The sequence below is a fragment of the Suricata suricatta genome, chromosome 1 (assembly GCF_006229205.1).
Source record: "Suricata suricatta isolate VVHF042 chromosome 1, meerkat_22Aug2017_6uvM2_HiC, whole genome shotgun sequence".
NCBI lineage: Eukaryota > Metazoa > Chordata > Mammalia > Carnivora > Herpestidae > Suricata > Suricata suricatta.
In genome coordinates, this window is record NC_043700.1 from 154,901,351 (window position 1) to 154,973,439 (window position 72,089).

Sequence of the window (72,089 nt, forward strand, 5' to 3'; positions counted from 1 at the left end):
GTCTCTGGAGTGACCTCTTCTGCTGATTCACTTCCTCTTGCTGGGTCTGTCTTATATAAGATGAGGGTGTGAATTCATGCTGCGCTTTAAAGCCTCTTCCAACTTAAAAAATTCATGATTTGTCATTTGAAAATGTCATTATAGAGCCCAAAAATGTAGTCCCAATGATTTGCAGTATTGGGGCAATTTATACTTTGAAATACATGTTTTTCATTTCTCAAATCATTCAAGTTCAATATCAATAGTTTTGGAAGCAACACTTTACAACTTGATGTTTTTTATACATTATAATGATTGATTGTGCTCCTAGAAAGTCACGAGTTTTGTTTTGTTTTGTTTTGTTTTGTCTTACAACCTATGGATAAGTAATTTAAGTAAGCACTAGCACTAGTAGACTAACATTTCAGTATGACCCGTTTGTCTACCATCAGGTAGATATGAGTGGAAAAATTGGTTGCCATTCAATTTTTCTTGGTTGCTAGGAAGAGCTAGATGTCAATCAGCGCTCTCTGCTCTGCATTTTGATAGAACTAGAAACTGCCTTTTCCAGACAAACTTGCCAGTTTTAAAAATCATAGCTCAACACCACCCATGTTTAATATGAATGTGCTAATCTCATCGTCTTCAGATAACAGACATATCCAGATTGTGCAGTAAAATAGCATTCGAGACAAAAGCTAGGAACGGTCCTAGGTCAGGTATGCAGGAGTTTATTGTATTGTTTTTCAACTTTGTTATAGGGTTGGAGTTTTCAAAAGACAGCTTGAGGCAACGCCCAGATTCAACGGCCAAGTGTGCACTTGCACTCAGATGCCTTTGTTGTATTTAATGCGCAGAATCTGGCACGTGGTGGGCTTTCTGTAAAAGCGGATGTCAGAGATGGAGGAGCTCGGGGCTCAGTTTTGTCACGTTAATGCTGTGCATCAGGTTGAGTGACTGGGGCAGATTTCAAGAAAATTCTTCATGCGGTGCTTAATAAATATTTGTTGAATAAGTAAAATAACAAATGACTAACACCCTGTTGCCAAGGTAGATAAGAGAAGAAAACACAGACTAACTTCCCCTGACTTCTGGGTGAGGTGCCAAGTTTTAAAAGAGCGATATTGAAGGGCATCTTTCTTTTGCAGCTCTGCCTTTTTCTCTTGTGAGCATGCTCGCCACCCAAGGACTAGTCCACCACGGTAAGATTCAGGATCTGTTTATTGTTCAACTTGAGAGCCCCGTTTTCAGTGGCCCTCCTGGCAGCTTTTTGGCACTTAGCCTTTGTGTTTTGGTGGAGGACTTATTTATGCAGGTTTTTGCTTATTTGCAGCCTAAGTTCCCCCCCCCCCCCCGCCGCCCAAATCCTAATCTCCAGAAGGAGTGGCTACATTAAGTTATGTGGCAAAGGGAAATTAAAGTTGCAGACGAATTAAGGTTGTTCATCAGCTGCCCTTAAAATAGATTATTCTATTATTATCTAGATGGGCCCAATGTAATCAAGGGGTCATTAAAAATGCAAGAGTAGATCCGAAGACAGAAAGGCTCAGTTCAACATTGCTGGCTGTGGAGATGGGGGAGAGGCCCAGGAGTCTAGGGAAGTGGCTGGCCCCTGGAAGCTGGAAACACAAAAACTCTAGAGCTTCCAGAAAGGAATGTGGCTCCACTAATATCTTGATTTTAGCCCATGCTATGGTCTGAATATTTGTGTCTCCCCAAATTCACATGTTGACCTCCTAAAGCCCAATGTGATGGTATTAGGAGATGGGGCCTTTGGAGGGGGGTGGAGCCATCGTGAAGGGATTGGTGCCCTTAGAGGTCCCAGAGAGCTCCCCAGCCTCTTCCATCACATAATGATGCAACAGGAAGTCTGCAGCCCCAAAGAGAGCCCTCACCCAACCATGCTGGCACCTGCCCTTGGACTTCAGCCTCCAGAACTGTGAGAAATAAATTATTTCTGTTGTTGATAAGTCACCCAGTCTGCCATTTTGGTGTAGCCGCCCAAGTGGTTTAAGTCACCCAGGGAGACCCATTTTGAGCCTCTGAGCTCCAGAACTGCAAGGTAACAGATTTGTGTTGCTTCAAACCACCAAGTTTGTAGTGAGTAGTCACAGCCACCACAGGACACAAACACAGTGCCTTTCTCTGTGCCAGAGTCCCTGTGTCTCCCAGGGGCTCCGTGTAGGGTTAGATTGGTGGTTTCTAGCACCACGGTGCTCCAAGGAGATAAGTCACGCCGAAATCCCCCTGAATGCTTGCCATTTCCTGGGGCAAGAGGCTGATACAAGAGGCTACATCTGCCTACGGAAGGGACCCTGTCTAATCCGAGCAACAGATCAAGAGAACTAGCAGCCGCCCAGCACCTTCCCACATAACCTCTTCCTGCCTCTTAGAGTTTTCCACTTTGCCTTTCTGCCTCTCTTTCTTCTTCTGTCCATCTCACCAGAGCCTCTGTAGACCTTGCTTGGTCCCCAGATAACAAGAAGACACCTGACCTTGTGGAAGCCCACTATACTAAACACTGCCGATGACCAGGATTTTTCTATGCCAGCGTAGAACCCAATACGGGGCTTGAACTCATAAGTTTGAGATCAAGATCAAGACTTGAGCTGAGATCAAGTTGGACGCTTAACCGACTGAGCCACCCAGGCGCCCCAATTACCAGGATTTTAAAAAGAATACTTGTACCCAGTATATAAACATGTACTCATGTTTATGAGGGAAAATATTCTAGTTCCTTTTGGGGTTCAGACCACATATGTCGTGTATCTAGGAGAATCCCATTTCACATAATATTCTTCTCTTTAAAGGTGATTTATTAAATATAACTTCAAAATCATTTTTATAACTTCAAGATAGGCTTTTTATAGAAATATATTCATCAATCAGGGGCGCCTAGGTCATTCAGTCGGTTAAGCCTCTGACTTCAGCTCAGGTCATGACCTCACAGTTTCAGTTTGAGCCCCGTGTCCAGGTCTGTGCTAACCTCTCAGAACCTGGAGCCTACTTCAGATTCTGTGTCTCCCTCTCTCTGCCTCTCCCCTGCTCAGTCTTTCTCAAAAACGAATAAACATTAGAAAATTAAAAAAAAAAAAGAAATATATTCATCAATTACAAGTCTCCATCAGACCACTCTGACAGCAAAAAAATATGATCATGACGTCTATAGGGGTTATGTTTTATAAATATTAAACTACTTAAAACCTGAAGTTGTCTGCATGTGTAGAAATATACCTTTCCAGGTTTGCGTATTAGTTTTCCATGGCTGCTATCATAAATTACCACAAACATGGGGGCTTAAGACAATACAAATTGGTTATCTCACAGTTTTGGAGGTCAGAAGTCCAAAATGGGTCTCCCGGGCTGAAATCAAAGTGTTGGCAATGCTGCATTCTTTCCGGGCTGTGGGTGAGGGTGGGTATGGGGCTTCCTTTCCCTTCCCAGCTTCTGGAGACCACCCGCACTCCCTGGCTCACGGCCCCCTCGTCTGTCCGCGAAGCCAGCAACACTGACATAAGATCTTCTCATACTGCTGCGGTTCTGTCTCTGAATCCCTCTTCCATATTCAGGATGATTACATCTTTAAAATTTTTTATTTTAATGTTTAATTTTTGAGAAAGAGAGAGAGCATGAGTGGGGGAGGGGCAGAGAGAGAGACACACACACACAGAGAATCTGACAGCTCAGAGCCCGACGCAGGGCTCAAACTCACAAACCACGAGATCATGACCTGAGCCGAAGTCAGCACTTAACTGAGTGAGCCATCCAGGTGCCCCTCAAGATGATTACATCTTGATTACATTGAGTCCACTCAGATAATTCAGGATAGTCTTCCTATTTTAAAATTATCTGATTAGCAACCTTAATTCCATTTTCTTCATAGTTTCCAAGAATTGGGATGTGGACATCTTTAGGAGACCATTACTCTGCCTACCACAGATTTTAATGTTTTCATTTTAAATTTTGCTATATATACACTGTGACTCTCTAAACTGAGACTTCATGTTGAGTTACTTAGAAAAGGAGAGGGGACGATGCTTATTGCTTGGAACTAGGTTGTTAGTCCCCTCGTTGAGTTGGTGTCTTTTTTTAAGATTTTATTTTTTTAAGTAATCTCTACAGCCAATTTGGGGATTGAACTTAGAACCTCAAGATCTAGAGTCACATTCTCTATGGACTGTGCCGGCCAGGTGCCCTCCTGCCCCTGCCTTGATATATTTAAATTGGTCTTAAATGGTCTGTTTCATGTTCTTTTCCTGTACACTAAAGCTACTAATACTTGCTACTTGCTAAAAATGGTTATTTGAGAGTTAAGTTCAATTAAGAATTGACTTATAACTCTTTAAAAATCATCTCTTTAAGAATCCATGTATATCAAGATTTACTTTAAAATTTTATTTATATTTTATAAATTTAAATAAGTTATAAAATGTAATAATAATGTATTTATATATTACTTCTTAGGTTATTTAGCATCTAACCCAAGATTTGGATCATTGCCCAAAGTTGCACGTAAGTTATAGAAGTTAAAAACAAACAAACCCTAAAAAGATTCATTTTTTTAAAAGAAGATGCTTATGGCAACTGTAGATGTGAATGTCAGTCTCTGTTTTTTTGTCAGTGTGAAGTTCTTAGTTCATTCACACTTTTTGATATAAGGCTGAGCAGTAGGGACTCCACCTTAGACAGGCCTATTTTATTTTATTTTATTTTATTTTTTGAGAGAGCATGAGCAGGTGAGGGTCAGAGAGAGAGGGAGATACAGAATTTGAAGCAGGCTCCAGGCTCTAAGCTGTCAGCACAGAGCCCGATGTGGGGCTCAAACCCACAAACCGTGAGATCATGACCTGAACCGAAGCCAGATGCTTAACTGACTGAGCTACCCAGGCGCCCATAGACAGGCCTCTTTAAAGCCTGGACTAAGATACATCAGCAGGGCATACAAGAGGAGACCAAGCAGAACCTCTGAATGACAGAGCCATTAGAGCCTATAGTTTTCTTCTTTTGGCTAGTTTTTTCAAAATATTTTCTTTTCTTTTTTTTTTTTAATTTTTTAATGTTAATTTATTTTTGAGAGAGAGAATCAGAGAGCAAGCAGGGGAGGGGCAGAGAGAGAGAGGGAGACACAGAATCCGAAGCAGGCTCCAGGCTCTGAGCCATCAGCGCAGAGCCTGATGCAGGGCTTGAACTCATGAACTGTGAGATCATGACTGAGCCACCCACACACATACCCCCAAGATATTTTCTATCATGGACCTACCAAATGAATAATGTTTAAAAATCAGACTTTCTAATAATACATTTGCCACAGACTTGGGTTTCATCTTCCACTCATGCATAGACCCGTCATGTACAAAGAGGATGCATTCCAGGTTACAGTCTGAAATCTCATGCCCGGCAGGAAGAGAGGTTGGATATTTCTCCCATAGATTCCCTCTGCCTCATGAGCTCTCTTCCCTGCGGGCAAGATGGATTGCAGTAACCCATACAGAGAATGAAAGGTCTTTCCTGCCCAGTGATTTGGAAGTCACCTATGGACACAACAGAGCCCATCTCTTCCCACCCCGGGCACCTCAGAAACCTGTTTGCCATCTGGGCCTCCCACTGGCTGCCTGCCTGAGGCAGCGCCTTCGCTGGCTCTGTCCTGGCCCTTCTACCACCAGCTCAAAACTGAGGAGATCAGAAAGCCTCCATTTCCTGATCCCTCTCTCTCATAGGGAGGTTCATTCCCAGAGGTTTTGTTCGTTGATTTATCACGGAACTTTTCATATGAGAATTACTACTGTTAAAGTAGAAAGTTCTAGAAGATAACTAATAGAGGCGATACTGAGCTTTTAAATCATCTCTCCTCACCTCCTTTTACAGTTGCAGGTATCTTGGGATTCGCCCTTGGAAAGGCATCATACATACGAGTATGCCAGAGTAAATTCCATTCTGTGGAAGATCAGCTACGTGGGGCTGGTTTTGGTCCAGGGCATAACAGGTTTGTAACCTTTTAAAAAAATTTTATTAAGTTCTTAAATTTTAATTCCAGAGTAATTAACATACAGTGCTATGTTAGTTTCAGAGGTACAATATAGTGATTCAACAGGTCCATAATTACTGGGAGCTCATCATGTTAAGTGGACTCTTAATCACCTTCTCCTGTTTCACCCCTCTCCCCCACCCAGCTCCCCCTGGTTAACCTCTCTCTCCCTTTGTTCCCCTTTGCTCACTTGTTTTGTCTCTAAAATTCCACATATGAGTGAGATCATATTGTATTTGTCTTTCTCTGATTTAGTTCACTTAGCATAATACCCTCTAGCACCATCCATGTCATTGCGACAGGTTTGTAATCTTTTTGACTGAGGGATTATTGTTATTTATAGTTACTTAGTTACTTATTTATTAATTTTATTGAAGAGAGAGTGAGAGCATGCAAGCAGGGGAGAGGGCAGAGGGCAAGAGAGAGAGAGAATTTCAAGCAGGCTTCATGCTTAGCATGGAGCCCAATGCGGGGCTCGATCCCACTATTGTGGGATCATGACCTGAGCCAAAATCAAGAGTCAGATGCCCAACTGACTGAGCCACCCAGGAACCCCTTTGACTGAGGGATTGTAATGAAAAGAATTATAAAAAGTTAAATAAGGCCTTTTCACCACTTATCAAACAATTTTTTACATATCCATATGCTGAAAAAGAAAACCTCTTTAACTCTCAATTTCTGAGCTGTTGCTATTCAGCTTCAATAAGTACCTATTTCGTTTGTTCAAGACGTCGTGCAGGTCTCTAAGGAATACCTTCATGAGCAGACGTGGCTTCTACCGTCACGAGGTCATGTAGAATTTGAACAGGTTTCTTTACTGAGGGACTTCTCAGAACCCTCTAGGTTGTTGCAGATCCAGATTCTCATTCAGAGGTGTCCGCCACAGGACTCGAGTCAGGGATGTTACCCCGGTGGTGAGAGTACCCGGGTGAAAACCAGGTCTACCACTTACGAGGCTGTGGAACCTTGGACAAGTGTCTAACACTCTGATTTTCAGTTTCCTCCTCTGTAGAAAATGGTGATCAGAATTGTTTGCATGCATGTTATAAGGAATAGAAATGGCTATTTGTGAGAGCGAGTGCTCAGCAAATAGTACCTATGATAATACTGATAGGTTGGGTGTTGGGAACACATTTCTCTGAAGACCTTCGCTGGTCACAGTGGGTTCTGTTTGAGAGACAGCATGAAACCTGTGAGAACAACATCGGATATGAAGATTATTATTGACCTTTTGTGGGGGATGGGATTCTGAGGGGTCTCAAACCAAGAAACAGCTCTGTTTTTCCTTTAAAAATTGGGCTTGTGAGGGGCGCCTGGGTGGCTCAGTCAGTTAATTGTCCAACTCTTGATTTTGGCTCAGGTCATGATCCCAGGGTCATAAGATGGAGCCCCATGTCTCCATCTTATGGAGCTGAGCACGGAGCCTGTTAAGATTCTCTCTCTCTGCCCTGCTTGTGCTTGCTCTCTCTCTCTCTCTTTCTCTTTCTCTCTCTCTCTCAAAATAAATAAAAAATTTTTTTTAAAAATTAGGCTTTGGGGCACCTGGGTGGCTCAGTCGGTTAAGCATCTGACTTCAACTCAGGTCATGCTCTCACAGTCCGTGGGTTCGAGCCCCGTGTCAGGCTCTTTGCTGACAGCTCAGAGCCTGGAGCCTGCTTCAGATTCTGTGTCTCCCTCTCTCTCTGCCCCCTCCCCTGCTACTCTTTGTCTCTCCCTCTCTCAAAATAAAATAAAGACATTAAAAAAATTTGTTTTAATTAGGCTTGTGAACTTCCACATAGAAGATGCCTCTCTGTGACATTGTGTTAAGAGTAGCCCAACCAGGGACAAAACACAAACTTCCAGTTTTGCTTCCGTTCTAGGCACTGCCTGCTCACCTGTGAGGAATGCAAAATTAAGCATGGATTAAATGAGAAAGGGAGTTCGCAGCCTTCAGCTTCTTAAACCTTTATCTGTGGCTTCTGAAGTTTCTGGAACCTCTCTCTGAATTTGTACACATTTATAATGTCAAGTGTACTTTAAAATAATCTACGTATCATGGACCAGAAACATTGTGCTTCTCACACTCTTTGACACGCTTTCTGTGGAAGATTCTCAACTGAAGTGAGCAGTGTATGTTTGTCTGCTATTTGAGAACTTGTCGGGGGCGTTCACACACCAAAAAAGAAATTACATTGCACCCCTTAACTTGCTTACAGCTAAGTAAAGAACTTTGAGTCTTCTCTGATTCGGCCGCATCCATTCTTTCTGCTTCTGTTCAGGGTTTTAAGATGGCTGATACAGGATGGGAAAGCATATTCAGGAATGTGGGAAGCCGGGCCTCAAAGAAAACCAGTGTGTATAGAGGTGCAGACACAGGGCAAGGAAGATCCTCTTATATAGGTTTGAGAAGTGCTTTTTAAAATGTGGGAACCAAGATTTTTAAGCTAATAAAAAATATTTCCCTTGAAAGAGTCAGAATTTGGATCCACTGTCCTTTCAGTGACATAGATGGCTTTGTGCCTCATCGCTGTGGTGAGGTTTGGAAGAGCCCATCACCTTTAGGGTACTGTTTAGCTAATGGGTGCATGCTCATGGTCAGCACTAAAGAACTGGGTTCTTTTATATACTGCTAGTAGCTTGAAAGAGTGGACATGCCTTGGGGCACCTGGGTGGCTCAGTTGGTTGAGCGTCTGGCTTCGGCTCAGGTCATGATCTTGTGGTTCGTGGGTTCGAGCCCCGCATCAGGCTCTATGCTGACAGCTCAGAGCCTGGAGCCTGCTTCTGTGTTTCCCTCTCTCTCTCTGACCCTCCCCTGCTCATGCTATCTCTGTCTCTCAAAAATAAATAAAACGTTAAAAAAAAAAAGAATAAACATGCCTTTCCAAACTGCCCCTCTTTCTCCCAAGGAACAGTTTGTTTATGGGAACAATCACTGGAAGAAGTAATTCACAGAACGATAAACTTTTAGGGCCATAAGGAGCTCAGAAGCAGTGACTCCAACCCCAAGAGTTGGATTCCTATTCTCCCGCCAGGTTTTCCGCATGGAGAAAACAACCAACCAACCAGCCGTCCAACCTCTTTCCCTGGAGACCTTGCATTTTATGGCGAGTTGTCTGAGACCTTCATGAACATTTAATTTGCATCGTTGTGTTTTCTCAGGAAAATGCTTTGTGTGTGTGTCACCATTTAAATACTGGTTTGTGTGAATGTTTGCATGCTCGTGTGTGTGTGTGTGTGTGTGTGTGTGTGTGTGTGTGTGTGTTTATATTTAACTTAATACATCTGGGAACCACAGAAAAAGGAAAAGCTCATCATAAGTTAACAATAGATCTGAAATATCTAATTGTAAGTATCAAAAATATTTGGGAGATTTTATTTTTTATGTGAATATTAAGTTCACGTAAAATGAATGAATATGACATGGAGGGTTTTTCTTGAAGTTTTTTCATTATTTTTGAGAGAGAGAGAGAGTACAAGTGTAGGAGAGGCAGAGAGAGAGCGAGACAGAGCACCCCAATCAGGCTCCACACTGTCAGCACAGAGCCTGATGTGGGGTTTGAGCCCACAAACCGTGAGATCATGACCTGAGCTGAAATTAACAATTGGATGCTTAACTGACTGAGCCACCCAGACGCACCTGAAACAGAGTGGTTTTGACTTCATCTCCTTTATATTACATATCCTGGTCTTTAAACTGATAAAGTTCTATTTCTGTCAATCAGAACACAAAGCCAACAATCCTAGCTTCATGGATGCAGTTGAACCCCTGACTCTGACAACTAGCCATCGGGGATTCTTCTCTCAGGGATTGGCAAAAATTCAGAATTAGGCACATTTTTTTCCTGGAAGCCATAAAATTATTTCCTAGGGATCAGAACATTTTCAGATGGCTAAGCACAGCAAGTCAGTGTTGAAATTAGTCTTGGGTCCTGGGAAAAAATGAATCTATTATTGTTGAAAAGGCCCATTGTTTCTACAGCTGACGTCTTCATATTTCTCCCAAATTAAATTGGACTTATGGTTTGGGCTCTCTGCTTTTTCTAAGCAGGTAAGTTATTCATTGAAACAGTTCATCACAGTGTCTTTCCTTTCATGAGGTGAAAGGAAATCAATAAAGAAAAAACTGAAAGGTCACCCAAGAGGTCTCAAATATTTTGCTGCTTTATCTATTGCATATATTAGGAAGTGCATATCTGGAATGAGAATGTTTGTTTCTTGCAGGAAGATGTGTGAAAAGAATGGCATTTGTCTTTCGGCATTTAGAAATTACCAATGCTCCTCACCAAGCTGGTCATAAGCTTATGAAAGCATTGCCTTCATGATAAAAATAGACAAAAAGATGTACTGTATGTAATGCTTATATATTTTTTAAATTCTCACTTAAGGGGCACCTGGTGGCTCAGTCGATTAAGCATCTGACTGGCTCAGACAATGATATCACGGTTCGTGAGTTTGAGCCCCACATCCAGCTCTCTATGTTGGGCTCCAGTGTTGAGCCCACTTTGGATCCTCTCTCTCTCTCTCTCTCCCTCCCCCTCCCTCCATCTGCCCCTCACCCACTTATGTGGCTTATGTGTGCATGTGCGCACACATGTGCTCTCTCTCTCTCTCTCTCTCAAAAATAAGCATTTAAAAATATTTCTCACTTAAGCAAAGACATTTTCTTCCCTTGCTGTCAGAATAGATGACTTATCTATTGTCTGCTAACATCATGAAAGTAATAAAATTTATCTTGAGTGACTTGATTAAGCAAAAATAACTTGAAAATCTCATACAGATAATTTTCTTGATATTCGACTAATGTAATCTGGTAATAGACAAATCTTTTCCACTTTAGAGCTCAACTATAGAATTTGATTTCATAGACATTTAAAGTTTGCATGGGGGCACCTGCCTGGCTCGGTTGGTTGAGTGTCTGACACTTGATTTTGGCTCAGGTCATGATCTCATGGTCATGAGATCGAGCCCCACCTCAAGATCCCCCGTCCCTCCCCCTCTACCACTTCCCTGCTCTCTCTCACACACACATTCACGCTCTCTGTCTCTCTCTCAAATAAAAAAAATGTTTGCAGATATTTCAGTGATAAACCCAGAGGCGGCAAAATCCAGGACCAGACAGGTGATATAATTGAGTGAGGCATGTTAAAGAGTCTTCACCTCCACGACACACACAAATATGTGGGTCCACAAATAACACAGGTTTTAATATGAGAATCCTTGTTTTTATATGTTCATTCTTTCATATATTCAATTACTGAGCACCCCGTCTGTGCCTACGCATGGTCCTCGATCCTGGAAATGCAACAGTGAACACAGCTGACAAAATTCTACATCTTCCTGGAGTTTGTATGCTTTAGAAACATTTTTTTAAATCTTTATTTTTGAGAAAGAGAGAATGTGAAGAGGGGAGGAGCAGAAAGAGAGGGAGACACAGAATTGGAAGCAGGCTCTAGGCTCTGTGCTGGGGGCTCGAACTCACAAAACACCAGTTCATGACCTGAGCTGAAGTCAGACGTTTAACCCACGGAGCCACCCAGCCGTCCCGTGAATTTATATTTTTATCACTAGTTTGTGGCCTGAAATCCAGTCCAACCACTCAGCACTGTGGGAATGCCCTCCGCTCTCTGGGGAGGTGAGATTCCAGGATGCCTGTATGTACCCCCTGGGGAAGGACACCTGCTGATCTATGGCCCAGCTGTAAAAGTGCTCAGAAAGGTCTTATGGGAGCCCAGGTTCCCCTCCCTCCCCCCTAGACTAGAAGCTCTTCCAGGACAGGAAGTATGTCTTCTTTTACTGATGTCTGAGTCTCCAGCCCCAACCAGCCTTCTTGGTCAGATATAGGGACCCTGTTAAATGTTTGTCAACCTAAACCCGTAATTTCTCTGTGGCTACAATATAGGATTCTTATTGTTCTTTCACGGAGTGGCTTTTAAATATTGGAACACATGTTCTTCTCAGTTTCTTCATCCATTGGGGTAGGTTTCCAGCCCTGTCACATCCTGGTTTTGGGACACCCTTTGGTTTGTGCTATTCTCTCTTACACCAAGACCCCAGACATGGATTGATCAGTTCAGAAAAGAATGTGATCGGGGCACCTGGGTGGTTCAGTTGGTTAAGTGTCTGGCTTCGGCTCAGGTCATGATCACGTGGTCTGTGGGTTCAAGCCCCACGTTGGGCTCTGTGCTGACAGATCGGAGTCTGGAGCCTGCTTCAGATTCTGTGTCACCCTCTCTCTGCCCCTCCCCCCACTCACACTCTGTCTCTCTCTCAAAAATAATAAATAAACATTTAAAAAAATGTCATCACGGTGCTTTTCATTTCAGGCACTTGGACTGATAACAAGAGTGGGTCTGCATGGCTCTCTGTGTTCCTATCCAGGCTCTGCCCTCACTGACATTGAGTCAGCTAGGTACCTGCTCTGTGCCTCTACTTTCTCATCTGTAAAATGGAAACATTTTAGACTATCCTGACAGGTTGTTCATGAGGATTAGATGAGCTAATACTTATCATTTTTTTTGAACTAGTCTCTCTGCCCAACGTGGGACTCAAGCTCATGACCCCAAGATCAAGAGTTGAATCCTCTACCCACCGAGCCAGCCCATGCCCCTTCAATGAGCTACTACTTAAATGCTTACAGTAGTGCATGGCTCCGAGTAACCACCCAATGGATGTTAGCTATTACTACTACTACTACTACTACTACTACTACTACTACTACTACTACATTTAATGGAGTCCAAAAGTACGTGTCACACTTTTTTGGCCTGTGCTAAGCTTTTTCACATGACCTACCTTTATGTCAAGTCTCCCCATTTTATGCTCATGCAGCTGGTCATTCTGAGCTTCAGTGTAACGCACGACATTCTTAGTTCTCTTTGATTTCATGATGCTATTCTCTGTCCTTTTCAATTTAAAATTTGTAATTCAACAGGTAAATCTTGTGTCAGCTGCCCTGGAATATATTCAGCTACCCCTTTTAGTTTCTTAATGTCTGGTGTTTGTGGTAAGTGCTCAAACAACCTTTGTGGACTGAATGATTGTCTTGAAGAATATATTATAAAATACAACCCTTGAAAACTAGTTTGGTCTAAAACTCCACACCCAAAAAACAAATAACCCAGTGAAGAAATGGGCAGAAGACATAAACAGACACTTCTCCAAAGAGGGCATCCAGATGGCCTATAGGCACATGAAACGATGCTCAACATCACTCAGCATCAGGGAAACACAAATCAAAACCACACTGAGATACCACCTCACACCAGTCAGAGTGGCTAAAATGAACAAATCAAGAGACTATGGATGCTGGCGAGGGTGTGGAGAGACGGGCACCCTCCTACACTGTTGGTGGGAAAGTAAACTGGTGCAGCTGCTCTGGAAAACAGTGTGGAGATTCCTCAGAAAACTATCCATAGAACTCCCTTATGACTCAGCAATAGCACTGCTAGGGATTTACCCAAGGGATACAGAAGTGCTGATGCAAAGGAGCACATGTACCCCAATGTTCATAGCAGCACTGTCAAGAATAGCCAAAACATGGAAAGACCTAAATGTCCATCACCTGATGAGTGGAAGATGTGGTATGTATATATACAATGGAGTATTACATGGCAGTGAGAAAGAATGAAATCTGGCCATTTGTAGGAAAGTGGATGGACCTTGAGGGTGTCATGCTAAGCGAAATAAGTCAGGCAGAGAAGGACAGATACCATATGTTTGCACTCATAGGTCTAACAGGAGAACAGGAGAAACCTAATGGAGGACCAGGGGGAGGGGAAGAGGGAAAGAGAGTTGGGGAGAGAAGGGGACGCAAAACTTGAGAGACTACTGAATACTGAAAATGAACTGAGGGTTGAAGGGGAAGGGGGAGGGGGGAAAAGAGGTGGTGGTGATGGAGGAGGGCACTTGTGAGGAAGAGCACTGGGTGTTGTATGGAAACCAATTTGACAATAAACTATTAAAAAAAAAGAAAAAAAGAAAACTAGTTTGGTCTATTAGAGAGATTCTCTCATCCCTAGGTATGGATGGGGCAGGAATGAGGCTAGGAAGAGATGGTGACAAAAGGAGAAGGGTGGGAGGGAGGAATTAATAATAGTGGAGAAACAAATATCAAAAAGGAACCTCTCTTAATACTTCCCTGGTTTTGTCTTGTTTTTGTTTTTTGTTTTTAAATTTTTAATGTTTTTATTATTATTATTATTATTATTATTATTATTATTATTATTAAGAGAAAGAGAGAGCATGAACAGGGGAGGGTCAAGGAGAGGGGGAGACACAGAATCCAAAGACAGACTCCAGGCTCTGAGCTAGCTGTCAGCACAGAGCCCGACCGGGGGCTCGAACCCATGAACTGCGAGATCATGACCCGAGCAAGCACCCCATTCTCTGGTTTTTAAAACCAGGGCTGTTACCATAGACCTAATGATTTGGAAACCCAGAAATGGCTTCCTTCATGAATTCGACAAAAATTTTTCAGTACCTACCATATGCAAGACCATGTGCCAGGAGAAAGAGGGGTATTTTCAGACACAAAATGTCCCGAGACTCACAGAAGCAGAGAAAAGATATGCAAATAAACAGCTATAATACAGTGTGGTGCAATGTCCATGTGAGACAGATGCACATTCATTTGTATAGAACTCAGGGCAGCAATAGTTACCATTGCTGCCCTTTAGATTTTATTACCGGCCTCATTCTTTCCCTCTCCTTATATCTGTGCCTTTGGATGTGATTTTGCATTTCCTTCCCACTGTGGGGCACACTACCTCGTTCTTGACCTTAGGTTGGTCCACGTGCTTTAGGCAGAATGTGGGGCAGAAATGAAGGTGTGCCCGTGAAGACTTAAGCCTCGCAAGCCCTGTGTGTTTCTACTTGTGTCTCTGTCTTGACTATACGGACAGGCCCGACACTAGACGCAGAGGCACAAGGCTGCACACTGATACTCCGGGTCCACACTTGCCAAAGATCCAATCGTTGTAATAAACCCCTGACTCTGTATCATTCAGAGCAATTAGACAAACTCAACTACAGAGACTTGGGAGCTGTCCGTGGGGTGCCGCCATGACACACCCCTAAACCGCAGCATCGGTCTGGGGAATGAGGCGGATAAGATACTGGCAGGACTTTGGGAAGATGGTTAGTGAAACCTAAAAAGCCTGGATGGGGATGCTAACAGAAGCCTAAACGGCTTCCAAGGAGGTTGGCAAGGAAGGATCACAGAAGAGAGAGGGAAACGTTATTGGAAGCTGTTAGAGATTTGGAGTATGAGTCATAGAGAGTTTAACAAAACTGTTCCCTGTGGCGACATGGAAAATTGAAAATGTACCTAAAACTTGATCTAGCTGGACTTCTGGGCAATGTTGAGGGTGACACCTGGCTTTTCCCAGCTGTCTAAAAGGAGAGAAGAGCTGTAATTAATAAAAACGACTATTTATTCCAGGGGCGCCTGGTGGCTCAGGTCCTGATCTCATGGTTCATGCCCCACGTCGGGCTCTGTACTGACAGATCAGAGCCTGAAGCCTGCTTTGTATTCTGGGTCTCCCTCTCTCTCGCCCCTCCCCTGCTCACGCTCTCTTTCCAAAATAAACATACATTAAAAAAAAAAAAAAAGGAATATATTCCTCTTCCAAATGTGATTTGTAGGAAATATAAAGGCTCATAAGATCTCTGAATCCAACGAAAGTTTCTCATGCTGAGAAATGGCTTCCAGGCGAAGATCAAATCCAGAGTGGGACAAAAGGTTTTCTGCCCAAGAGCACAGTGCTTCCTAGGACATTTCAGATACACAAATGGCCCTCTAGAAGTCTCATAGGCATAACCTTGTAGGCCCCATGCAAGGTTTCTAAGAATCTCTGGACTGTTGTTCATCAGCTTTGCAGGGAGCCGCCCAGTGTAGAACAGGATGATCCCCAACAGACTTATGGCTTTTGTGTAATGGAACAGATTATAAACAGATACTTCAGAACTCCCAAGGTTTAAAAAACTGTTACCAGTTTGGACAGGAATAGTAAAAAAGAGGTCTTGGATGCTGGATTTCTAGAGGGCAAAGGCTGGGAATTATTCTGCTGCCAACTTGAATTATGTTCATGTGAAAGGCGGACTAAGAGCTCTGGCGAACCCCTGGGACATGGGGGTGGGGTACATCTAAGCCCTCACATGAGCCTACTGGTCATGTCAGAATTGCTAAGGATTAAGGGACCGGCATACACCTCACACTTTCCCCCTTCTGAACGGGAGTGGTGAGGTCACGGCCAACAGCTATTTGGGATGAACAAGGTGGGTGGCCTCTCTTCAGCTCACAGGTCGGAAGACTGAGAAAGGGTACTTCAAAGACTCACCTAAGTGCTTCTGCAACTGGACCTTCTGAGCTGTTGTAATGGATGAGAATTGGAGGTCCGGGGAAAGTAGTTTATTTTGCACGAGAGGGATGTAAACTACTGTGGCCAAAGGGTGAAGAGTTCCAACACCTTCCATCCCACTGTTCTTTTAAAACAGTGACTAAGTGGGAGTCTTACGTTCTTGCCCTTCAATAGGAAGGCTTGTGAAGAAATGCTACACAAAGGGCTGCAGCTGAGCCAGATATAAAAATCAATGCGGCTTTGGACACTCTTGTACCGTTCATGTTAGAGCTCCATCAAGGGGTCACATACAGTCTGTCCTGAGCACACCATGTTGTGAGAAGCCCACAAACCCACCCGCAGGACATGGCTAGGTCCTGAGCCCCAAGGGAGAGATGCCCTGGGCAGCCCCTGCTGGCAGTGGCATCCAGCATCTGGATGAATTCCGGATCCACAGAGACAGCGGAGATAATAAGTGACCACTTTTTAAAGCCACTGAGTAAGGGGACTTAAAATAGCTAATTGAGTGATGTTTCTGGTAGAACTGCACTCTGATAAGAGAAAGCAAAATGTAGAAGAGACCATAGTTTCATTTTCCATTCACCTGAACCAGAAACAAACATAAAGTCAGTAATGAAGTATACCAATTTTTATTCCTGTGGAGTTTGCAAATATTTCAAACATGACTACTGCTTTGAGGCGCTGCACTATTTACATGTCCATTAATTTACATGAGTCACATTCACTGTATCATTATTCAGAAACAGATGACTTTATTTCCTATCCCTATGAAACACCACTTACTTATAAAGAGATTACAATGAAACCATGAAATCGATGAAGATGAATGTTCTTTTATATTTTATTTACCATAAACATTCATAAGTGAATACAGCAAACACTGGAGAAAGGCTTTTTAATGATTTTTTGGATGTAAAGCTTAACACTTAAAATTAGGCTTGCTCCCCCCACCCACCCCAATCAACATGCAGCTATCATTTATTTTCATAGATGTTGATCCTAGAGCATTACAGACTCTTTATAGTTTTATAAGAGTATCCTTCCCCTGCCACTTAAAACAATTTCACAAACTGCCTGTGATCATGGTTTAATACCATCATTCATACAGTTCCTCAAGGTGAATATATTCATACAACATTCACATTAAAATCTGTTTTTAAACATCATTTAATAAGCCAAACCACAAGAACCCAGGTTCTAGTTTAAAATGTGTTTATGAAGACTGCTGCTGAGCACGAGGCATGCCGGTATTCATGACCACCTGGATGCAGCTGGACATTGAAACGCCTTCAGGTCCAATGAGGCAATTTTTCACTCATCCCAAGTATCTCCATATTTGTTTACTTTGACTAGGAAAAAAATCACAAATAACTGATGATTCCACATGGTAATAAGTACAAGATATTATTTTAAGTTTGCTATTATAATAAAGGTTGTTTCTCATTTTGAATAAATGCACATGAGAGAAAGGGGCTAGCCAGACTTTTGCAAACTGAAGTTCGGACAGAAATAATGGTGCACTCGATCAAGAACTCGACATAAATATCGGAGTCTCATAACGACCTTAGAAAGTAAACACAATCCCCATTTTAAGGGTGAGAAAACAGATTAGTAACTTGCCCAAGGTACGAGCCTAACAAAGCAAACAAAACTGAAATCAGAACACAGGTCTGTTCGGGTCCAAAGCATGGGTGCCTTTCTTTATGAGTTTGCCATACTAAGTGTGGTATGTATTATACCACATGCCAAAAAGTTACCAGGAAATAAAAAATAGTAACAAATATTTAAATTTTGTTTTGCACAAAAAATATAGTAACAGAAATGATCAAGTCTTCACGTTGAGCTTAATTCATTCTTTTCTTTTCTCCCATGAGCAGTAACACTACACAAGGAAAGGTTTCCACAGCCCTACATTTTACATGAAATTACATTGTGAAACACGCTCCTGTCTTCTCTCTCTTACTTTTGGCCTTTCTTCTACATAGCTTTCATCCATGATTACAGCTCTTCAAGTATTCATAACAATGTAAGGGAGCCACTATCAAACTACAGACGAGGGACCCTTTCCCCAAGCTTCTTTTAGGGGGTCTGTTTAAATCTATTTCATTATTATACTAAGACATTACATGTTTCCCCCCCTTCATATTTTGCCTTTTCTCCTGTCACATCCCCATGAATATAAGGTAGTCTTCTAGAAACTATATGATAATGTGGTGGTATCACTGCCCTGACAGCTGCTGGTGACATGCTTCTCAGTCTTAATTTCTGATTTAGGTAAATGTCAACAAACACAATCCACACAAACTAGAACTAAAAACCTTTGAAATGACATTTTCCGATCAGAGAGGTCTTGGTCAATGTCAAATTTTCTGTTTAGATTCTAAAACAGAATATTCAAAAAAAGCATCCAAACTATTTCATAACTTTTAAATTACATAAAGCATACAAACACACCCAGCTTTCTTTTTACAAAGAAGAAAAGTATTTCATATTACTGTGTCATGAAACAGGACTTCATGACCATTCAGTCAGAACCACAAACGTCACAACAGCAAATGCCAAAGATCTACCGTATTTCCTTCTGTTAACCCTTATTCCGAAGGCCCACCACACACTCCTCGTCTGATACACAGGGCATGGTGCTCCGTTGTGCAGAAAAAGATTACAGAAACGAGAGAAATGGTACTGCCTGCCCTCATGGAGCTTACAGTCTAAATCCACAAATTATTAGTGGAACGAAGTACCAGTTAAGTCTTTACAAATTACAAAGCAATGGCCACTTGAATCCATAATGCTTACACTAAAGCTTATTTATTTATTTTCACTAAAGCTTCTTTAATGATAAACATCAATAATTACTTTTTATTACAAATATATTTGAAACCTGCATTTGTTTTACACTAATAATATGACAGCAGTATTATCTGACATTGTTAGAAAAACAGAATTCTAAGTGAAGCAACCACTACTAATTAGGGATAAAATTAGTTCTAAGGGGCACTCGGGTGGCTCAGTCTGTTAAACATCCAACTTCGGTACAGGTCATGATCTTACGGCTCATGAGTTCGAGCCGCCCATCAGGCTCTGTGCTGACAGCTCAGAGCCTGGAGCCTGCTTCAGATTCTGTGTCTCCCTCTCTCTCTGTCCCTCCCCTGCTCGTGTTCCACCTCTTTCTCAAAATTAATCAACAATTTAAAGAAATTGATTCTAAAAGAACCATCATAATAAAAAATACTAAAGATTTTTATGGATTTTTGCATTCTTCATGGCATATGACTCTCAAAAAGGTACCAGGACTTCCTTCTTTTAAAAAGTAGTAAACAGGAAACCTTGAAACAATGACATACCCTCTAAAATTCCTCAAAAAAGACATCCTAAAACTCTATACTGAAATAGGTACAAACCTTGATTCAAAATGCCTTGTTCCATTAGGAGTAAAACTTCTCTGTCAGAAAACTTACTTTGTGTAATGTATAGCAGTTCCAAAAGGAATTAAAAGAAACCATGATATTTAAATTTATAATTATAGAATAAAAGCACCATTGGAAAAAAAAAGTCAAACTTCTCATTTGGAAGTGCCCTAACAGTTGGTTTGTAAGGCACATAACTCTTATTCCAATTTCACAAAGCATGTGAAAAATCCTTTCCCGGCTCAGTCATATTCTCCAGTTCGGCTAAAACTGGCAAGTAGCACCCATGACCAACTTCAGGTCACCAGGTATGGTTTTATGCAACAGATGCACCATTTAGAAAACATTACCAAGCCCCGAGGTGACTTCTGCTAAGAGAAAACATTCAAATGGATTTATAATTTCTACAACGTGTTAAAACTAGTCTCATCATCTTCAGTCCTGCTACCATCTGCACTTATTTCCTAACACAAATGGTCTCTGGAATACCTCTAAGGTGTATTTTACATGTTATTTTGTTAATTGCTTGAGGAATTAAAACACAGATTAGTATAATTAATATTTTAAACTAATGCTGCAGTTTCCAGTCCTAAAGAGTAAAGTGATTCAGACTAAACTAGCATACCTTCTTTTTTTGGCATTCTTTCCTGCATAGGCCTTACTGAGGGGTCAGTCTTATGTGTTAAAGTTACTTCATATGACTCTCTGTTCTTATTCCTTAATTCCTCATATGTAATACTTTTTCTTTTAGGACTTTCTTCAGGGTGGGGATCAGGTCCTAAAACAACAAACAGTTAATAAATGGTGATAAAAGGATTTGAATGAATCCAAAGCAACTAAATGTTATAAATGCTTCTTACCTACAATAAAAACAGAATTAAAATAAAATAAAGGATCAAAGTTTACCAAGATTCCAAAGGTACTCCATTCCCCCCAAGATAATTACAAAACTAAAATTGACTTTCTCTTACACTTTTATTTAGCTTTTATTCTAAAATTTAAAATCAACATAAAAAAATTAAAAAGAACCCAGGGCCAGAAGAATGGACATCGTAGTGTATACCAGCAAAATTTATACTCAGTACAACGCTAGTTTTTAAACTGGAGAATTATTCACATTTTTTATATAATTAAAAACAAATATAGCCTACCAGTGACAAAAATGAGCAAAACTTGACATAGCATGTATGTTACTGGTATAATGGTCCTAGGGGCGCCTGGGTGGCTCAGTCATTTGAGCGGCCGGCTTCGGCTCCGGTCATGATCTCACGGTTCGTGGGTTCAAGACCCACAACGGGCTCTGTGCTGACAGCTAGCTCAGAGCCTGGAGCCTGCTTCAGATTCTGTGTCTCCCTCTCTCTCTCTGAACCTCCCCTGCTCGTGCTGTCTCCCTCTGTCTCTCAAAAATAAATAAAAGACATAAAAAAAATTTTTTTAATTAAAAAAAAAATAAATGTTCCTTTAGCCAGAGTCTATATGCAAAGACTGTAACTATTTTAAAGGGTTGACCATCTTTCGACTTAAAAACATTTGAAAATACCTACTGAAAAGTATAAAATATAGCCTTTAATGACAGCAAGTATCATTTTCACTCAGATCTAATGGAGGCAGTTTGAAGGCAGAAAAAAGCAGCAATGATAATTCTGGCCGGAGAACTAGCATTTATTCTTTCTCTCTCCCAAGGAAGAGTTAAGGTAGGAATACATATCATTAAAGAGTCACGTACTGATGTAAAACTCAGGAAGTGATTACTCTTAATATTAGATGACAGGAACAAATATTAAACACAGTTTATAAACTGTATAAACCAGCAAGAAAAGCCATATAAACAGTTCAAAACAAATTAACCAATGCTAACGTAACATTCAGTCAACTACTACTTAACTAACAAAATCTTACACAGCACCACCAAAATTTTACATAGAAATTGGGCATATCATTTTATTAACAATATTAATCAAAATAATTTTTAAAACACAGTTGTTTTATAAGTGGGATTTCAGAACTCTACATGAAGATCCCAGTAAATAATCAGAATCTTCAAATCAACAGAACTATACATTAAATGTTTTCAACCATAACATTTTATTTTGCTACAAAGTATACTGCATTGATACAAAGCAAAAAGCCTTTAAATTTCTACTAATTAGTCTGACTACTATATACCATTCTTGAAAACTAAGTTTTTGCTAAAAAAGAATGCAAAGAGAAATACCATAAACTTATATTGGGTTTAAAAAGCACTTACTTTTCATTAGTAATGAGTAGTTATTAAATTCATTTCCCTTCACCATAAATGGTATTTTTTAAATTGTGAAGGAGACCATGTGTACTAGATTATTAGTTAGGAACCCAAAATTCTCATTCCCACTTAGCCGACAATCACTGCAGGTCCTTGGGCAAATCACTAAGCTTCTCTGAATCCTGGTTTGAGTAGATGATCTAGCTCTCTCTCAAGTTCCTTCCAGGTCTAATACTTTTTCTCACCAAAAAGAAAATAGTTCTTTGTTCTGAAATTGTGACAAATAATGGAAACATAAATCAGAAGATTAGGGAGAATTTTTTCCACTTACAAAAAGCCAATGAAAATATTCTGCATTGTGCAGGGAGCATGATTTATGACTTTGCGAAGGTTACAAAGAGCTGGAAGGAATAAATTCTAGAACAGCATTGATTTAAATCTACTGGAATAAACCATCCATAAGTCTCCTAACAGCTACGAAGGAGTGCTTTCTACTTCGAAAGATTAATTACTCTCAACTTCTGGTAAAAGCAAGCAGAACTAAATAGGCAGGCAGGACTGAAACAGAAGGGGAGAGTGTCCCGGTAGAGGGAGGACAGTCCCTGGGGCACAGCAGAGGGGCCCGTGTGGACAGAAGTCCGAGAGGGGCAGCCTTGACTTAGAGAAGGGGCTGAGAGAGCAGAGCAGTGGACGGGTAGATGGCTGCTCCGGAGGACAGAAAATACACTGAAATACGGCCTTTGCTATAATCCGCAGGCAGATACCAAAGGGCATTTTGTCTGTTTGCGTTTATTTGGAAAAGGAATTAGGTAACATGGAATGGAATTTTCTAATGCAAATGGAAGGAAAGATGAAGATCATTACGAAGGAAGAGGTGATGCGTGGCCAGAATCCAAGCAGAACGGATTTGGACTTGAAAGACTGGCAAAATGAGAGCTGCAGTAAGCACCAAGAACAGCTGCCCCTGAAGATAAAACAACAACTACCCACACGCTCCTAATGTGCCCGCCTCCTTCCCTGTCTAACTGGGAGGTCTTTGTTTCCAACCGGTCAAGGAGGGAAAAAGTCAAGGCTCTCAACAACTTTCGGCCACTTAAAAATGTCTTTAATTACTTTAACTCCCATTCTCTCCTCTTCCGAAAGGTTAACTAATACTCACCACCCCACGCCACCCTGCTCTAAAGCAATGCTGGCCAGTGTAATTCTCTGTAATGATCAGAATGTTGTGTATCTGCACATTCCAACAGGGTAGCCACTAGCACGTGTGGCTACTGGACAACTGAAATGCTTACAAAGCAACTGAGGAACTGAATTTTCATTTTGATCTAGTTTTAATTAATTTAAATAGCTCTATGTATTTAGTGGCTACTTTATATTACATTCTGCCCTACCCAGAACCCCATCTACCACCTCTGGAACCTGACGTGACTTATGATCAACTTCTTCCTTCCAACTGTTTCCCCTCCCTCCCTTTCCCTTAACACACAGATCCAAATCTCTCCCAGAAACAACTCCAATGTTCCTTTAACCTTGTTTGCTCCTCACAGTTACTGGTTTACGGTATCTGCATCAAAGGAATTGCTTCCAAAGAACATTCTACCTGCAATCCCTTATCCAAAACTTTATAGTCAGAAACGTTTCAAAATTCAGTTCCTCAGACTTTAGAAAAATGTCATAGTACATGCCTTTTATATTACTTAATATCCATCCATTTAGCGATCTGAAGCAGCAATGCATAAGCAAACATTAATATTTCTACAACAAAATGCAGAAAAATCGTATTTAAGATAAAGAATACAAATAGACTTCTATCAGTGTAGGTCAGGGTCTGAAATGAATTAAGTCAGATTTTTTCATCAGCTTAATTATTAAAAAAGCTTCGTGGGGCCCCCGGCTGGCTCAGTTCATAGAGCACACTACTCTTGATCTCAGGGTCGAGAGTTCATGCCCCATGTTAGAAAAATAAATAAATAAATAACAAAAGTTTTTTTAAAAACAAAGCTTTGTGGTTGTCAGAGCTTTTTAGATTTTAGGATTTTAGATAAGGAATTGCAAGCCTGTACTTTCTAATCCTTCACTTTCCACCGCACACTAGATTCAAAGAACGAAGGAAGGAAAATGAATGTCTGTTGAGAGCCCATGACTTGCCAGGCATTACCTCTGATTATTTCATCCGGTTCCAAAAGTTCTTTAAGAGAGGCACTATTATCTTCTTTTGGGAGGTCAAGAAACCGAAGGAATCACAAATTAGTTACTTGCCTAAAGTCACATAGCTAGCCAGTGTCAATCACTCAAATCCAGGCCTTAATCCAAAGGTGATGGTGTTTCACTTACATTCTGCGATCTTCAAAGCTAGTACTTACACAAACTTCACAAAGCATTTTCACATGGGTTTTCTCACTTGACAACAGTTCTGTAAGGCAGGTAACTATTATTTTTCTCACATTATAGGCAAAAAAGCTAAAAGCCTTTAAGACCAGCCTAACAAGTGTAACCTCTTTGAAGCCTCCCTGAGGCCCAATTTACCACTTCTTCTCTGCTAGATCACTAAACTTTGTTCATACTTTCCATTAATGGGACATATTAGTAATTGTTCCTTATATTTCTATACCTTCTAACAGTCTAAGAGACTCTCTTAGGGACAAGAACCAGGTCTTCTTCATCTATATTCTTCCATACCTAGCTGACTGCTATGACACCTACTGGACGTTGGAAAATGTAGACTGAATGAAGAAACAAATGAACAAACATGCAGAGTTTAGGCTGATGGTGGGACATACAGGTGAGATCCAGCAGAAAAGGTCATCAAATAAAGTTTATACATACGTTGGACCATAAAATGTTGAAATTCATTTCAAGAGAAGTTTCTACCTTGGGCAATATGATCAGTAATACCAGTGGGAGCAGACTCATTCATAGAAGCACTGAATGGAACTGGCTCATAATGAGGAAGCATCTCTGTTTCTATGTTGTCTGCGGCCGGAGACGTCACAAATGATGAGTGACCACTCGCATGTGAGTCATATTTTGACTTCTGAGAATAGTGCCTGTAATTCAAATTGTGTAAGAAACACACCTTAAAAACTTAAAAAGTGTGTTAAGATATAAAAACTAGTCATCTTATTTTCTAAAGGAACCACATAATTTTAACAGGGTCATTTATAACAGCAGAACGAAGCTGGTTTCTCTCCCCCACTAAAACCTTAAAAATATGTTCTGATCCATTTATACAATTTAAAAACTGTCACTATTAATATAGAGGAAAAGTATATATCCAAATTTCTAATTCCGAAGCTTCAGAGATCATTTTAATGTGTTTAAAGTCCTTAGAAAAAAGTACTTCATGTCAGAAAGCGTGTCCAGCTCCCACATTCATTGGGAAATTACTTCCACAGCTAAGGCAGTTACGTAAGGATTACTAGCATTCATGGAGTTTATCATTTGTAAAAATTTATCTATTAAATCTACTTCATTACATTATTATTTATCTACCTATCCAGATGGACAGGTTCAGTTATTTATACTAACATAATTAAAACAAAAATTTAGAGAATATACATACATAACGACAGAAGGATTAAGAGATGGACTGATGAAACTCGGGAGTTCAAAAGAAAAATCTGAAATACAGTAATCAAGTGTTTGCCAAATTAAAATCCTTTATTCTGGGGTAAGTATTCCCAGCAGGATGCAGCTCTATATTTAAAACAAAGGTATCTGCATCACTGGCACCTCAGTTGGTAGAGCACTGAGACTCTTGATCTTGGGGTTCTAAGTTCAAGCCCCACATTGAGGGTAGTTTACTCAAATAAATAAAATTTAAAAAAATAAAAACAAAAGTAGACACACTTTAATTAAAACAGAAAGTTGGAGCTTCCTAAAAATGGCAAGTTTCCAATGGGCTTTCACGTTAGGTGATGTTTCATGCTCTCAATGATGGTAATATCCAATTATGATTTTTTAGCTAAAATTAAAAACCTTTAATAAAAATCAGGTTGGCCTACCCAGATGGTGAAGATCGCCGTGCCTGTCCTGAGCGTAAAGCTTCTCCAAGAGGGGAATTCTCAAGATTCTTGAACTTCTCTTGACAAGTTTTCACGTAAGAAAGCTTTCCAGCAAAATATCCCATGATACAAGCAACTTATTTGTAAAAACAAACAAAAAATGTGACTTAATGGGGCACCTGGGTGGCTCAGTCAGTTAAGTGCCTGACTTCAGCTCAGGTCATTATCTCAGGGTCCATGAGTCTGAGCCCTGTGTCAGTTTCTGTGCTGACACTCAGAACCTGGAGCCTGCTTCAGGTTCTATGTCTCCTTCTCTCTCTGCAACCCCCTCCCATATTCTGTCTCTCAAAGATAAATGTCAAAAAAAAAAAAAAAAAAAAAAAACCAACTAGGGTTATTAATACTTACATATAAGTTTAGGGATGGAACCATATTTGGGATGACTTGAAAGGATTCCTAAAGATAAAAGAGTAGATATTTGTCAGTAACACTGTTAGAGATAGACACACTTAGTATTGTCTTTTATTAAAATAAAATAGGCATAATTATGCCAAGTTTACGCTAAAAGTATATAAGAAAATGATACAAGAAAACTATTTCTGTGAATCATAATCTGGTCTCTTCTAATATGAAACAAAAGTAATAAATTTGGAACTGCATCATAAAGTATATCTATTTCTCAGCAGCTTTGGGCAACCACAAAGATAAAAGGAAAAATCAGTACGGACTACGTTTAAACACTACCTGACAACATTAGCTCTCTCCATAATCCAGAGAAGTCTAAAGCTGTTAACTATTTAAAATGGAGAACTAAGGGTGCCTGGGCGCTTGCTCAGTTAAGCACTGGACTCTTAGTTCTGGCTCAGGTCAGGATCTCACAGTTTGTGAGTTCGAGCCATGCATCCGGCTCTGCACTGTCAGATTCTGCCTCCTTCTCACTCTGCCCCTCCGCCCTCCCGACTAGTTCTCGCTCTCAAAAATACACAAGGCGTTTTTTTAAAAGAGAGAACCAAATAAACCCAACATCAACAGAAAAATGAAACCCAGAGACTCTACAATCTATTAGCATAGGTGAATTTATTAGCAAGATCACTTGAGACAAAGTCAATACACAAAAAACATTTGTATTATTTCTATATACCAAAGGCAGAAAAACCAACCAAACTTTTTTGAAAGAGAAAAAAACCATCAAAGATCCAGGAGCAATCTAATGAAAATTTCAAAGATTTGTACCCTGCAAACTACAAAACTTACTGACAGAAATGAAAGCTAAATGGAGGAATACACCATGTCCATGAAATGAAAGACTAAATATTGTAAATATGGCAATTCTCCATAAATTTAATGCAATCCTGATTAAAAATCAAAGACTGTGTTCCCAGAAATGAAAAACTTATTCTAAAAATCATGTGGAAAATATAAGAACAAGCCAATATTGAAAAACAAACAAACAAAAAAATTGGAAAACTGACTACCAACAAATATCGAGATCTATGATAAAGCTACAGTAATTAAAACTGTCCTAAGCGCAAGGATACACTGACCGTCACCAGAAGAAGAGTCCAGAAACAGATGCACACACAGTCACTTATGAAAAAGGCAACAATGCATGCAGTGAACAGACAGTCCTTTCAAAATACGGTGCTGAGTCACTTTCACATACAAAAGGGGGTAAGGTAAAATGTACCTTGACCTTACCTCATACAACACAGGCGTACCTCAAAATACTGCAGGTCTGGTCCAAGAGCACCATGATAAAGTGAGTTATCACAAAAAAGTCAAATGACTTTTTTGTTTTGTTTTCCAGTGCATGGAAAAATGTTTACGCTATATTGTAATTTTTTAAAAACATTTTATGTATTTTTGAGAGAGAGATAGAGAGCATGAGTGGGGGAGGGGCAGACAGAGAGGAAGACGCAGAATCTGAAACAGGCTCCAGGCTCTCAGCTGTCACCACAGAGGCCAACATGGGGCTTGAACTTGAAAACCGAGACATCATGACCTGGGCTGAAGTCAAACACTCAACCAATCAAGTCGCTCAGGCACCCCCCGTAATCTTAAGCGCACGACATAAGTGCACAATATGAAGTGTACAATTTTTATGTCTAAAAAATAAAATATTTTATTGCTAAGAAATGCGAAATATCTCAGCTTTTAGAGAGTTATAATCACTGATCACTGTAACAAATATAATAAGAACATTTGAAATATTGTGAGAATTGCCAAAATGTCAGCGATGCAAAGTGAGCAAATACTATGGAAAAATGGTGCCAATAAGACCAGTTTGGAGGAGGGTTGCCACACACCTTAGGTGTGTAAAGAGTGCAGTATCTGTGATTTGCAATAAAGCAAAGCACAATAAAACAGGATATTCCTGTATTCAAAAACAATTCCAGATACGTGAAAAATTAAGTAGCAAAGAAAAAATAAAGCCTATAGAAAAAGGCGTAAGAGATTCATGTCCTTTTAATACACAAAGATCTTAGAGCACAAATAAACCCTCATCATAAAAAATATGATAAATTAGACATTGAGAACCAGTTAACCAGTTGGAAAAAATAATCACAATACATAGTCTGACAAGACTCACTTCTAGAACATACGGAGAACTCTCACAAAACTGGAAAACAAAATTCAATGGAAAAATCGACAATAGACTTGAACAGACAACTGCACAAAAAAAGAATATATTCAAGTGAGCCAAAAACAAAAGGTCAACTTCATTCATCATCAGAGATGCAAATTAAAATCACAATGCAATCAGTATCACTATTCACTCACCACAATGGCTAAAATTCAAAAGACATGAAGACAGCAAGTGTTGGTGATAATGGGACACAAATAAAACTCCACCAACAAATTGGTGTGAGAATACAAATAGGTCTAAACAATCTAGAAAGTTTGGCAGTATCTACCAAAGCTAAATATATACATAATCTACAACCAAGCAAAATGTCCACCAAAAGATGTGTCTTTATTCAAATCAGAACTATTTGTAATAGTCAGAATTGTAACTGCCACTGTACAACAGGCTGGATTAGCTGCTGTGGTAGATTTACACAGCAGAAAACTACATGGCAATGAGGATATATAACCTATAATTACATGCAACAATGTGGGTAAACGTAGTGATGTGCTAGAAAAACAACTCTCCAAATAAATAGTCCTGATTTGTAATGATCGACTGCTGTGGAATAAATACTTACACCATGACCGATGTCAAGCTATTGATGGATTAAAACTGGCTTGCCAAGTTCTTGAAAATTTGACCACCAACTTTCTGGAGGTGGTACAAGCCAGTTCCCACATACCACTGAATCTCATAACATTGAAAGAAGGTATACAAAACAATACTTAACTTGTATGATGCCATGTATACAAAGTATAAAAACAGAACTAAATTATGCTATTAGCCTCAGTTACACAAGTAACACGAGAAAAAGGAAGATGGTAACAATAACTACTTTCATACAAAAGAGCTGTTTCTTCATTCTATCACCAAATAGTTACACACCGCTTACAGCAGACGCTACATACCAGGAAGTAGGAATAAAACAATGAATAAGATGCCCTCTTTACCACCTCACTGAGTTTTTACAGTCTAGAGAGGAAATGAAGACAAACAATACAGTGTGGTCTTAGTTATCCACTCAAATATTTTGAGTATCTACTACATGCAGTGTGCTCTCTGGTCAATGCCAGACACAGCCTGTTTCCTGAAGGGAAGTAGCAAGAATAGAGGCAAATAGGCTTGTTGAAGGTTAATTCAATACTCTTGATGACAGATGGCTGCATCGATTATAGCAGCACTGATAAGGATAATGTCTCAGAGTCCTGGAAGAGTGGTACCATTCAGACATGGGGAAAATAGAGAAACTGGTTTGGGGGAAATGACCTCAGTATGGGATGATATATGTCAGTCTGAGGAGCCTGTAAGGAGGGTCATCCATGTAAAGATATGCAGAATCTGGTTCTGGACCAGGTGGCTAGGTTAGGGATAATCATAGAGATCTGGAGCAAACTGTGGTCACTGAAGCCCACATCACTACTGGGTACCAGTGTATACAAAGACTGAAGACTGAAAGTCAAAGATTAACTCTGAGGAACACAAGTGGAGGATGAAAACCCACCTCAGAATATTAAGTACCAAGAGGTTCTAGATTTTTGTCTTTTAGTGCTAGCTACTAAAAACAGTATATGGTACATATCAGACCCTCAAAAAACATGAAAAAATAGGGGAGGTGCTACAGGCAGGAGTAAAATCAGAATATGCTGTCACAGAAGCCAAGAGAAAAGAATGTTTTAAAGGCTGGTAAAGTCATATAACCAACAAGAACAGAAACTGCCCAAGAAATTTAAATAAGGAGGTTTGCTGGTAACCATTCAAAGTTTTGGTAAATGTTTGGGGCACCTGGATGGCTCAATCGGTTAAGAGTCCAACTCTTGATTTTGGCTTAGGTCACGATCGCACGGTTCATGGGATTGAGCCCCATGTCAGGCTCTGTGCTGATAGCATGGAGGCTGCTTGGGATTCTCTCTCTCTTTCAAAACAAATAAACTTAAAAGTTTTGGTAAATGTTGGAACATATGCAGAATTTTTTGACACACACTGCATGGGTTAAAAGAAGTTAAAAGTGAAGTGCTCATTCATGAAGTCCGGCTTCAAGTGCAGAGAACTGGAAAAGGATAGGAAGGAAGGGTTTTCTTTTTTGTGTTCTCACCTTAAAATCGACCTGCACATGTTTAAATGTTTTGACAGAAAAAGAACAAGTAGTGATGGAGCAGCTAAGACTATGTTGAGTAGAACACTGTGACTGAAGGCGTATATAAAACATTAGGCATTCTGATTAAATGCAAAAGGTCTTGGTGGATTTTGGCTTCCTTTTCTAAAGTCTTTTCCGATTTCTTTTTTAAAAATAATTAATTTATTAATGTTTATTGATTTCTGAAAGAGCGAGTACAAGCATGGGAGGTGCAGAGAGACAGGAGATGAGGATCTGAAGCAGGTTCTGTGCTGACACCAGAGACCCCAACATGGGGCTCAAACTCATGAACTGTAAGATCACGACCAGAATGAAGTTGGACACTCAACTGACTGAGCCACCCAGGTACCCCCAATTTCTTTTTTTTGAGACTGACTGTTTTATTAGAATACTGCACTCAAAACAAATCTTTAGTACAGCAATAATAAAACCTCTTAGTCCTGGGAAAAATTTCTGATTAATGTATCATTCAATGTGTTTTTTGCATTTTTTATTCCAAATTATAAAAACCCTAACAGTAACAACAAACTGACAGTTATTATACATATTATATAATAAACATTATTCCATAAACTAGGTTAAATTCTTTTCAGCAATTTAATCTTTTTAAAAAATGGATAATGGAATTCTACTGTAAGGCTCCAAGCTCAGACACGAAGGACAATTACAGAGGCAGATTCTGGAACAATATTGTCAATTATGGTACGCTTTTTGCAAATGAAACCAGAGGCATAAAGTGCCACTGATGAGAAGCCAAATAATTAATCGCCAAATGGTGACTAAGAATCCAGGAAGATTTTAGTTGTAAGAAAAATTTGCCTCCTAAGTTACAGGCTCTAACACTGTCAGTGAGATTCACCCTATCCAGTAATAGTTCTGTCATGAAACAGCAGCAATTAAAAAAGGGCATTTCTGCCTCAGTTAGCTGTGTCATTAGTTACGTGTAGGAGCAAGGCATTTCCAAGCCAAGCAGATGCCGGCTTCGGCAGCACATACACCAACCAAGCAGGAAAAACGAACAAAAACAAAAAAACAAAACAGCAGAGGTGAGATTGTGTTGTGTCTAAATGAGGAGACACAACCCGATCTTCTAACCACTACCTCAGCTGCCTGAACCTTCAAGCTCTCCAGTCTCCTACTTTACCTAAACCCAAAGCTCCAGAAGTTTCTACCCTGTTCCCGGAATACCTCACTTCAAGGGTATATAACTGACAAAATAAATGCAATAAGCATTTAATTTTGACATGTGGAGACTGAAAGACTTAAAAATTACACTCAATATCAACACATGAATGCAGCATAATATTCATGCCAAGATAATCTGGGACCAAAAGTGTCCCCATCTCCCCTTACTAGAAGACAAAGCTCTGGTTCAAGGAGCTGAGGAGCACAGATCTTTAAAAAAATGTTTAAGAATCACCTGGAGTTTGTTAAAACACGGATTCCTGAAGCCTACCTTGAGATTCTGATGAAGGAGGTCTGGCACAGGGCCCATGAATCTGCATTTCTAACAAGACTCTAGATGGTAGTGATGTTGATGGCCTTCCTAGACCAGCTCTGTCTACCTGTTTGCAAACCTTCTGCAGGTTTTTAGTTACTTTTTGTTCTTGGACATCAAATTTTCAAATCAAGATATCTGAGTCAGTGGGTCCGTAGAGACCTAACTCTCCTGATGTTGTACAAGTGTATCAATGACCATGTTCAGTATGATACATTACACTTTATTGAAAACTGAAAAAAATAACATATTAAAAAACAATGATATCTAAAATGCTAAATATATAAATATATAAGTTTAAATATTTACCTTTACTAATCAATCCTTGAGTAATCAACATACTTGTTGCAGCCAAAGGCACAGCTATAGGAGAAAAAAAGAACTTGTCAACATCAACCAAAGAATAGATTTTGTCTGAGTTCATTAGGATAAATGTGTATCAGTAAAACCTCTAGGAAGTATGCTGCACAATTAAGATCTTTAAAAAAGTATTTAACATTTTTAAAAGCTTTATTATAGTCAATAAAAATATAAAAACATTTTAAGCTTAAAATGTTATAAAATATTAAACAATATAATTCAAGAACCATCTAGATTTGGCTATAAAAGAACCATTCTTTAATATCATCTAAGACAACATACTAGTGACAAAAAGTTCTGTATTAGATAAAGGAGAAATACATTAATGAGGCAAGCAGCATTATTACAAACAGTAAGACCCACTACTGAATAATTACTCAATTCCATGGACCATGCTAAGTGCCTTATGTACCTTTTCTCACTTTTTACTATATCTCTGCAATGTACGGTATTTTTTATTACCACCTTTAATAGATAAGGAAACTGAAGCTTAGAGATGTTAAGTAATTTGCTCAAGGCCATACAGCTACTTCAATGGAAGGTTTCAGATTCTAATAGTCTGTCTCTCATACCAGATCTCAAGCTTTCAAGTTCTACAGTATGTTGTGTGAACCAAACACAAAATGTATTTGTCTACAATTATACCATGACTGGGGCAAGAACAAGCATAGATTTTAAATACTAATGTTTTTTTTCTTCTAAACCAGTGAATTCCTTAAAACTAAGTGAAATATTACATAGTATTACAAAATATTAGTGTCAACTACATTAAAAAAAAGTATCTACATATACATACTAATCCAGAGTGAAGAAAGAATCCAAAGCTCTCCATCATAATCTCAAAGGAGCTCATAATTTAAAAATCACTTTCCTATACCAGTACTGTCCAATAGAATTTTCTGTGATGATGGGAGTAGCCTGTAGCCATGTTTTCCAGTTAGGCAGTGTGCAGAAAAGGTTTAAAATAGGAGACTTGAGACCCCTTTTTTTTTTTTAATTAAAAATATTGTTTTTAATGTTTTATTGGTTTTTGAAAGACAGTGTGAGCTGGGGAGGGGCGGAGAGAGGGAGACACAGGATCTGAAGCAGGCTACAGGCTCCAAGCTGTCAGCACAGAGCCAGATGTGGGGCTCCAACTCATGAACCTTGAGATCATGACCTGAGCCGAAGATGGACACTTAACCAACTGAGCCACCCAGGCGCCCTGAGACTGATAACCTCAAGAAGACCTCCTTCCAAGGTTGTTGGCTGATATGTGGGAATCTGACTGGTAAACAGTTTCCTATAAGTCATATAAAACTTCCCCTGAATGATAAGTGGCTCACTGTGCCTAAACTGCTAATGCAAATACACCTGCTCTCCTTCTGGGAGTCTGGAATTTGGTACCTGCTAGACTGCGGGTGCGTATGTGACCAGCTCCCAGTAAAAACCCCAGGCACTGAGTCTCTATTGAGATTCCTTGGCAGGGAACACTTCACTTGTGTTACCCCAACTGCTAGCTGGAGAAAGTTCCGTGCCCTTTTGGGTATGACTCTCTTAGGAGAGGAGCCTTGAAGCCTCTGCCTGGTCTCCTCTGGACTATACCCCACACTCCTTTCATTTTGTTGATTTTGCTTTGTATTTCCTGCTTTTATTTTAAATTGAAATAACTACATGCAGCTGCTACCTTGGACAGCACAGTTCCAGACCAGGGATTGGAAAACATTCTCTAAAGAGCTAGATGGTAAATATTTTAGGTTTTGTGGGCCCTAGGTTTCTCTGTCCCATCCACTTTTTTTTTTAATTTTTAATGTCTATTTATTTTTGAGAGAGAAAGAGACAGAGCGCGAGCAGGGGAGAAGCAGAGAGAGAGGGAGACACAGAATCCAAAGACAGGCTCCAGGCTCAGAGCTAGCTGTCAGCACAGAGTCCAGTGTGGGGCTCGAGCCCATGAACCACAAGATCATGACCTGAGATGAAGTCAGACGATTAAATGACTGAGCCACCCAGGAGCCCCACCATCTACTCAACTTTTAAAACAAAAGCACCAAGACAATAGTAAACAATGAACAGAGTATATTCCACTAAAACTTTATTAGTGGATGCAAAAATACAAATTTCATGTAATTTTCACATCTAACAGAATATTCTTCTTTAGGTTTTTTCCAACTATTTAAAAATAAACATGTAAAAATTAATCTAGCCCACAGCCATACAAAAACAGATTTGGCTCTCAGACTATGGTTTGCTCAACTCTGGTCTAGACTATATGAGCAATTTAAGAACTAAGGTAATTAAGATGTTCAGATTGTTAGAGATTACATGACTAAAATCCCTAATTTTGGAACAGGGCATTAGCTTTGCCATTAGAAACAAATGGCAGAATCCCTAAGGTTTAAATCCCTGCTCTACTACTTACAAATGGATTTTACCTTTGTTAGAAAAATGCTTTAAGATCCACTAAAATACTGTTAGGTATTATCATTTAAAGTTTTTTGAAGGTAAGTCTGTTTTAATCATAGCATCAGTACATTTGTAATCATTCTTTTCCTTCAGCTTGATTCAAGAATTCCAAAATGGAGAATTTAAGAATTATACAGGAATAAAGTGTTGAGTCAGGTGGCCATCTCTACAATGGACAATGCTGTTCCTATTTCCCTCTGTCCTTAGGCCAAGATACATAATGCAAGAATAACAGTTTGGTTAAGAAGATTCTAGTACTGCCATTCACCACTATGTCTTTGCATAAATCTCTTAACTTCTTTTCATGTTATAAAGGATAATGGTTTAGAACTAAGGTCTCTCTGGGGTGCCTGGGTGGTTCAGTGGATTAAGAGTCCGCCTCTTCATTTCGGCTCAGGTCATGATCTCGCAACACTGGTGAGATGGAGCCCCATATTGGGCTCTGCGCTGGCAGCTTGGAGCCTGCTTGGGATTCTCTCTCTCCCTCTCTCTCTGTCCCTCCTCTGTTAGTATAAACTCACACACTCTCTCTCTCAAAATAAATAAACTTAAAAAAAAAAAAAAAGAGGGGCACCTGAATAGCTCAGTCAGATGAGCATCTGACTTCGGCTTAGGTCATGATCTTGTGGTTAAGAGTTCAAGCCCCACACTGGGCTGTGTGGACAGCTTGGAGCCTCAAGCCTGCTTTGGATGCTGTGTCCCCCTCACTCTGCCCCTCCCCTGCTCACACTTGGTCTCTTTCAAAAATAATTTTAAAAATTAAAAAAAAAAGATTTAAGGTCTAACTCATGTATTCTGTCACAATCAAAAACAATGGGGGGGCGCCTGGGTGGCTCAGTCGGTTAAGCCTCTGTCTTCAGCTCAGGTCATGAGCTCACGTTTGTGGGTTCGAGCCCCATGTCGGGCTCTGTGCTGACAGCTCAGAGACTGGAGCCTGCTTCTGATTCTGTGTCTCCCTCTCTCTTCCCCTCCCTGTTCATGCTCTGTCTCAAAAATAGGTAAAACATTAAAAAAAAAAAAAAAAGGAAAATGGTAAAACTGAAACAGACTTCAGAAATTTCTAGTCTTTATTCTAACCAGAGTAAAGGGATACTCAGAATAAGTCATGTGCCCAAAGAAACACAGATAGTTTGTGGTAGAGCTGAAACTAAAATTGAGTTTCTCCTGGCTCCCCGGTCCATGGCCTTATTCCACTGCAGTACATGACTCCGATCTCTAGATTTGGCCCTCAGGCTATGGTTTGCTCAACTATGGTCTATCTGCTCAACCCTATTTCAAGGGACACCACGGTGGCTCAGTGGGTTCCAAGTGTTGACTTTGACTCAGGTCATGATCTCACAAACCTTGTGAACCACATATCAGGCTCACTGCTGTCAACTGCCAGCAGCACAGAGCTGGCTTCGGCTCCTCTGTCCCCCTCTCTGTCTGATCCTCCCTTGTACGCATGCTCTCTCTCAAAATTAAACATTAGAAATAATAATAATAATCTGTTTCTTTTGGCAAATGAATACTGCTGCTGACTGAAAGCAATTTTACACCTTATGACCACAGTCCAAACCATATCCAATCCAAGAACTCTTAAAATTCCTTAAACTCTCCTCCTCTTACAATAGCAAAATGCCACATTAAATTCCTATAGTATTCAACTGGAACTCTTACTTCGTTAATCACAGTAGCACTAACCATTTAATATAGACAACTTAACACTTACAAAATAAATTGAATTAGTCCCCATGAAATGAGTTGTTATCCCCATTTTATAGATAAGGAAACTGAGGCATACAGGTTTCAGGTGCTTGCCCAAAATCTCAAAGCTAAGAAATAATAAATAAGTGATGGGGCTGTGTTCTGGATCCAGATAGGCACCAAAGTCTAAACTCATCATACACTATCCTGTTTCATTTAGAAACCAGTAGAACACAGTATGTGATCCACAAAATCTGTAAGTGATGCTTAAAACCAGTCTGAATTCATGTATCTTTTCGATAATTCCAGAGGTCAAGAACTACTGTAACATGCAATACACATTACACTGACCCTCTTCTGTGGATTCTTTCATTACCTGTGTGTTTGGGCACAGACATAGCTGTGTTATGTTAGTGCCCAGGGCCTCAGTGTCAGGCAGCTAGAAATAGGATCCCTTCATAATTATACTGTAAGTTTAAAAAGTAGGCTAAAGTAGATTTTAAAAAGTTACCTTAAAGAAAATGACCCCTAGATCAAATCTAATTTAAACCAAGATGAATATATTTAATAGATCTAAAAATTATGTAAATGTTACCTTAGTAAGGACTTTTTCTACCCATTCCTACTTTCATCACGCTTTTAAATCACTGCACAAAAGATGATCCTCCCCAAAGTAACATGGATTCCATTATTCATTTATATGTTATCATATACTGCATATGTAACATACATCAAACATGTACATCCTTATATGAAAATGCAAATGTTAACGTACAATTCCTAAGGTGTGACTATTCGTTCTCCTGATACTTGCACACTTGCATCTGTGGTTACAGTCAAGGTTCTGTTTTCTGTATTCGATGTTACTGCAATATGCAACATCTAGCCTATCGGTTTTAAAAGTAATCATTATTAAGGTAATAATATAAATTAGTAATTTCCCAGTAATTCAGATACAGTATACAACTAATGAGCTGGGTTTCAGCCTCTTCTTTAATTACATGCTTTCTAATTTGTGATTGTTTTTTTTTTTTTTAAGATTTTATTTTTAAGTAAACATGGGGCTCAAACTCACAACCCCAATATCAAGAGTCACATGCTCTACCACCAGAGCTGGCCAGGCACCTTGTGATTAACCTGTTTTAATACAAAGAATTACTTACTGAGGCTTCTACTGTTAGTACACGAATGTGCTACTTTTAACGGTCACGCATACATGAGTACTCTGCCTACTGATCATAGCTTCTCAATACTTTCAGCATAATGCTGTTAAGAGCTATTTAGACTGTGAACCTTGCTTGTACAGTAGCATAAATTCACCATCCAGAAACCAATCTAGACACCGTAGTAGCTATATGGCTATGAGCCTAACATGACAATGATCTCAAATCCCCATGTACCAGACTGGTCTTGTCCTTAATTCTGTCAACAAGACTTGAAAATAGATCACTGTATTGACTCTATGCAACCTACCAAGATGAAATATATGTTGCCAGAGTACGATTATGTTCCCAGAGAAATTATTCCCAAACTATGAGCCATGAAAACTTTTCACGAGTCTTTGGTCCATGATGACAATGGATCTAAAACAATTCTTCTCATCTGCAGATGCATCATCATCTAATTCTTACTCAGGTTCTTTCTAGCTTGAAAGCTCTGTAAGTCTCTGAATATTAGACTGAAGATAAAAGGCACAAGATTATAGGAGAGCTACTATTATCTTCTTGGTCTGTTGTTTCTTTTACCACCACTTGTTTCCTTAACCACGGATACTATACCCAAATTTATCATGTATTCTACCATTCCTACGTATTACCTACATGACAGATACTATTATCCGTTTTATGCTCTTATTATTATACTTAATTCCTTGAATTCACCAATACAACACACCTCAATGCTCTTTTGCTTCTCTCTAGTTGCTTACAGATCTTCCACAAGCAAATGTTACACCAGGAAATCAAATTGTAACTAAATTTGTTTCCTCCATGGAACAAGAACTCTCAAACTGCCTTTTAATCAGTATGTCATCATTAGTTGGTCTAAGCTGGACATCTTGAAGTTAATACACCCATATGGTCAGCCTATTTAACAATCATCTTATGTATCCTTTATAAAAGAAAATCTTCCAGGTGGCACACCTGGGTGGCTTGGTCATTGACTCTTGATTTCAACTCATCATGATCTCCCAGTTCAGGAGTTAGAGCCCGACATCAGGCTCCATGCTGACAGTGCAGAGACTCCTTGGGATTCTCTCTCTCTCTCAAAATAAATAAACAAAAATCTTCCAATGCAATCCCACCTGCCCTAGTCCAAATAACACTACAATTAATGATACCTCCTCACTAATCGTATGTCTCACAGTCAAAAGCTCCTAACAGATTTCACAAAGTAGAAGCTATCCTAACCCATCCTGCAACCCTGCTACCTAATTTTCCTTTTAAAAATTTATAAAACAACCCCTTAGCCCTAGAACCTAAAGAATATAATGAATCAAAATTTTAATGTCTTGGTATTATGTTTATTTTCTTCTCCCAGCAAAAGACCCCTATTCCAATCAGTTCAGCCTCAAGGATCCAGTAGAGACCAAGTTATTATAGACTCTGCCTTTGCTCACTATTTCTTTCATCTAAATGTTTCTCCAACATTCTTCTACATTTACTTCAAGTCCTACTAGTTGTTGAGATTCATTTATTAAGGCCTTTTTTAGGTAAATCAACTCCAATTAACTTATCCCTTTAAAAAATTCCTACTATCGTTATGCACTTTATCTTTCTCTGTTTCATGTGTTATCATTGTCTCAATTACAACAAAAAAACCACTTTAGAACAAAGACTTGGTCTCATAAAATTTATTTTCCAAATACTGTTAAGCATAAATGCCAGGCCAAATGATGAAAATATATATCTTTAATCACTTAAGTCATCTCCCTTAAATTCCACTCTGCTTTTTTAGTAGAATTACTTCATCTGAAAGAACTGCCAGTTCCTGAAGCAATTCCAGGATTCTGTTCCAAGGTAAGATTGTTTTATATTGCTTTCAACATAATCCCTGTATTTAAAAAACAAAATCTTCATGTATAAGGTCTCTAGTCACAAATCCGCTAGCAGTGTAACTACTGCAGAATGATAAAGTGGAAATTAACTAGGTTTTATCATGTAAGTTATAAGACCTAAGAGTTAAAATCCCAAACTTCTGTTTCAGACAGAGCTGGCTTCAAGTCCAGACATAACTTACCAGCTGTGTAACACTGGGTAATTCATTTAACACCTCTAACTCTTAATTTCTTTATCTGTAAGATGAGGGTAATAGTTATCAGTATTATTGGGTTGTTTTTAGATAATCCATGTACATTCAGTAAATGCTAGCTATTACTATCACCAACAGTATTAACTCACAGTTTTGAATAAAGTTCTCAACATTATTACTTTAAATGTATACAACTAGTTTTCCTTAATCAACCTTTTTAAGCAATAACCACACTACACCAAAAACATGCCAACTGTTTCTATATGAAGTCACAATCATTTCAGGTACTAAATGTCAAATTCTGAGGTTGCCCTGGTAGCTCAATTCGTTGAGTCCAACTCCTGATTTCAGCTCCTGGTTCAGGAGACTGAGGCTGGCGCTTGGCTGTGCACTGGCAGCACAGAGGCAGTTGAAACCCTCTCCCTCCCTCCCTCCCTCCCTCCCTCTCTGCCCTCTACCACTCCTGTGTGTGCACATGCACTCTTTCTCAAAAGAAATAAACATTAAAAAAAAAAAGGTCATGGGGCGCCTGGGTGGCTCAGTCAGTTAAGCATCCAGCTTCAGCTCAGGTCATGATCTCACGGTTCATCAGTTCGAGCAAGTCCCACCATTGGGCTCTGTGCTGACAGCTCAGAGCCTGGAGCCTGGAGCCTGCTCTGATCCTGTGTCTCCCTCTCTGTTCTTCCCTCATGTGCGCGCGCGCGCTCTCTCTCTCTCTCTCAAAAATAAAGTTTTTTTTTTTAAAGGTCAAATTTTGATTAGAAAATTTAACTTACATCTGAACCAGAAGCTTTCATCATTGCACTCTGCGAAGACTCTTCTTTCTTCCTCTGTCGGAATGTAATCAGCCCCTATGTCTTTTTACCAAGGAAAATTGGCAAACGTTAAAACACCCATGGAAAAGCTAAAACTAAAAATTTAATTTAGACTGAACATTAACAAAACACTCCCAATTTTTTTTAAATGAAGTAATGAAAAACTGGCTTGTAAATTTTTAACAAACTTTGGCTTCAAACAGAAATTAGTGCTACTATCTACTAGTCAGGACTAGTTACACAATGTGGTGGCCCAATGCAAAATAAAAATTTGGAACCACTGTTCAAATTATTAAGAACTTCAAATGGCAACAGATCATTAAACCAAGTGTGTGGGCACCTGGGTGGCTCAGTCAGTTACTTCCACTCAGGTCATGATCTCACACAGCTCAAAGGCTCAAGCGTTTAAGCCTGGCACTGGGCTCTGTGCTGATGGCTCAGAGCCTGGAGCCTGCTTCTGATTCTGTGTCTCCCTCTCTCTCTCTGCCCCTCCCCTGCTCATGCTCTCTCTCTCTCTCAAAAATAAACATTTAAAAAATTAAATTAAAAAAAAAAAACCCAAATGTGTGTGACTGCATTGGTCACATACTCAAGAAGCCAGTCCAGTTGCTATATTATTCAAGGCAGAGAGTTTTTCTACATGGAAAGTGCTTCTATGTACAAATACTTAATATTGATAATTACGGGGAATTGGTCTTGGAACTTCTGCATTCGGCTCTCGAAAATCAGCCCTCCCATTCATCTTTCCTGCATCAAAAACATTTGTTAAGTATTAGAAATGGTTAGATATACCAAAATAAATTAAGATATAGTAAAATCACTAGTCTACATGGTAATCAAGCAACAAATATTTACTGAACACTACATCTGAAGTACTTGATATAATAAAAAGTCACCTAAGTAAAAAAGTCACAAACCTATTAACTAATTTGGAACTGATTTTTCATCTTAGGTCCCTTAATTGTAAAAAGAACAATAGGTCCTTCATAAGTACTTATCAATAGATTACATCAAATTAAGATATAACAGGATGTCGACAAAACAGACACATTTTTCCTCCTGAAGCTGGTTACTTCACATTAGCCTATGTTTTAATTGTTCCAGAAATATATGCACAATGATTACCATGATTTCCCAAAACAGAAGAGAAAAATCTCAAAAGTCATTTCTGGGATTCCACTTTTAAAAATCGAAATAATCATCAGGAAACACAGAACGTCTCCCACAAGGCACTACTCCACAAAAACTGAATAACAAAGACGTCACACCCTTCTCCGCAGGGTTAAAGCTACCAGCAAATTCTGTATTCTCCAAACTTTTCTCGCTCCCTGGAGACTTAGAATATATGGGATTTAAAAATGCAAACAATTCAGGAATATATATATATTTTTAATTACTATTTTGTTTAACCCATCCGTCGAGACTTAAAGGACGAACAGATTAGATAACTGCGTATTTTATAGAGTATTCACACAGGATCATGATTATTCCCGTCTGAAAAACCATTTACATAAACATTACATTACATTACAATTAGGATACAAGTGAGGCCCTTCCATATTTCATTCACTCGATAAACCTACATGTCGATCCCTTGGCTAGGGAAAAAAAAGGATCGATGGAGTTTGCTAAACAGACTACTTCCAACCTAAAAATTAAGTTTAAAATGAAACCTTATTTCCCGTAACCGCATATTACCTAAAAACCCTAAAGACACGGGGGACAAGGCCCCTTACAGACAACACAATTTTAACCTCTTAATCCCACACACACACAAAAACCCAAAAAACTTGAACTGGACCCTCGTCGGCCTACCCTCGGTTCCCGCACTCCATCCCCTACCACCAGATCGACCTCTCGCACCTGCAACCCCGCAGGACACACGTCTGTCACCACGAATCACTCCCTCGCCTCCCCAGGGTCCCGATACTCCGAAGCGAACGCGCGATCAGCCAGGCCTCGCAGGCGGGAAAATGGCGGAAGGTACATGATAGCAGGGGGCCGCGCGGAGGTGGTGAGTGGGCGGCCTGGGGGTGGAATGGGGGGCTCTTTGCGTCACCACACCCACCTCCTGACAACAGCAGCGAGCGACGGCGCAGCGAGTTCGGGCGATCGCGGGCAGAAGGCCTCGAAAGGCCAAGACAAGGAAAAGCGTGCCGAGCGGCACCGCAGCGGAGTTGGGGGTGGGGAGCAGACAGCAACTTGGCCTCCAAGAAGTCACCCAAATACGGGATCAAAATGACCGCAACCCGGAAGCACTGGAGACTTACAGAAGGAAATGACGTCAAGACCTCCCTGCCGAACCCAAAGGCTAGCGGCCTCCGGCGCAGGCGTCTGTATGCCCCGCCCCCTTCTTTTTGTCCCTCCTCCTTTCACGCCCAGGCCGCGGCGCTCGGGAGCTGCACTGCGGCTGCGCGCGCCACCTCTTCGGGTCTTGAGTCCTTCCCCGCCCCCTTCCTGACGCCGAGGGTCTTTGACCTCAGCTCCAGTGACGGACCTGTGATCTTTGGGTGACCAGCTGACAGGAGAGTTCAGGAATCTCTTCATATCCCTTTGTTGAGATAACCGATTTTTCTTGGATTTCTTTGGTTTGGGACTTTATACTATTTCATTCTTTCAAAGTAGTAGAAAGTAATTATTAAGAATACACACTTGGCTATGCGTCTCGGTGTTTTGAGTTCAGCTGCTGACTAGTTCTAGAACATGGGGCCTGGGGCATTACCTCTTAGAGCCTCAAGTTTTTCTCATCTGAAAAATGGAAATTACACCTGTCTCTTAAGGTTGTTAGGATTAAAGCAACACGCCTGAAAAGAGACAAGCACCCAGTGATACTCTTATTAATGGAAGAGACTGTGTTTGATTGTGGGGCTCGTGATATATGTTCATCAGACAGCCGCCCTTCATGCATGTACTCATTTTAACAAATATTTGAGTGCCTACTATGAGTCAGACACTGAAAGTTACCGGTGACTCGACAGAGAACAATTAGCGCTACTTGCTCTTGTTTCATCAGCTCCGAAAAACTTCTTTGGTTTCTTACCTCTTACTGAAACCCTCAGCCACTGTCCTCATTTCACCCTTTTCCGCTGCCTGTAGAGCTGCCCTATATTTATTCTCCCGCAGGAATATTTGAGACAGCCTACTGTGATCCATCTAAAACACAACCCTATGTTTCCTTCTTTAGAACCTTTTGATAGCTCCCATCATGCACAGCGCCTAAGGCCCTTCATGACTGGGCCTCTGTTCTCTTGAGCCTCACTTTCTTCTGTTGCAGTGTTCAATAAGCACAGCCTGCAGCGCCTAGTTGGCTCCGTCCCGGTAAGCAACCGACTTTGGCTCAGGTCATAATCTAATGGTTCCTGAGTTTGAGCCCCGTGTTGAGCTCTGTGCTGCCATCTCAAAGCCTGGAGCCTGCTTCAGATTCTGTGTCTCCCTCTCTCTCTGCCCCTCTCCCGCTCATGCTGTCTCTCTCTTTCTCAAATAAATAAATAAGCATTAAAAAGAAAAGAAAGAAACACAGCCTGTAGCCCTTTGCACTCACAGTCCCTGTATGCTGTTCCCCGTAGCTTAACCTTCTCCCCTTGCCTGGCCCGATCTGTTGGTATTTCAAACTCCAAAGTTTACATAACTTTCTTTATAAAGCCTTCCCTGAAACACACCCCAAGGAATTAATCACTCCTCCTCCTTAGCACCTCTTTTCTTTGTACATACTTCTATCATTTCAATGTAGCTCTCTCTGCAGTGTATTGTGATCTTTTTGCTTGTGTCTGTCTCTTTACAGAACTCTTTAAGGACAGAGACCCGGGCTGATAAATCTTTACACTCCCCAAATATCCCTAAGATAATCAACATTAATAAATAATACCCATTATTAATATTAATAATATTATTAAGCATAATAGTAATTATATTAAATATAATTTTGTTATAGTTGATATAACTATGTTATGTTATGTTACATATAATATATTATTAATTAAATAATATTAAATACATTAGTAATAATAGTAATATTAATAATACCCAATGCTAAGAAGAGAGTAGGCCCGGAGCACTTGGACTTGCTGTTCTCTCTTCTAGAACACTTCTCCCAGGTGTTCACACAGCTTCTTAGATTGCAGCTGATGTCACCACATCAAAGAGGCTTTCTTTGGTCATCCAATCAAAATAGAACCCCAGTCACTCCTTGTTACCATATTTATTTTCATAGCACCTGCCATCTAAAACAATTATTTGTTTTTTTTTGTTGCTTTTCTCTCTCCACTTACTGAAAGATCTCTGAGAGTAAGAGCCTGTCTGGCATCAAAATGATTGGCACATAGTATGAAATCAATAAACATTTCCTCAGTGAATTTGTTGAGCACATTTTTATAAGAAAAGAAACAAATTTAGGGGCACCTAGGTGGCTCAATCAGTTAAGCGCCCGGCTTCGGCTCAGGTCATGATCTCACGGTTCGTGGGTTTGAGCCCCACTTCAGGCTCTGTGCTGACAGACAGCTCAGAACCTGGTGCCTGCTTCAGATTCCGTGTCTCCCTCTTTCTCTGACCCTCCTCTGCTCGCACTGTCTCTCTCTGTCTCTCAAAAATAAATAAATGACATAAAAAATTTAAAAAATTAGAAGACATACTGAGTGAGCTTTATGCTAAAGCAAAATCTGATCTTTGCTCTCTGACTAGATTGTAAGATCCCAGAATCCAGTTATAACCTTTTCTTTATATTTACTGAGCCAAGCCTAATGCATGGCACATGGTATCTTGATAAGTATATGTCCTATTCCTCACATATTTCTCAGCAATCAAATCAACTGATAAATTGGATTCTAGTATGGCGCTCTTTCTGTGGGAACAAAAAGATTTTAAGTATTCAAACTAAACTGTCATTTCCTATGCTGGCATTTAGAAGTTATTAGATCTACTTGGAACTTGGGTGATGCAACAACCAAAGAATTCAAATGTAAATTGGGTAAAATCCAAAGTCTTACTAGAAGCTGATTCACAATTGATAGAGGCTACAGAATTTATTAGCAAATTCAGAACTTTGGTGCTTTAATTTTGAACTGTGAAATCACCAAAAATCAATTTGTTTGGATTAAATTAAGTCACTTCAGAATACCTGCACCAAGGTAAGATCTAATGAAATGTCACCATAAGAACGTTTGCTTGTTAGACATAACTTTAAAAAATTAAGGGGCACCTGGGTGGCTCAGTCGGTAAAGCGTCTGACTTCGGCTCAGGTCATGATCTCGCAGTTTGTGAGTTCAAGCCCCATGTTGGGCTCTCTGCTGACAGCTCAGAGCCTGGAGCCTGCTTCAGATTCTGTGTCTCCCTCTCCTTCTCCCTCTCCCTCTCCCCCGCTCACGCATGCATGCTCGCTCTCTCTCAAATAAACATTAAAAAAATAAATATAAAGGAATTGTTGAGCACAGTCATTAGTTCATAAAAATGAAACCCATGGGGGTGTCTGGGTGGCTCAGTCAGTTGAGCATCCAACTCTTTATTTTGGCTCAGGTTATGATCCCAGCATCGTGGGATCAAGCCCTGCATCAGACGTTGCACTGAGCATGGAGCCTGCTTAATATACTCTCTCTCTTTCTCTCTCTCTCTCTCCCTCCCTCTCCCCTCTGCCCCTTCCCCCACTTGTGTGCACGTGCTCTGTCTCTAAAATAAAAAATTTTTTAAATGAAACCCATGTAATAAATTCCTCCTTAATTTCAGTGTCAAGAAAAAGTTTGTCTTCTCAGATGAACTCTAGAAATTCCATAATCATGATTACTATTCAACATATTTCTATTTTTGCTCCATGAGGGTAGAGATTGTATCTTATTTGTTCACCATTAAAAATAAACACCTATTTATTGCTCAAAATGTAATGTTATAGAAGCCAAGGGAAGAGAATGTTCCAAGAAGGAAGGAATAGTCATTCATGTCAAAGGCTGATAAAGACTGAGAACTATCCATTAAGTACAGCAACAAAGTTATTTATAACTTTTGCAAAAAGCAGTTTCATACTAGATAACAGTGGGTTTAGAAAAAAGTGGGGATAACATGGAAAAAAGTGACTGTTCTTTCCCAAAGCTTAGTTGTTCAATGGAAGGAAGTTCTAGAGTGGTAGCTACAGGGAAAATAAAGAATGGATGAAAGTTTATGTGTGTGTGTGTTTTTTAATTCCATAGAGACTTAAGTGTAATTGTTAAAGGGGAAGACCCAATAAAGAAGAGTTGAAAGAGAAAACGGGAGTGAAGAGGGATAATTAATAGCCTAAGGCAGGTTTCCCAACCGGTGTTCTGTGGATGTGCTGCAGGTATGTCTCAGGCTGTGAACCATTCAGCCTTTGGGACTAGCCGTGGGCAGAGCCCACAGGCCAGTTGCTTGCAGCCTGAGTGAGGATAACTGGTACAGAATAAGTCTAACGGGATGCCTGTGTACTTCCCAGATGATGAGAGTGGTGGGCATCTTTCAGCTCTTCACCAGATATGGCAGAAAATTTAGTCGAAGGGCACATTGCTGCACATTGTGGGCAGGGGCCCTAGAAACTTCCAGAGATACTTGTGTTTTAGATGCCCAGAGAGCATGGCAGGCATCCTAAGGTGCAGCTAGCAGGGGAGAGATCCAAGGAGATAGGACAGGGGCTCCTGGTGGGTGTAGCCCCAAGGAATAGCCTCAGGGAGCAGCCGCAAATCTCAGGTTTCAAATTGGTGGTCTTTTTACTTTTTTATTTTTTTATGCTTTTTATTTATTTTTGAGAGACAGAGACAGTGCAAGCAGGGGAGGGTGAGAGAGAGAGGGAGACACAGAATCTGAAGCAGGCTCCAGGCTCCTAGCTATCAGCGCAGAGCCCAATGCGGGGCTCAAACCTGCGAACCGTGAGATCATGACCTGAGCCGAAGCCAGACGCTTAACCGACTGAGCCACCCAGGCACCCCTATTTTTTAATTTTTTTAAATGTTAATATTCATTTTTGAGAGACCGAGCATGAGCAGGGGAAGGGCAGAGAGAGAGAGAGAGAGAGACAGAATCGGAAACAGGCTCCAGGTTTGGAGCTGTCAGCATAGAGCCCAATGCAGGGCTCGAACTCATGAACCGTGAAATCATAACCTGAGCTGAAGTTGGACGCTTCAATGACTGAGCCACTCAGGTGCCCCCATGTGTCTGGTCTTTTGTAATTGATCCATCCTGTTTCTGATGTCCCAGTGGGCTGCAGGTAGAGAGCTCAAACAGTGCAAATTAGAGCTCATCCTTATTGTGATATACTTAAAATATAAAACTTCATTTGGACTCAAAATTCACTTGGATTATCACAGGACATTGCTATGTTATGTTTGTTAATGAAACAACGTAAGATATATATCTTTCTCCTGTATAGATGCCTCAATCCCCTTCAGTTTATTCTAGTGAATAGCATAAATATGGTCATTTTTCTATGTTTTCCATGATGTAAAAGATGTTGGGATGTGTATAGAACTTCTGAGGAGAAAAGGGATGGTGAATAGGTTGCTGGATAAGTATAAAAGGGAGAAGTAGTGATCCATCCTTTGAAACAAGGAGGAAGAAAGTAATAAAAGGTGCAATATACCTGTTTATATATTTGTGATGGAAAGACAAGGAAGTTGAGGACATTGGCAAGAGAATGTCTGAAATGGAATGTCTAGACAATGGAATCGAAGTAGGAAAATAGTGAAGACAGTCAGGTACAAAGTTAGGGTTCCCAAAGACCCGGCAGTCACCACTTTGTGAAAGCACAGTTGCACGTAAAGTTATCTGTGTGGTAAAGCAGCAAGACTATGGCATTGACCAGACAGTGCAATGTAAATATTTCATATTTGCTGGCTTTACACCACTACCACCAAAGACTTTGTCATCATGAAACTGGAGGTTATGGGAAATGAAAGGAAAGGTAACAGAGTTTGGTGTTGCTGTGGGTTCGGAGCTACAGGCTAGTTCCACAGTCTGATTCCTCCTAGCCACTGGAGTAGGAATCTAAGAGTTTTACAAAGAACAGAAGAAACAACATGTAAGAGTGTCAGAACCCAGTTTAGTTCACAAGCCTCAGGAGTAAAGTCTAGGTTTATTCATGTGTAAGGTCCACTAGAGTTTTCAGATTTTTATCACAGTAAAGCACTTCTTGAAGGCCCTCGGAAAGGCAGGCTTCCCAGCCAATGTGCAGTCACTGGCAGATTTGGCAGGTGACTCCAAATAAGCATAGTTTTCAGCAAAAGTTTCAAGACCATTTACCTCCAGGTCTTTCTTGCAAACACATTACCATTCCTGAGTCTCGTCTACAGAGACATCTTGCAAATTTCTTCTAGAGCTGGTTTGAAGGAATGTCAGAAACCTTGGGGTCCTGGCATGTTTCTGAAATTATGCTTGGACATATTTTTCTGGGGCACATTTTGTACTTGCTTTCTCCCTTCTTCAGCAGAAGAGATAAAGACAAACATCAAGAAAATTAGGGGTGTATGTTTGTATGCTGATATAAATCTAAGAAAAGTCCACTAATATCTCTGAGATCGTAAATCATATTAAGCTATAAGAAACACCTAGCACAGGGTCCGGCATTTAGTTTACATGTAATTAATATGACTTGGTTTTTTTTACTTTTTTAAGGATTTGTGCTACTAGAAAGGAATTTGAAAAGAGAGGAGTAAGCATACAGGTGATGTAGCCTCGGCTATTTATTCCTGGTTAACCACCTCAAACACTTTGCCCAGCTTTCTAAGTAAAATTTAAAACAAGCACTTTATTTTGAAGGGCACTATGGGGCTTCCAATGATGAAATACCACAGTTCTCATCAGTGCTGTTTGGGGGGCGCTAATAAATCCCAATTACATTAGTTCTTTGTTCTTTCATTAGTCTGAGCCCTATCTCCAGTATCCAGAGTACTGCATTCAAACACAAACTTGTCTCCTTTGTTATAACTACACCAACAAACAACTCTTTGTCAGAGGTTAGAGAAGAATTTTTTCCACATCTAAGTGACTCCGTTGCTGAGAATCTTTTCACTGCGATGTATATTTGAAGAGAAAGACTGTCTCCCTGGCCATCCCCTGCTTTTCTTTCTGGTATGAAACTTTCACTTGCAGGCAGAAGCAGGAAGGAGGAGGGGAAACCCTGCACAGGAGACGGATCCTTGCTGCTGTTGCTCCTCGGGCTGCCAGTCAGTCAGAGGACCATCTGCCCCACTTTAGATCGCAGGAGCCATCTTGCACATCTGCTGTGCCTTCTCGAACGTCACTGATAGAACCCACTAAAAGCTGTTAGAATGAGAGGAACCAGAATGCAGCTGCATGTAGCTGATTTTGATTTTTTTTTTTTTAATTTTTGCAGCTGGGTCCTCCATGCCACTCTCAGTTTTGAAAGTTATTTTTTATGAGATTGGAAAAAACAGAGAACAATTTGTTTTATAATAATGACTTGACTCCTAGGGCCTTAAAATTTTGTTCTCAGAAAGTTTAAAATATCTTTTTTTAAAAATATTTTTAATGTATCTTTTTAGAACTCCCACCCAATGTTCAAAACTTAAGCCAACTGTAAATATGTAATTATTTATGAGTTCCTCTTTAGAAAAAGTATCACTGGGAAAAAAATATTTTCTGTGCTCGTGCTGGTGGCAGTGGCAGCAGACGTGCCCAGGACATGCAGAATGAAGCCAGCCAGTTGGGGGCCTGCACATGGCACGGAAGTGCTCCCGCAGCAATAGCACCGGCAGCGCTGAGGACCACACGTCCATCCAGAGGAACATGGCCAAGTTCAACAAGGTAACAGGCAGGTTCAACCGCCAGCTTAAAACCTGTGCTCTCTGTGGGGCCATTCGCAGGATGGGTGAGTCCGATGATGGAATCCCCCCCCCCCCCCCCCCCCCCCCCCCCCCCCCCCCCCCCCCCCCCCCCCCACCAGCCAAGGCCAATGGCATCATTTCAAAGAACTTCTGACTGGAGAGGATAACAGGGTGGAATCTTTGCCATAAAAAAAATAGCAAAAACCCAAAGAGAGAGAATTAAGGGTGGGAGGAAGAAGAGGGAGAAAGAAAGAAAGGGAGGAAGGGGTAGGGAGGGAAGAGGAAAGTTGCTTCAAGAGCCAAGTACTTTCTGAGATAGAAGCAGGTTTGGTATCTAGATGCTAGAAGTTTGCAGGCTGGAAATCTAAAGTACTATCACCTTCAGGCCAGTTTCCCTATATCAACTTAAAATTGACCAAAAGACAAACACAGCATTCATCTATCTGTCTATGCACAAAATGAGAATTTTCATGTTCTTATAATGTTATATCATAGAATTTAAAAAGCTTGCTGACCCAGAATATGAAACCTTAGGAAATTAGTCCTGGCTGCATGTTTGTATACTCTGAAAATTCTGTTCACTGTTTTTCTCAGTATTCACTCCTGCAACATTTTCATATGCCTTTTTAATAACACCCCACCACCATTATTTACCTGTTTCACCACATATTATTCCTTCAAGAAAAGTGACACCCTCAGCAACAAAAGGGACCCCCCAGGTTTACTTCAACAGTGTCATGTATACTAGGCTTTTAAAAAAATGCTTAGTTAGTTAAAGCAATTTGTGTATGTAATAGAAAAGTGTTCCAATATTCCTTGGAAGGGCCTTTAAGAGACGCAATTAGAAACTGCAGGCTTATTAAAACATCAGCCTGCTCACCTGCATTGGTGCCCATATATTCTGTCTTTCCTCCTGTTACTCCAGATCTCCTAACTGGGTTCCCGTCGAGGACAAGCCCTACACTTGTCAAGTAGCTCCTGTGATCTCTCATTTACTCAAGGACATCCCCTCAACAGTTCTACCCACTCTCTCCCACATCCTTGGTTTGCCTTCACTGTTGAGAAACTTCCCATCCATTTGTAAATGACCTGTAATTCTCATACCTTTAACAACAGATTTTCAAAACTTCGCTTGATCCCTTCATCCCCATTTATTGACTCATTTATGGCAAAACCCCTTGAAAGAATTGTCTATACTTCTGTCTCCAATTCCTGTTTTCCTAAGCTCTTTCGGACCTACTTCAAGCATGCTTTTCCCCTTACCTTTCCATGGCGAATGGTTTTATAAACCCGCCATGACCTCCATGTTAACTAAACTGATTTTTCATCTCTCAGTCCTTGCATTAGTTGACCTAAAACATTTGACACAGTTGATCACTTCTTATTTAAACGTTTTCTTCTCAGTTCCAAAATATCTCACTTTTACATCTTTTTCTCCGTCTCTTTTATTGGTTCTTCCTCATCTCTGTGGCTTCTAAATTTTGGGGTGCCTTTGGATTCAGATCTTGGACATCTCAATGGTCACTTCCTTGGTAATCTCATCTGGTTTCTAGGTTATAAATACTATCTCTACTCTGGTAACATCCAACTTTAGATTTCTAGTACAGTCCTCTTCCTCTAACACCCTGGACTCCTATATATGTGTATCTATATCTAATTGGCATCTCAGGCTTTACATTCACCAAACCAAATCCTGGCCTCCAACTCTACAGCAGGAAAAAAAGAACCTCTTATTTTCAATCTTCTCCATCTCACTTGAAGGCAGGCTCTCTTTCCAGTTTATTAGGCTAAACTCTTTGGAGGCATTTTGGCTCTTTTTCATCTAACACTCTATGCATAGTCTGTAACATCCTATCCATTCTATCTTCAGAGCATATTTATAATCTGATCCCTTCTCCACAGATCCACCACTACTAACCTCGTCCACACCACCCATCATCTCTTTCCTAAATTATTACGTGAGTCTTCTAACTGATCTCCCTACCTTGCTTCATTTTAGTCTTAACAGAGCAGCCATAGTGATCTTGTTAAAATTCAATTCAGGTATTTACTCCTCAGAACCCTCTAGTGGCTTCTCATTGCTCTCCAACAAAAGACAAGATCCTTACAATGGCATACAAGACCCTGTGATCTTTCTCTACCTCGCTTCCAGATGTCATATTCTTCTATTTCCCTTACTAGCCACTGCTCTTGCATTCTCTCAAACATGCCAGGAGGAGCCCATCTGAGAGTCGGTAAGTGTCCCCTCTTCTGGGTGAGATGCCTGAGTGCCCTGGCATATCTGCATAATTCAGTCTCTCATCTACTTCCGATCTTTGGTGAAATGTCATCTTTTTCATGAGTTTTTCTTGATTATCTGTTTAAAGAGCCACCTGGGTGGCTCAGTCGGTTAAGCATCTGACTTTGGCTCAGGTCATGATCTCACAGTTCCTGGGTTTGAGCCCCACATTGGGCTTTATGCTGACAGCTCTGAGCCTGGAGCCTGCTTTGGATTCTATGTCTCCCTCTCTCTCTGTCCCTCCCCCATTCATGCTGTCTCTATCTCTCATAGATAAATATACTTAAATTTTTTTTTAATTTAAAAACTTAAACTTCTCAGGGCACCTGGGTGGCTCAGCCAGTTAAATGTCTGACTTTGGCTCAGGTCATGATCTCGCAGTTTGTGAGTTTGAGCCCCGCATTGAGCTCTGTGCTGACAGCTCAGAGCCTGGAGCCTGCTTCAGATTCTGTCTCTCCCTCTTTCTGCCCCTGCAATACCCATGCTCTGTCTCTCTCTGTCTCTCAATAATAGATAAAAATGTTTAAAATTTTTTAAAAAATTGCAACTCCTCTCTGCCTTTTCTCTTATTATCTACCCCTGACCTTCACCAATATTTCCTATCCTTCCTCTAATCCCCTGCCAGTTTTTCACTTTCCATGTTACTTACTGCTTACCTATTGTTTTACTTATTCCTTTTTTGTCTCTAGGTAAGAACTATGAGGATAAGATTTGATATCTCTCATTGATGTATCCTAATGCCTAGAAAAGTGCCTGACAGTTACGCAACTAAAATTTGTTAAAAGACTTAATGAGTAAAAAATTATAGTCATCCATGAGTACCATATGCCAGACTGGATTAAAAAAGCACAGAGGTTAAACAACAAAACACAAACACAGCCCCCACTGCTAAAAAGCCAAGTTCATCAGCAGAGATAACAATCGTATCTAATGTTTGTCAAGCACTTCACTTTGTGCCAGGCACTATTCTAGAATTTTAGCTGTCAGAGCTTTTAATTCTCAAAACAAAATAAGAAGTGAACTTTACAAAAATAATCTTTTTACAAAAGAGGAGACACAAGCATGGAAATTAAGTAGCACACTCAATGTCATGGAGCCAGTAATGGTTGATACTAGGGTTCAGATCTATACAGTCTGACTCTGGAACCCATATGCTTAACTAAGTAAGTGTGCAATTTATAATATAAGAAAATCACTACTATAATTGAGGGAAATATAGGGCATTATAGGAAAACATAGCAAGGCAGGGTTTCTAGAAAAGGGGATTTTGAGTGACAATGAGTTAGTGGAAGGAAAAATGCTTAAGGCAGAAAGTACAGTATATTGCACCACCAGGTGAGAGAGTGGTTGCTTTGGGCATCCCAAACATGTTGTTAATTAGAGGAAGAAAGTGGTAGACAGAAAGGCATATGAGTGGTATACACCGGCCACACCATGAAAGGCCTTATATGTCATGGTAAGAATTTTACATTTTTATCTTGAAGGCAATAGGAAAGGCATAGATGGATTTTAAACAGGGGACTGGAAATAAGATAAGATTTGAATTTCAGAGAAACCACTATCAGCTGTGTAGGTTACAGATTAAATTATAGGCAAGGAAAGCTGCTACATTAATTGAAGCTATTTTGATAGTTTAAGGAAGAAAAGATGAAGGCTTGACCTAGGATGGTTGAAGTGGTGACAAAGACAGGAGAAAGGATTTCTGAAATAATAAAAAAGTGTGTTTAGGGGCATCTGGATGGCTTAGTCAATGAAGCATCTGACTATTGATTTGGGCTCAGATCATGATCTCAGGGTTGGCGAGATAGAGCCCCACATCAAGCTCTGCACTGACAGCGCGGAGCCTGCTTGGGATTTTTCCCACTCCAACTCTCTCTACCCGTCCCCTGCTCACACTCTTTCTCTCTCTCAAAATGAATAAACAAACACATTTTTTAAATATTTTTATTACATTATTTATTTCATTAATGAGACATTATTTTTTTTAAATTTTTTAGTAACCTCTACATCCAATGTGGGGCTCGAACTCACAACCCCAAAATCAAGAGTCACATGCTTTACCAACTAAGCCAGGTAGGCACCCCCTAGTTAGGCATTATAAATTAAGTAGGAACATTAAAGAGGAGGAGGACAAGAATGACCTCTGGGTTTCTGGGCTTGGTAACAGTATGGATGGTGGAACCACTGATTGACAGAGAAAATGGTGGAGGGGGAACATTTGATGGAGGGTTGAATTTTGGACATGGAGATTTGACACTGTCTATAGGATACACTTGTAGGGGTGCGTGGCCAGATACATTGGTGTGAAGCTTGGCAAACAATCTGGGCTAGAGTCATCAGTTCATTATGTCATAGCAGTATATTAGTAGGATGTACACATTTAAATGCACCAATATTTAAAGCAGTGATTTCGAACCCAAAGATTTTGAGCATTAGATCACCTCAGGAGGCTTTAAAAATATAGATTCTGTGGAGCCCCTTACTAAACCTACTGAATCAGAATCTTCAGAAATGAAACTAAGGGGGTCATAACACTTCTTAAATCTTCCAGTTGATTCTGCTGGGACTAGCCTACAGCACGCCAGAGAGGCAACTGAGAACCATTAATTAAAATGATGGATAAAGGAGATCAAGAAGTATTACTTAAAAAGAAAAGGTGATTAATAATCCCTAACATTTGTTGTGCACTTACTATGAGACAGGCACTGTTCTGAATATTTTAATGCAGTATCATAGGAAATCCTCACAACTCTATAGATGGTAGGTACTATTATTATCCTCACTTTACTGTTATTATTCTGCATTCATTATTCCAAATGAGGAAGTTGAGGCACAGAGAAGTTGAGTAATTTATTCAAGGTCACATGGCTAATAGGTGACAGAGCTAGGATTTGAATCTAACCCATGCTTTAGTGCCTCTCGGACTTTAAAGTGCATAAGAATCACCTAGGGATTTGTTTTTAGAAGAAGAGTCTGATTGGGGCACCTGGGTGGCCCCGCATTGGCCTCTATGCTGACAGCGCAGAGCCTGCTTGAGATTCTCTCGCTCCCTCTGTCTCATGTGGGGTGAGGAGGCAGCCTGGTCTCTCAAAATAAATAAAAGTGGGGCACCTGGGTGGCTCAGTCGGCTAAGCCTCCGACTTCGGCTCAGGTCAGATCTCATGGTTCATGGGTTCGAGCCCCACGTCAGGCTCTAGGCTGACAGCTAGCTCAGAGCCTGGAGCCTGCTTCCGGTTCTGTGTCTCCTTCTCTCTCTACCTCTCCCCCTCTCATGCTCGGTCTCCCTCTGTATCAAAAATTAATAAAACATTAAAAAAAAAGAGTAAGGATTTAATAAATAAATAAATAAATACAAGTAATTTAAGGAAAGAATGAAAACCAGCCAAATGTAAAGTTCAAAGTTGACAATGTTCTAATTAAAGCAATAAAATTGATTACTTTTTTCCAAATATTTTTCCAAATTTAAATGACGAATGCCAAAGCCAAAGATTAAACTGTGAATGAATAAAATGTGGGTGGTTCTAATTTTAGAAAACAAGGATTATAGTCTTCCTAGAGATCAGTAGTCTATAAACCCAGCATAATCCACATACCCATGTAATAAAAAAACTAAAATTTCTTACTACTTCAGTTTAAATGATGTAATTTTCTTCTAAATAACTGCAAATGAAACATACATGGATATACAGATAAACTTGGATAGAAGAAACGAGGGAGGTTTCTGATTAATCTTATACATGTTGCTTTTCAAATCTATCCCAAATAAGTCATACTGTCAGCCATACAAGGATTCAAATTGTTTGCCCTGACTCTCTGTTGCTATTTATGTTGAAAAGATACATTTTCTCGTATTCTGTTGTGGGGTCCATGTCCAGCGGGTTCTCAACCCTGCCTACACGTAGGTGTTTGTATCTCATATTGACATAAATTCTGGTTGTTGTTGTTTTTCCAAATCCAGGACTACATTTCCCAAACCCATCCATGTTGCTTGTGTATATATAACCTGTTGTTTCCAACAGCTGCACGGTAGCCCACGGTGTATATCCACCACACTTCACCTTTGCGTCCACTCACCCGGGGATGGACACACAGACTACTTCAAATTTCTCACCCCCACAAGTAGTGACACAACAAACCTCTGTGAACACCTTTGTGGAGCTTTGTGAAAACTTTTGGAACTTCTATACCTAGCAGAAGGGATATGCCTATTCTTTATTGGACTGAGCGCTGCCAGATGGCCCCCTGGAGCGCTGTTCCAGCCGCGCTTCCGCCGTGGCCTATGGGGCTTCCTGTGTCTATTCCCACATCCCCACCAACTCTTGGCTACTCAGGTTTCTAATTTAATTTAAGTGGTGGAGGGACAGAGAGAGAGGGAGACACAGAATCTGAAGCAGTTCCAGGCTCTAAGCTGTCAGAACAGAGCCCTATGCGGGTCTCAAACTCACAGACTGCAAGATCATGACCTGAGTCGAAGTTGGATGCTTAACCAACTGAGCCACCCAGGCACCCCCAAGCTTTCTAGTTTTTGTCAATCTTTTGGATATGAACTAATGATCTTTTTGCTGTTTCCATTTACATTTCACTGACATTTTTAAGCAGAGTCCTCCAAGAAAGGTAAACATCGATATGTTCGTTTCCTAAGGATGCCATAAAGGAGCACCAAAAATCAGGTGGTTTAAAACCAGAAATTTATTGTCTCACAGTCCTGGAGGCTACAAGTGTGAGATCAAGGTGTCAGCAGGGTCCCCACCAGCTTCTGTTTCTTGGCTTGTAGATGCCTCACTACAGTCACGTGGCTGTCTTGTCCCTGTATCTCTACATGGCCTCCCCCTGTGTGTCTGTCTGTGTCCAAATTTCCCCTTTCCCTGAGGACACCGGACTGAATTAGAGTCCACCCTAATGACCTCTTTTGATCTTGATCACCACTGTAAGGTGGTGATCCAAATAAAGCTACTTTCTGAGGTACTGGTGGTTGGGACTTGCACATATTTTGGGGGGAGGTGCAAATCAGGTCATAACACATGTTACATTCATTTCCATGTGAAGTACTGCTTGAAGTCAGGAGAGAGCAGTGATACATTCTGTGCCAAATATGAAGTCAGCTGAGTACTAAAGGTGCTTAAAATGTGAAAATTAGTGTAAGTAGAAAATATATTAGTCTGTTTGATAAGAAGAACTGCTCGGGGCGTGTGGGTTGCTCAGTTGGCTAAGTGTCTAGCTCTTGATTTCAACTTAGGCCATGATCTCACGATTCATGAGTTTGAGCCCCATGTTAGGCTCCACATTGGCTGTGCAGAGACTACTTGGGATTCTCTCTCTACCCTCTGTCTCTGCCTCTCCCCTGCTCGTGCTCTTGCATGCTTGCTCTCTCTCTCTCAAAATAAATAAATAAACTTAAAAAAAAAGAATAGAACTGCTTATTATTAGGTTAAACAAATTATGATCCAATCACCAAGTTAGAAAATAAACTATCAGGGGCTCCTGGGTGGCTCAGTCGGTTAAATATCCTACTTCGGCTCAGGTCGTGATCTCACGGTTCGTGGGTTCGAGCCCCATGTCTGACTTTGTGCTGACAGCTCAGAGCCTGGAGACTGTCTTCAGATTCTGTGTCTCCCTCTCTCTCTGACCTTTGCCTGCTCATGCTCTCTCTCTCTCTCTCTCTCTCTCTCTCAAAAATAAATAAAAACATTAAAAAAAGAAAAAGAAAATAAACCATCACACATTGTGAGACAGATCTGCCCATCATAGCGAACATCTATTGTTGCACCTGATGGCCTAACCTTCCTTCTTTTGAAAATAGGCAGTGCCCTGATTTTCCTTTGTGAAACCAAGCAAGTGTTGCTCACTGTCAGTTAGTGTGGTGAGGCTGAGGCTGGTACCCCTCAGCTCTAGCTCTGGGCCCACAGCACAAGCTGGGCTGATGATTGGCTACTCTTGGAATTGTGGCGGAACATACTGGGGAAGAGGCTCACCCCTCCACCTGGGTTGCTACGCCGCCCTCGCCTGCCTGAGAAGGGAGGCACTGCAGAGGAAGGCAGAGAACAGAATGGAAGAGCAAGAGAAGGAGACTCAAGGCTATCTCTAGCCTCCTATTTGAACCCAGCTGCACACGAGGGACAGATCTACCTGTGGACTTTGCAGTTACATGAGCAAAAAAGAAATCCCTTTTTAACATAATTTGGTTTGAACTGGTCTCTAATTCTTGCCACAGAGTTAGGATGAACGCTCAGACTGGCATGGAAATGTGCCCATGAGATACTGCAGAGACAGACAACAACAACAAGATACAAAGCACATATAGGATTATTCCATTTTTTGTCAAAAATTAAATAAAATAAGAAAAGCAATCAAAGAGGGGCACCTGGGTGGCTCAGTCAGTTAAGCGTCTGACTTCAGCTCAGGTCGTGATCTTAGGGTTCGTGAGTTCGAACCCCGTGTCGGGCTCTGTGCTGACAGCTCAGAGCCTGGAACCTGCTTCTGATTCTGTGTCTCCCTCTCTCTCTGCCCCTCCCCCACTCATGCTCTGTCTGCCTCTCTCTCTCAAAAATAATAAACATTAAAATAAAAGAAAAAGAAAAACAAAGACAGGAAGAAAACAATCCTGGAAGAATACATACAAAACTGTTAGAAGTGATGATCTCAAAAAGCAAACAAAAAGGAGAAGTGGAATTTCACTTGGAGAATGACATACAGGGGATCTTTACCTTCTCAATGATAAATCTCCTAATGTAACAAAATTTTGGATACTGGGCATACTATTTATTGCTAAAAATTAATATGATAGTGAAAAATTGGAAATAACATAAGTATCCCACAATGGGGGGTGTGTAATTAAATAAATGACTTATCCAAATAACAAAAGTGTATTAAAAATCATGTTTTTAATGATGATGTAATAACATAGGATGATGGTCACTGTTTTACGGTGAATAAAGAAAGTGTCACACAAATGACACAGTAGAATCATAGTATTGCAGAGAGAATGATTGAGTGCTTCATGATAAGTTATATGACCTTCAGCAAGATTATCTCTCTGAAATGAGTTCTCATCTATGAAATGTCATCTCAAATGTGAAATGAAAAGATTCTCACAAGGTGGTTATGAAGAATCATTTAGACAATTAATGTAAAGCATCTGCCACACAGCAAATATTCACATAAAGGTTATATGTATGCAGGAGCGCCTGGGTGGCTCAGTTGGTTAAGTGGCTGACTTCAGCTCAGGTCATGATCTCACAGCTTGTGCGTTCAAGCCCCACATTGGGCTCTCTGCTGTCAGCACAGCATCTGCTTTGGATCCTGTCTCCCTCTCTTTCTGCCTTTCCCCCACAAGTACTCTCTCTCTCTCTCCCTCAAAAATAAATAAATAAACATTTAAAAATTTAAAAAACAGGTTATATGTATGCATTAGAAACACAAATGAGAAAATACATCAAAATTGTATTTATTTTTATTTTTTAATTTATCTTTAATTTTTAAAGTGTTTATTCATTTTTGAGAGAGAGAGAGATAGATCATGAGCAGGGAAGGAGCAGAGAAAAAGGGAGAAACAGAACACGAAGCAGGCTCCAGGCTCCAAGCTCTCAACAGAGAGGTTGACACCAGGCTCCACCCCACAAACTGCAAGATCATGACCTGAGTCATAGTCAGGCACTTAACCAACTGAGACACCCAGGTATCCTATTTTTAACTTTTTAAATTTATTTATTTTGAGAAAGAGAGAGGGAGGGGCAGAGAGAGAGGGAGGGAGAGAGAACCCAAGCCAGCTCTGTATTGTCAGCACAGAGCCCACCCGATGCAAGGCTTGAACTCATGAACCATGAGATGATGAACCCTGAGCCAAAACAATTGAGCCACGAAGGTGCCCCACCAAAACTTAATAGTTGCTTTTTTTGGATATGAGCTTACTGATAAATTTTATTTTCCTGTATATACTTTCTATGTCTTAAACATTACAGTAATGAAAATTCATATTTAGTTTCCTATAAAATATAATAATGATAGAGGAAATTATCAGCAACAACATTCAGTGTCTCTGGAAGATTTAGTGCAGTTTCCCATTTAGAAGGTAGGTTTATATCTACAGTGCCAGATTTGTCTCCAGATAAAAATGTGTGGGAAAGGGGGAAATCCTGGTAAGTTCTCAGTCAAGAGGGACAATTTGAATAAAGTAATAATAATATATCTATTTGTGTAGCTTGTTTACTTTACAATGCCTATTTACAAATGCTATCGAATTGTCAGAAAATTTCATATAGATACTGTTATTTTCACTTTACAAACAAGAAGGTGATACTCAAAAAGATTAGATGACAAAAATAATGGAATTTGAAATAACCAAGCTGGGACTTGAATTTAGGTCTTCTAGGTTAAAAAAAATAATAATAAAGAAGAAAAAAGAACATAGCGTTGGTGTTGTTTCAGATCCTTTTCCTAGAAGTTGCCCAGGATAATAATATTAGATATTTTTTCCTGTGACTCATTCTGAAAAATCTGTTTATTCCTTAGGGAAATTCCACAATATTATTTTCAAGTTTTAGAAGTATTTTGGTTTTTATGTTGTTTGGTTTTTATTGGACAAAACTGCTCAGTGCAGATGACTATTTGTGTAGTTCTTTCAAAAATAATCAAATTTCAAAAGAAATTTGAACAAGGCAAATAGCACTAGAGAATTTTAGTGTATTTGTATTTGTGTTTGGGTGGAGGCTAAGATAAAATGAGGAACTCTCATTAACCAAAACTGAATCTAATGTTTACAATCTAAACATTAATAAACATTAAAAAGCTGAGAAGCTGAAAGACAGTCTACAGAGAAAGGAAAGTGGCATGTGGATTTGTTAAAAAAAAAAAAAAAATAGGAGCCTTAAATAAATCTGGGCAGGAATAATGTGTTTGTCCTAAATTCAGGGCAAGAAGTCTGCTGTTCGCACAGAGACCAGCAAAGGCCATTAAAGGGAATTTTAGGAAGGGAGTGACATTGTCAGAAGGGCAGCAGAGGAAGTTGATTTTGGCAGCAGCTTTGGGAAAGGACTTGGGGAGGAAAAAAGGCTGAAAGAGAGGCTTTTCTGAAAGGGAGTAATGACTATACAATGGACATAAGCGGAGTTCTACAAATGGGAAAGCTTGAGCCTACCAGTGTCCGCTGTTTTTAACATTTATGGAAACTTTCTACTTCAAGTCCTTTCAATCCAATCTTATTTCTCACCTGTCTGTCCACTCTACTTTTGCATTTAGCTTTCATTAACTTCCTCACAATCATCATAACAACAGTGTGTTTTAAAACTGTATGCTTTGACCACCTGCGTTAACCTTAGGTTGTGTCCCAACAAGACTCAGGTATGTTGACTCAGTTATTGAGCCCAACCATCTGGGCATTCCAAACGCCAGTAGTAAGAATTAACACCTTGGACTTGAAATTCTAGAACAAAACACCCATTGTTTCAAACATCATTCTGTGTCATGAATTTGTGTTAAGAGGTGTTGGAGTAGGGGCAAAAGGCTATTACTCAGGCTCTTTTAATAGCTCTTAGCTTGTCGGGACGTGAGTTTCAATTCTTTGAACTCTTGTCCTCCTGTTTATCCAGAACAATTCATTGTTGGATAAACACCTAGCAGCCTCTAGGTTTTCTCTTGTTTGTTTTTTCTTTTTTTCAATACCATTGCTAATTTATTTTGCAGTAAGCTGCTCTGTATTTTTAAACTATATCCAGACTAATGGTCACCGTTAATATGTGTTTGAAATATACGAAGTAAGATAGCAACTACCAAAAAGAAATAATATACTTTAAACAGTTATTATTTTCATATATACCATTTTTTAAGTTTATTTATGACCTGAGCCAAAATCTTGAGTCAGACGCTTAACCCACTGAGCCATCTCAATGTCCCATATCTACTCTTTTTCATCATGAAATTAAAGGGATTTATGAGACGTTTTTTTCAGTAATTTAAGTCCTTCAGAATAGAGTCAGTACATCACACCAATTTTCACTGGTGTCATGTAGGAATTTGGTTTGAACTGGTCTCTAATTCTTGCCACAGAAAGGGTTAGGATGAACGCTCAGAATGGCATGGAAATGTGCCCATGAGATACTGCAGAGACAGACAACAACAATAACAAGAAGATGCAAAGCACATATAGGATTATTCCATTTTTTGTCAAAAATTAAATAAGAAAAGCAATCAAAGAGGGGTGCCTGGGTGGCACTTAATAGAATTTATCTGTAGAAAGACTCTGAGGATTTATATGTGGCCACAAGAACTCACTGGCCTTGGTAAAACCATCCCTCTTCCTACTGTAGCACCACCTTCGGCAGGATTGAAGGCAGGGCCATAAAACTGCTGCTTCTTAGTGATCATGACCCCACCTCTCCTACAAAGTCAGAAATCAGGCACAAAGCAGAAGCTATGATGAAGAATGATACCCACCATCTCTTAAGTGACCATCAGCCTTAATCTCTTTATGCCAAATGCCTTATCCTCTTCAGCATACAAGCAGAAGTCCAAGCCCCTGGACCACTCATTTTCATTCATAGAGTTTAGTACACCCACTGATCTGAATCAATCTCCCACTCCTCCCCAACCAGCCAAGCGCTTGCACTGTGTGCTTTGGAATTTATGGTTGCTCTTTCCTTCACTGGAGTTTTGCTAGCCTTTAAAGACACTTCAAGTGTAGCTGTGCTCTCTCTCATACCCCACTTACAGAGGACCTAAGGGTGATGTCTATGTTTCTTATTGCTCCTTTTAGGTATTTTTATCTTTCTTCCTCCCAGAACAACAATAACAACTACTCTTACCCCCACCACCAACTTGGCTTCTTTGAAGCACATGCTGTTAGACCACTAACCCCTCTGGTTGACTCATCTACTCCCCTTTTGCTAACTTCCTTAGTCAAAGAAGATTTTAGATTTTGTTCTTCTGTCTTTCTCTCCACCACTACTTCGTATTATACTTCTATGCTGGATAACTTCAGCATGCACAAAAATTATCCATGTATTTGTGTATCCATCTATTTGCTAGCTTTTAAGCTCCTTAATCTTCCCACTTTCAATATTATTTTCCTTCACTACATTTCAGCAAAATGCTGTTGTGATCATATGCCTTGGAGAACTCCTTTCTACCGCATCACTTTATCACCTTCAAAAATCATTGATTTCTGGTATTCCATACTCTTATGACCAATTATCTCTTATCTTTCTAGTTGTACCAAGACCGCCAACCCCCTTTGGAGCAGACAAACTTTGGTCTATCACTTTTTCACTGTCTATTTTTCTACTTGTGTTATTGTCTTTTCTCTTTATGTGGCTTACTGTAATCAGGTCTACTGCAAATACCCGCAGCTATCTTGGCGCTCCTACTTTCCATCTTACTCACTAGAAAAACCCAACCCTGCCTTAAACATAACCCTTCACTTCACCTCAGCACTGATCAGTTGACTACGGCTCGAGAACAATACACAGCCACGTTGATTGCTCCTCAAAACTTTTTTCACTGTAAGATTCTGGTCAGTCTTACCCTGCTCAGCAGTCTTCTTACATTTCCCTGGGCTTTCCCGCTTCCCTAGATAGTTATTTCACAGCTTCTCCTCCATCTTTAAACCTCAAACAATCCAACTCCACTTCTTACTTTTAGGTAATGATCACTCTTCTTCTTCTTCTTTTTTAAGTTTACTTATATTGAGAGAAAGAGCATGCATGCTAGTGGGGCAGGGTAGAGAGATAGGGAGAAAGAGAATCCCAAGAGGCTCCTCACTGAGCCCAAAGCCAGGCTCGAACCCATGAACCATGAGATCAAAACCTGAGCAGAAATCAGGAGTCGGACGTTCAACCGACTGAGCCATCTGAGTGCCCGATTATGACCACTCTTCTAATTTCAGAAAATAGAAGCAATCAGAAGAAAATTGCCTGATTTTTCTTCATTAAGTCACTCAGTCTACCAGCATTTGTATCTATGCACTTTGCCTTCCCTTCTGTTACCCTGCATAACCCTGCCATCTGAAGACTAAATTTCCATATGTGTATCAGATCCTGCACTTTTGGCCCACCAATGATTTCTTTTTTTATTTTTTAGTGTATTTATTTTGAGAAAGAGACAGAGAGATAGAGAGAGAGAGAAAGAGAATCCCAAGCAGGTTCCAAGATGTCAGTGAGAAGCCTAATGCCAGGCTCAAACTCAGAAACTGTGACATCATGACCTGACCTGAAATCAAGAATTGAATGCTTAACTAATGGAGCCACGCAGTCACCCCTGTCCACCGATTATTTCAATCAGTAATATCCTCTCTCCCCTCTGCATCCATAATTTTTCCTTCTCTTCTTAATCATTCCCATCGGCACATAAGCAGGATAAAAATTCTCTCTAGTATCCTTATCCTAATGTCACATTTTCCTACTCTTTTTTATTGCAATAGTCCATTAAAAATGATCTATTATTACTGTCTCCACTTGTCACCTAGCATTTTCAATTCAACGCACTCCATTTCCGGCATTTGCCCTGACTATTCTTCCAAGAACACTCTTGTCAAGATCAAATAATGGCCTCTATCTTGCCAAATCCAGTGGTCATATCTCAGTTCCCACCTTTCATGGCCTCTTATTATTTTTTTCTAAATTTATTTATTATCGAGGCAGAGAGAAACAGAGCATGAGTGGGGGAGGGGCAGAGAGAGAGGGAGACACAGAATCTGAAGCAGGCTCCAGGCTCTGAGTTGTCAGCATAGAGCCTGATGTGGGGCTCGAATCCACAAACCACGAGATCATGACCTGAGCCGAAGTCAACTGCTTAACCAACTAAGCCACCCAGGTGCCCCATGTGGCCTCTTAATAGAATTTCATCTGATGATCTCTACTTCCTTAAACATTTCTTCACTTTTCCAGACCACATCTCTTTTCAACTTCTCCTTTGCTGGCCAGGCCACATCAGGGCTCAGTCATTGGCTGGAAAAAAAAATCTCGGCCTCCTGGATGGCTCAGGTGGTTGGGTGTCTGACTCTTGATTTTAGCTCAGGTCATGATCTCATGGTTCATGAGATTGAACCCCCTGTCGGGCTCTTCTCTGACAGTGAACCTGCTTGGGATTCTCTCTCTCCCCCTCTCTCTGCCCCTCCCCCACTTGCAAATGTGCCCTCTCTCTCAAAATAAATAAATAAATAAACTTTAAAAAATCATCTATGCTATTTGTGCTCATAGCCTTAAACACCATCTATACACTGAAGCCTTCCAATTTACCTCTCTGGCTCTAAGTACTCCCCTGAACTGCAGACTTTTATTCCAGCTCCAACTTGATGACTCCCCTTATACGTCTATCTTTTTTATAAATGTTTGTTTATTTGGGGGAGGGGCAGAGAGAGAGGGAGACACAGAATCTGAAGCAGACTCCAGGCTCAGAGCTGTCAGCACAGAGCCTGATGTGAGGCTCAAACTCACAAACCATGAGATTATGACCTGAGCCAAAGTCAGATGCTTAACTGACTGAGCCACCCAGGCACCTTTATGTGTCTTTTTTTAAAATCAATCTAAATTATTAATTTCTTTCCCCAAACCTGCTCCTTTCCATGTGTTCCCCTTCTCAATAATTGGCACTTACCTTTCACTCCACTGACCTGTGATTCATGCTGGACTCTGTTGTTTTCATCCTATCCATCCTTCAGCAAGTCCTGTCAGCTGTGTCCCCGTCATATATGCAGGATCTAATGAAATCTCACCACCTCCATTGTTACCACTCAAGTCCAGGATAGCGTGATCTCTCCTCCAATCTTTTGCAGTATTCTTCTAACAGGTCTCTCTGCTTCAATTCTTGCCCTTATACAATTCATTCTTCACACAGAATCAAGAATGATCTTCTTTAATTGGTAATTCAGATCATGTCGTTCCTCAGAGTCAAGCCCTACAATAGTTTTGCTTTGCATTTAAGAATACAAACTGAGTCTTTATCCATGTTTACAAGGCCCTAATGACCTGGCCCACTTCTCTGACCTCATCCGTATAATTCTCCCTCTCTTCACTCTGATTTAGCAACTTGGACTTCCTACTCTCCTTTGAACATGCTAAACTTGTTCCTGTCACAGGGGAAAATACCGCTCGTAGAGAATCTGAATTTGCTTTTAGGATAGACAAAAACTTAGCAGTGTTAAGGTTGGTGAAGCATGTTGGATCTACTATGGATCTATCAATTGAATCGAATTCCATTTGCAATTTTATATACCTCTGGCGAGGTAGTGAACTCGTCGACATGTCAGAAAGCTCATAATCACATCATCTAGTTCGTCAGCTGCTGCTGATGGTAGCTGCTCTCTAGCCAACACTGCCTTGATTTGGGTTATTTCTGTCACAGTGTACTTCTTTTTTCCAGCGGAATGTGAGATGGAAGATGTTGCTCTTGTGATTAATATATTAATAAGCACTCATGAAATCTATCTCTGGGTTATTTTTGAAAAATAAATTTTTAGTGTTTTATTTTTATTTTTGAGAGAGAGAGAGAGAGAGAGAGAGAGAGAGAGACAGTGTGAGCAGGGGAGGGTCAGAGAGAAAGGAAGGCACAGAATCTGAAGACAGGCCCCAGGCTCTGAGCTGTCAGCACAGAGCCCGACGCAGGGCTTGAACCCACGAACCATGAGATCATGACCTGAGCTGAAGTCGGACGCTGAATTGACTGAGCCACCCAGGTGCCCTTCTCTGGGTTTTTTTTAAATCAACCCAGGGTTTCTCTTCTTCTCTACTCCCTTTTCTTCATCTTTCCTGTGGGAAAACACCCACATATCTCTTCCATTTTCTACTTTTTCCCTTCATTCTCATTTTCCTCCCAAAATCTGTTAGCAGAAATTTTACTTGCCTCAAATTCTAAGCTAGTCGACACTAGAGGCAACCTGAGGGCAAAGGCCATGCCCGTGTCCTTTGCTGTACTCGGTACCTAGCACATTGCTTGGCACAGAATTGGCATTGCTAGTAATTGTAGAATGCAGAAACGAACAGAAAATAGAAACTCCCCAGTTTGTAAACAGAAACAGCATCTTATTGTTATTAGGACCTAGTAGATAAGGAAATTCAATCTTTGTAGAAATCAAAATGTTTCATTTGGTAAGAAGAGAATTGTCATGACAGAAAGGCCAGGGACTGTCCTTCAAGAAACTTCCAAGGAATGTGCATTACTCAGATGGTGGAATTTACAACCATCACAGACAGCATTATCAAGGGACTCAATCCTAGCCTTTAAGGAAAAAAATCCTTTTAATGTTTATTTATTTTTGAGACAGAGACAGAGCATGGGTGGGGGAGAGGTTAGAGAGAGAGAGAGAAGATACAGAATTTGAAGCAGGCTCCACGCTCCCAGCTGTCAGCTGTCAGCACAGAGCCTGTCTCGGGGCTTGAACTCAACAGACCATGAGAACGTGACCGGAGTTGAAGTCGGACCCTTAACTGACTGAGCCACCCAGGGATCCCAAGCCTTTTTATTTTTATTTTTGAGAGACAGTGTGAGACAAAGCATGAGCAGGGGAGGGGAAGAGACAGAGGGAGACAAAGAATTTAAAGCAGACTCTAGACTCTGAGCTGTCAGCACAGAGCCTGACATGGGGCTTGAACCCATAAACTGGGTGTTCATGACCTGAGCTAAAGTCAGATGCTCAACCAACTGGGTGGAGCCACCCAGGCTCCACCATCCCTCCCCCTCTTTTTTTAAATTTAAAAATTTTCAATTTATTTTTGAGAGACAGATACAGAGCAAACCCTAGTCTTAATAGGTTCTGAAATCAAATTTTGTCAACATACTAAAAATAGATCCATTTATTAGGACTGGACTGATATTACTCAAACTCATAATAATGACATATGAACCAGAATGCCAACTTATTAGTTTATCATGAGAACCATAATCATCACAAGAATTGAAAAATACAGAGTCTGTATAATCACTACATGCCTGTAGGTAGTCCTTTATAAGAAGGTGCATCAAATAAGATGTTTTCTTGATGAGTAGCGTTTAGAGATGCATTTCAACAAAGTGATTAAGACTCCGACAGACTTGGCTTCAAATCCTGAGACTGCCACTGACTAGCTCTGTGACCTTGGGCAAATTACTTAAGCTCAAATGCCTTAATCTTCTCATCTGTAAAATGGGGATAATAATGGTCCTTACCTGGAAAACCTACATTTTGGGATGTCTTCACAGGTCACTTCCCCTTAGAATAACTACTTTCCCTTTTCCCCTCCCTTCTGTCTTCCATAAATGTGGGCCTCTACTACCGCTGTTTTTATGTTATGACTCAGTACCACTGTGCACGGAAAAATCGGTGAGGGATGGACTCCTTATTTAAGTGGGGCTAATCAGATTTTCTCACCCAGGAATTTGCAATTTAGACTCAGAGATTCCATCCAGTCTGGTCTGTTGGCTTGAATGAAGTGATGGAAACTTTGGACTGGAGGGCTGTCACTGTAGAGTAAGGACCCCTGTCCATGTGCTGCCAGAACCAGTTGAGGCTGGTCTGCAGAGAGGGGGAGAGTGGGGATGAAGCAGATTTGCTCCCAGAGAAGCAGAAGCCAGGACCATAGGCACCAGAGAGAATCTGGAGCAGTGCCTGCCGGCTCCCTCTTCCAGGTCCTTCAGAGGCCCAGCAGCTTTACTCTTTCTGGAAACATCCCTGTTCTCTTCATAAAGCTCCTCTTTCTCGCTTAAGCTAGTTAGCGTTAGTGTCTGCCATTTGCAACAAAAGAACCTTGAACAAAACAGTGCTACATGGTATTTTTAAGAAGTTGGGAAGTTAGCATGTGTGGAACATAAGTAGTAATAGTATTCCTGACTACTGGGACTGGCAAGTTGACTCTTTCAGCCAAAGTGTTCTCTCTCCATAAGGGCTTGGATGAAGGCTGCCGACAGTTTTCTGTGACGCTTCATTTTCCTGCCTCCATGGCTAACCATCCCCATTCCATTGGGCTCTTGTCTTATCAGATACGATGGCACATTTTATCTTTTTCAAAGTCTTGTAGCGTTAGGAGCCATTCTCATTATGGTGACTTTGAATTTTTCCTTTGTGACTTATTATGTGCTGGTTGTATGAAAACCTCCAAGGTGACATTTAGACACCTCTCATTTCCAGATTCCTTAAAGGTACTTCAGTGCAGTCTTCCAAACACTGAAAATAATTTATGCTTCACTTGGCTTGTTGCTTCATGGTCATAAAATAAGGTGAGCAGTCTTAACAATTCTGTTGTCTATCTTCTTCTCACCCTCCTCAGATTCATTTATAGATTTCTCAGCGCCATTTATAGGGGCTTCAGCTAGGCTTCTCTATGGCAGCTGCTCTAATGCCATGATGATTAAGTACTACTCTCTTGACTTCTCTGTTCATCTTGGACCCTACTCTTCTGAGAACGTTTTCGTACTATAGGCAAGGGCGATAAAGCAATCTGGGGAACAGCATGTAGACCAGTTTGATCCAAACATTAGGGAATAGTGGACGTTGGTGCTAGAAAAATAGGTTGGGGTCTGTAATGGCATTTCCATTAGAAACGGCAACAACTCGGATTCCCCGAGGTTGGCAAAATTTCCACATTAGGGCAGAGGTTAACTTGAAGCCTAGATGCTTTCTCCCTCACCATCGCTCAACAATGACCGCTGGCTCCATTACACAGGCCAGGAAGAGCCACTGCCACTCCCCCCATTAGCACCGCCACTTTAGATGTGCTATTGCCACCATTTTTACTCCTTTTGCTACAAGTTCTTCAGTCACAAGTTCTCCAATGCAGAGGACACTTTAGATGTCAGTACCATTTTGGAGGCTAGAACAAACTGTTATCTTACTTGCATGAAAATTACCAGGCTGACATAATACAGGCTAAAAATGTTCACATAGCAGGACTTCTATAAATAGACTGAAAATACTAAATTGTGTTGAGTGGGATTTCACAACAGTGATCAGATAGCTACATATGGTTTGTAAAACTTTTCTTATGGAAAAAGTGACCCGCTGAAATTCCAGGATGTAGAAGCTTGAGGATTTTCTTTATCACAGATAAAGATTTACATTGTTTACTGCCTAAGTGAAAGAGCCTAATTCTCTAAAAGTAAGATGTCTCTTTGAAGGATAATTTAAAATAATTGTTGTGACTTTTTTCTGTGTTAAGGGTTTTAGTTTAATGAAGGTGGATTTTATTTTTTCAGTTGGTTTGTAAAAATATTTACTATGTTAGTATTTTTATCATATGTGGGAGTTAATTTCTGATGTGATAACATCCTGAAGAAATAACACATCAGTTCCATATTGTTCTGTTACTTGAACTTGAGCCTGGGCTTTTCTGGATCATATGATCAGGGTAGTTGCTGTATTGCTAATCTGCTTATCATTTATACAATTAGTGTATGTGATATATACATATATATCCATCTCTATTTCAGTTTATCAATACACTGAAATTCAGGCCAAATTTACACTTGCAGAAAGGTAGTAAAACAATAAGGCTTTTATTTGGATAGTTCAAACACCCCCCTCCCCCACTAATCAGTAGATGGCTAAATATTAAGATAATTGTAGCAAAGCCATTTTTGCAACTACTTGTACAAGTGACTAAGTTCTCTATTTCATTTTGCTGTAGATGACCTCATAGGAACATGTATTCATAAATCTTCATATTATTATTCTAATTGGCTGGCAGGATCTCTGTACATACTGCGTGTCTGTACACGGTTACTGCAGTATCTCAGAACAAGCTGGAAAATAGGCAGGCAAAGCTAAAGTTAGAAGATAATCCTCGGAAAAGATAATGGAAGAGGATGTGAGCCAAGGCTATGGTTCCACAGAGCCCACTTTTTCCATATCTTTCTGACTCTTTCTTCCTGAGTTTATATAATAGCTTCTTTTCTTTCTTCCTTTCTTGCTTTCTTTCTTTCTTTCTTCCCATAAAAGAGCAGGCACTACTTTCAGCAATGGCAAACAGTGAAGCGTTTACCCAAACCTTCTTTCTTTACCTTGAGAAAAGTAACTGATTTTAATTTTGAATTAGATCTCAAGGCGGAGAAAAAAAACACAGGTTTATCTGGAATCCATAATGGGATTCAAAATGCTACCTATGTGGTTTTCCTGAGCTTTCAATGTGTGTTGTCATAGGGCAAAAAGCAGTTAAACTTCTCCGAAGAAGATGATGATGTAACTAGTAAGGATGGACCACGTTAGCTACAACCAAAAGAGATATCGCTCTTTGTCCTGAATGCTGATAGAAAATTATGGCAACAA

General features: G+C 40.3%; 2 protein-coding genes across 5 annotated transcripts in view; one reads left to right on the forward strand and one right to left on the reverse strand.

Annotated features, from left to right (window-relative positions):
- OCIAD2 (OCIA domain containing 2) overlaps nt 1–8,231 on the forward strand; it is a 15,939-nt gene extending 7,708 nt beyond the window's left edge. Inside the window, exons 4-7 of the mRNA XM_029932020.1 lie at nt 1,128–1,181; nt 4,444–4,491; nt 5,845–5,962; nt 7,867–8,231. Coding sequence (XP_029787880.1) covers nt 1,128–1,181; nt 4,444–4,491; nt 5,845–5,962; nt 7,867–7,948 — 302 coding nt within the window. The 3' untranslated portion in view covers nt 7,949–8,231. The remainder of the gene's footprint in view (nt 1–1,127; nt 1,182–4,443; nt 4,492–5,844; nt 5,963–7,866) is intronic.
- An 8,726-nt stretch (nt 8,232–16,957) lies between these two features.
- OCIAD1 (OCIA domain containing 1) lies at nt 16,958–43,068 on the reverse strand. 4 transcript variants are annotated; one of them, XM_029945991.1, is made up of 9 exons: nt 42,882–43,068; nt 41,498–41,560; nt 40,775–40,855; nt 32,571–32,624; nt 26,409–26,456; nt 26,001–26,136; nt 24,868–25,043; nt 20,380–20,532; nt 16,958–17,693 (listed from the first exon to the last, which is right to left on the reverse strand). In XM_029945991.1, exons 2-9 carry the CDS (start codon nt 41,553–41,555, stop codon nt 17,656–17,658), a joined length of 744 nt encoding a protein of 247 aa, XP_029801851.1. In that variant the 5' UTR covers nt 41,556–41,560; nt 42,882–43,068; the 3' UTR covers nt 16,958–17,655. The 4 variants fall into 4 exon arrangements, with proteins under 4 accessions (XP_029801851.1, XP_029801826.1, XP_029801837.1 ...); XM_029945966.1 differs by lacking the exon at nt 42,882–43,068 and adding an exon at nt 42,677–42,873; XM_029945977.1 differs by lacking the exon at nt 20,380–20,532 and having other exon boundaries at nt 42,882–42,965.
- Between the last annotated feature and the right edge of the window lie 29,021 nt (nt 43,069–72,089).

Coding starts and splice junctions, on each gene's coding strand:
- OCIAD1 (XM_029945991.1), bottom strand. CDS start 41,555: ATGAATGGGAGGGCTGATTTTCGAGAGCCGAATGCAGAAGTTCCAAGA. Junction 40,856..41,497: donor AGTTCCAAGACCAATTCCCC/GTAATTATCAAT, acceptor CTTGGTAAAAAG/ACATAGGGGCTGATTACATT. Junction 20,533..24,867: donor TACTGATCATATTGCCCAAG/GTAGAAACTTCT, acceptor TTGTTGTTTTAG/GACCTGATCCCCACCCTGAA.